The following is a 72,089-nucleotide window of genomic DNA, read 5'->3' as shown; positions in this document are numbered from 1 at the left end:
AGGAGGAAGAGAAGGACCCCAGCCCCCATCACCATCAAGGGGGTGGAAGTCGAGAGGGTGGACTCCTACAGGTACCTGGGAGTACAAATTAATAACAAACTGGACTGGACTGACAACACCGAGGCTCTTCTCAGGAAAGGGCAGAGCAGACTGTTTTTCCTGAGAAGGCTGAGGTCTTTCGGTGTCTGCAACAAGCTGCTGCAAATGTTTTATCAGTCGGTGGTTGCCAGCGTTCTGTTCTTCGCCGTGGCCTGCTGGGGTGGAAACATCTGTGCCAGGGATGCTGCGAAGCTAAACAAACTGGTGAAGAAGGCCAGCTCTGTGGTGGGGACCGGGCTGGACAGCCTAGAGGTGGTGGCAGAACAGAGGATGGGGAAAAAACTGGCGGCCATGCTGGCCAATCCCTCCCACCCGATGTACTGCGAGCTGGCAGGGATGAGGAGCAAGTTCAGCCACAGATTTGTTCTCCCCCGTCAAAGTACAAAAAGATTTGGACAGTCCTTTATTCCAGCTGCACTCCGACTCTACAACCAGGCCCTGCAGGGTGGGGGAGACCTGGAGATGGAACTTTTGGAACTTTTTACTTATTGAGCCTGCACTGTTTTATGTTTTTTATTGAATGTTTTTCTGTTTTCTGTACTGAATGTTTTCTGCCCTAACTGAGCTGTTTGACAACAAAATTTCCCCATTGGGGACAATAAAGGTTTTCAATCAATCAATCTCACAACCAGGTACACACACACACACACACACACACTGCTGTGTCCCCTACCCCTCCTCACAACCAGGTACACACACACACACACACACACACTGCTGTGTCCCCTACCCCTCCTCACAACCAGGTACACACACACACACACACACACACTGCTGTGTCCCCTACCCCTCCTCACAACCAGGTACACACACACACACACACACACACACTGCTGTGTCCCCTACCCCTCCTCACAACCAGGTACACACACACACTCACACACACACACTGCTGTGTCCCCTACCCCTCCTCACAACCAGGTACACACACACACACACACACTGCTGTGTCCCCTACCCCTCCTCACAACCAGGTACACACACACACACACACACACTGCTGTGTCCCCTACCCCTCCTCACAACCAGGTACACACACACACACACACACACACACACACTGCTGTGTCCCCTACCCCTCCTCACAACCAGGTACACACACACACACACACACACACACTGCTGTGTCCCCTACCCCTCCTCACAACCAGGTACACACACACACACACACACTGCTGTGTCCCCTACCCCTCCTCACAACCAGGTACACACACACACACACACACACACACTGCTGTGTCCCCTACCCCTCCTCACAACCAGGTACACACACACACACACACACACACACACTGCTGTGTCCCCTACCCCTCCTCACAACCAGGTACACACACACACACACACACACTGCTGTGTCCCCTACCCCTCCTCACAACCAGGTACACACACACACACACACACACACACTGCTGTGTCCCCTACCCCTCCTCACAACCAGGTACACACACACACACACACTGCTGTGTCCCCTACCCCTCCTCACAACCAGGTACACACACACACACACACACACACACACACACACACTGCTGTGTCCCCTACCCCTCCTCACAACCAGGTACACACACACACACACACACACACTGCTGTGTCCCCTACCCCTCCTCACAACCAGGTACACACACACACACACACACTGCTGTGTCCCCTACCCCTCCTCACAACCAGGTACACACACACACACACACACACTGCTGTGTCCCCTACCCCTCCTCACAACCAGGTACACACACACACACACACACACACACACTGCTGTGTCCCCTACCCCTCCTCACAACCAGGTACACACACACACACACACACACACACTGCTGTGTCCCCTACCCCTCCTCACAACCAGGTACACACACACACACACACACACACTGCTGTGTCCCCTACCCCTCCTCACAACCAGGTACACACACACACACACACACACACACACACACACTGCTGTGTCCCCTACCCCTCCTCACAACCAGGTACACACACACACACACACACACACACACACACACACTGCTGTGTCCCCTACCCCTCCTCACAACCAGGTACACACACACACACACACACACACACACACACACTGCTGTGTCCCCTACCCCTCCTCACAACCAGGTACACACACACACACACACACACACACTGCTGTGTCCCCTACCCCTCCTCACAACCAGGTACACACACACACACACACACACACACACACTCACACTCACACTCACACACACACACTGCTGTGTCCCCTACCCCTCCTCACAACCAGGTACACACACACACACACACACACACACACACACACACACACACACACACACACACTGCTGTGTCCCCTACCCCTCCTCACAACCAGGTACACACACACACACACACACACTGCTGTGTCCCCTACCCCTCCTCACAACCAGGTACACACACACACACACACACACACACTCACACTCACACTCACACACACACTGCTGTGTCCCCTACCCCTCCTCACAACCAGGTACACACACACACACACACACACCCACCAGGTCAAACTGATTGATTCATAGGTTGAATGACCAAACGGGACATTAGAGGCTTCTTACATCAATGTTCATCATTACAAGTGAACTGATCCTCTCTCTCCCCCTCCCTCCCTCTCCTCCCCCCACCTCCCTCTCTCCCTCTCTCCCTCCCTCTCCCTCCTCCCTCTCTCTCCACCCCCCCCCCCCCCCCCCCTTGTAGCAGAGTTCTCCCCCAGCGTCAGGACGTCAGACTGTGAGATAGACGTAGAGAAGTGTGACTGTGTCCCTCCGGCCCCCCACCCCAGACCCCCCCACTCCAGACCGCCCCACCCCCGGGTCCCCCACCCCCGGGCCCCCCACCCCTGCCCCCTCAACGCCACCGTCTGCAGAGCCCAGAGACAGCACTTTGACAGGGCCTACTGCAGGTAAGACTACCGCTGATACACACACCTTTACTTATCTCTCTATTAATACAACTGTTGTGAAGGCCCACAGTTTAGTGCCAGTTTTAGTTTCCCCGAAATCAGCCCTTCTGCCCCAGTTATTTACTTTCTTATTTTCTATACTATTCTGTACGTTTATGAAGGTATATGTATTATTCTTGTAATGTTTTATGCATATGTTTGATGACGTAGTATCCGGGGTGTGTCTGTGACCCGGATGCTACGTTCGGTGGTGGTATATAAGAGACGGAAGGGCGGAGTCAGTCAGTGTGTGTAGAGAAGCCGTACGAGAGAGAACTAGAACGAGAGAAGCAACGAAGCCGATCTAAGATGGCGGATTCAGCAGCGAGCACACCGTGCAGCAACTGAAGACGCCAGGAAAAGCGATTCTTGAGTGAGCCACTGTAGCCTGTTAGTTGTGTTCCCGTTGGACCGTCTTGCCAGCAGCCGGCTGTTCACCGTGGGACCAAGCGGGACGCCAGCTGGACATTAATCGTCGTCTCCACGAGCAAACACAGACTCCAGCGGAGCTTCAACGCGGACCACTTCGTCGACGCACATGCCAGTCAACCAGGCCTCAACGCGCACCACGCCACTGGACTATAAGCCGGTTCAGGCCAGAGACTGTCAGTGAGTGATTGAGAGTGTGTGTGGCCGGCCGGGTGGGAATGTATATATGGGGATGTATACAACCGTCGTGTAATAAATGTGTTGTTCATCTGTAATACCGTGTGTTAGTTGTTTGTAGCTTCAATGCTAATGCTAGTTGTTTGTAGCTTCAATGCTAATGCTAGTTGTTTGTAGCGCTAATGCTAATGCTAGTTGTTTGTAGCGCTAATGCTAATGCTAGTTGTTTGAAGGCTAATGCTAATGCTAGTTCCCTTGCTAATGCTAACGACCTTAACTGCTAGTCTAACGGTTTGCTGTCGCCCCCTGCCTGTATCCTCTTATACTGCCTATTTAGCTCCCTTAGTTAGATAACCAGCCCTTTCCTAAAAGTATACAGTCCTTTTCAGCTACTCCCTGGTTACAATTGGTCCTTCGAGCCGGATTGGTAGTGTAGTGATAGCATGGCTGAGCGCAGCCAACCAGACCAGACAGTTACCCCCCCTTCTCCGCCCCCTGAGCCAGAGCCACGACCACAGAGAGTCCCGCGGTTGCCTCCGAGGTTACAGGAGTATGAGCTTGAGCTCGAAAGCTCACTGAGTGGTAGCGAGGAGCGCACTCCACGGGATACAGTGGTCGGAGAGGCCGAGGTGTCCGCCGGCGAGCAGGTGGCTAGCACTGAGACAGCCCTCAAAGAGCACCAGCCTGAGGATGAGATGGCAGAACCGCAGGGTTTTGCCGTGGAAACGGAAGAACAGGAAGGAGAGGCCCGGTCCGACAGCGCCTGCGGGCGGAAGAGGGAGGGCCTCAGCCTTAACGATCTGCCTCCCAGTACGGCGCGCTCGAGACCTAGCTCCTGCCGCTCAGTGGCTTCCTACCGGTCCAGGGCTTCCGTGGGCAGTTCTGCCTCTGGGGCGGATAGCCTGCACTCCAGAGGGAGTGGTGCCGCGCTGTCCGAATATATGCGCCAACAGGCCGAGATGGCGTTAGAGCGGGAGCGCCAACAGGCCGAGACGGCGTTAGAGCGGGAACGACTCCAGTTCGAGCGTGAACGCCTCCAGCGCCAGGAGGCGCTAGAACGCGAACGCCTCCAGATGAACGGAGCGGAACGCGCGGCGGAGAGACAGCGCCAGGAGGCGCTAGAACGTGAACGCGCGGCGGAGAGACAGCGCCAGGAGGCGCTAGAACGTGAACGCGCGGCGGAGAGACAGCGCCAGGAGGCGCTAGAACGTGAACGCTTCCAGATGGAGCGCGACCGCCTCCAGACGGAGAGACAGCGCCAGGAGGCGCTAGAACGTGAATGCCTCCAGCGCCAGGAGGCGCTAGAACGGGAACGCTTCCAGATGGAGCGCGACCGCCTCCAGACGGAGAGGCAGATGAACGGAGCGGAACGTGCGGCGGAGAGACAGCGCCAGGAGGCGTTAGAGAGGGAACGCATCCAGTACGAGCGCGAGCGCCTCCAGATGGAGGGGGCGGAACGCGCGGCGGAGAGGCAGATGGCGAGAGAGCAACTGCACGCAGAGAAGATGGAGGAAATGATGCAGACCATGCGCGACGTGTGCATCAGCAGAACTCCGTCGGCCTGTAGCTCCAGAGTATCATCCGCACGGCCCTCTCGAGTGCCATCTCCTGAACCCCCCGCCGATGGCTCCATGACCCCCGCCAGGACTGTCCAACCACAGGCCCAGCTGACCACCTGGAAGGAAGAGGACCAGGGACCCGACCGCTACGCGGCCCAGAGGGAGCCAGCGTCGCTGCCCGGGAGGGGAGTCATCCCCCAAGAGCGTAGCACACCCCTAGGTCCTCCAGTGCACCAAAATGCATGCAGGCCGGACACCCAGACCGTCACTCCAGCACCGATGATCCACTACAGGATGTTCCCTCAGGTGGAGGGACCCAAGTTCCCCTTCTTCAAGGACGAGGACAGGAGCCAGTATGTGGAGCTACGCATCTGCCTAGACACGCTCTTGGACAACTCCTGCTCCGAGTCCTACAAATATGCGATTCTCCTTCAGCATGTGAGGAACCCCAGAGCCCACAACATGGTACTGGCCCATGCCTCCGCACCGACACCTTACACCAGAGCGCTCGCTGACTTGGATGCCCGCTACGGTCGTCCCTGGAACCACGCCCTTGCTGAACTGCAAGCCCTCGAACAGCAGGCCCCCATCAAGGATGACCGGGCGCTGGATGACTTCGCGCTCCGAGTGCACACCTTGGTTGGAATGCTGAAGACGCAGGGCCCAGCTGGCGCCAGCGAGATCAACAGCACCTCCAACGTAGAGCGGCTGCTCCGCAAGATCCCACGCTTCCGGCAGGAGAGGTTCCGGCGACAGCAGCGCGTTCGTAACCCCGAGAAGTTGGGTCTGAGCATGGCTGCCTTCGCGGAGTTCCTACTGGAGGAAGTGCATGACACCAACGTAGACGCCATGGGTTACGCTGAGCCGAAGAAGGAGAGGGAGAAGGGAGACCGCTGGGACGGGCCGAGCTCGAACAGAGGACGCCCAGTAGGAGTGCTGCACACGGAGGAGGAGCCTCGGAGAGAGAGGACCACCCGACCTGAGGGAAAGGATTCCTCTCAACCCCCTCCAACGGGACGGAGAGGTCCACCGCCATGTCCGTACTGCACCAGCGAGCACTGGCTCAATGAGTGCAGTGACTTCAACAACCTGAGTACCGAGGCCAAGCAGAGGTGGCTCGAGAAGAACCAGAGGTGCTGGAACTGTGGGCGCGACCATCTGGCGAAGAACTGCACCTTGAGGAGGAAGTGCAACCGCTGTGAGGAGGTCCACCTCCACATCCTACACGAGGTCTCCCTCGCCAGGTCCACGGAGGGCAACAGAAGCCCTAGGTCCGGTCGCGCACCGGAAGAGGAAACCCCTGTCTACTACCTAGACTCGCCACAGAGCAGCGGCTCCAAGGTTCTACTGAAGGTGGTGAAGGTCCGACTTCACCACAACAACGCTGTGTACGACACGTACGCCGTTCTAGACGACGGGTCGGAACGGACCATCCTTCTCCAGGGGGCAGTGCGCCAGTTGGGGCTCCAAGGGACTGCGGAGAAGCTGACTCTGCGCACGATACGTCGCGACCTTAAAGAGGTCACCGGGGCGAGAATCAACTTCTCTATCTCCCCGGCGGGGCGGCCGTCGGATAGACATCGGCTTCAGAATGTCTTCACCGCCGACCAGCTAGCGCTCTCCCGCTACGACTACCCCCTGGAGAGGTTACGCGCAAGATATCCCCACCTACGGGGAGTAGACCTACATCCGATAGAAGGAGCGGAGCCAACCCTTCTCATCGGCTCGGACAACGCTGAACTGATCGTGTCGCTCCGTCCTCCGCTGAGAGGACCACGAGGCTGCCCGATGGCTGTTAAGACTGCGCTTGGGTGGGCCCTCCAAGGCGCTACCGAGTGGAGAGAGAGGGACGGGAGAGCTACGTCATCCCTCCATGTCCGAACCGAAGAAGCAAACCAACCAACCGGACCGCCTGGAGTGGAATCTATTGCTGCCAGTGCACCTGGAACAGTTAGTACCACAAATGGTTCACCACAGGATGACCAACCGAGGAAGAAGTCTCTGTGGACAGAGCATAAGTCTCTGGATGGGAAGCCTTACTACTACAACTCCCAGACTAAGGAGTCCCGGTGGTGGCGCTACCGTGCCATGGCGGCAACAGCTGTTGCCGAGGAACACCTGCAGGTGGCCATGCACCCTCACGTGGCCGAGGTCAGCATTGACGCACCCGTCAACTCCGTCGAGTACACGTCAGCCATGAAAGTCTCAGCCAGTATTGTAGACGCCTCCAAGGAGGAAAGGCCGAAGTTGGCGAAGAAGAGAGTAAAGTGGAACCCAGAAGAGGAGGCCAAGCAGGCCTTCAAAGAGCTTCTGGAGGAGGATGGTGGTTCATCCGACGCGTCATGGGAGCAAACCATGAGAATGATCATCAACGACCCACGCTACAGCGCCCTGCCCAAGCTGAGTGAGAAGAAGCAAGCGTTTAAGGCCTACCAGGCTAAGAAGGAGAAGGAACAAGCCAAGCAGCTCAGGAAGAGGAACTGTGAGGCGCTGACGAGCATTCTGGACAACATGGCCAACGTCACCCACTGCACCACCTGGTCCGAGGCCCAGCAGTACCTGCTGGACGACCCCTTCTTCGCTGCGTACGAGGCGCTGGAGAACATGAACCAGGAAGACGCTCTGCTCTGCTTCGAGGAGCACATCCGCGCCCTGGAGAAGGAGGAGAAGCAGACGATTCTGCTGAGGGAGAGAGACAAGATGTCCGAAGGTGCCGTGGTACTGGTGAGGGACCAGTCCCTTCCGCGCGCCGCCTGGCAGACAGGCAGAGTGGTCGACACTATCACCTCATACCTCGCGCTGCTGGGGCCGCCTAGCTAGTGTGCCTTCTTTAGTTAACTGAAACCGAGGGTTTCATGGGGCGGCTGTTGTGAAGGCCCACAGTTTAGTGCCAGTTTTAGTTTCCCCGAAATCAGCCCTTCTGCCCCAGTTATTTACTTTCTTATTTTCTATACTATTCTGTACGTTTATGAAGGTATATGTATTATTCTTGTAATGTTTTATGCATATGTTTGATGACGTAGTATCCGGGGTGTGTCTGTGACCCGGATGCTACGTTCGGTGGTGGTATATAAGAGACGGAAGGGCGGAGTCAGTCAGTGTGTGTAGAGAAGCCGTACGAGAGAGAACTAGAACGAGAGAAGCAACGAAGCCGATCTAAGATGGCGGATTCAGCAGCGAGCACACCGTGCAGCAACTGAAGACGCCAGGAAAAGCGATTCTTGAGTGAGCCACTGTAGCCTGTTAGTTGTGTTCCCGTTGGACCGTCTTGCCAGCAGCCGGCTGTTCACCGTGGGACCAAGCGGGACGCCAGCTGGACATTAATCGTCGTCTCCACGAGCAAACACAGACTCCAGCGGAGCTTCAACGCGGACCACTTCGTCGACGCACATGCCAGTCAACCAGGCCTCAACGCGCACCACGCCACTGGACTATAAGCCGGTTCAGGCCAGAGACTGTCAGTGAGTGATTGAGAGTGTGTGTGGCCGGCCGGGTGGGAATGTATATATGGGGATGTATACAACCGTCGTGTAATAAATGTGTTGTTCATCTGTAATACCGTGTGTTAGTTGTTTGTAGCTTCAATGCTAATGCTAGTTGTTTGTAGCTTCAATGCTAATGCTAGTTGTTTGTAGCGCTAATGCTAATGCTAGTTGTTTGTAGCGCTAATGCTAATGCTAGTTGTTTGAAGGCTAATGCTAATGCTAGTTCCCTTGCTAATGCTAACGACCTTAACTGCTAGTCTAACGGTTTGCTGTCGCCCCCTGCCTGTATCCTCTTATACTGCCTATTTAGCTCCCTTAGTTAGATAACCAGCCCTTTCCTAAAAGTATACAGTCCTTTTCAGCTACTCCCTGGTTACAACAACCTTTATTTATCTCTCTCTTAATACACCTTTATTTATCTCTCTATTAATACACCTTTATTTATCTCTCTATTAATACACCTTTATTTATCTCTCTATTAATACACCTTTATTTATCTCTCTATTAATACACCCTTTATTTATCTCTCTATTAATACACCCTTTATTTATCTCTCTATTAATACAACCTTTATTTATCTCTCTATTAATACAACCTTTATTTATCTCTCTATTAATACAACCTTTATACAACTGGCAGTGGGAGAATGATTGATTGGTTAGTTGAGTGGTTGGTTGGTTGGTTGGTTGGTTGATAATTGATTGATTGGTTGGTTGAATGATTAACTGGTTGTTTGGTTGGTTGGTTACCTGGTTGGTTGGTTGGTTAAATGATTAACTGGTAGGTTGGTTGGTTGGTTGGTTGGTTGAGTGGTTGGTTTGTGATTGGTTGGTTGATGATTGATTGGTTGGTTGGTTGATTGATTTGGTTGAGTGGTTGATGATTGATTGGTTGGTTGGTTGGTTGGTTGATTGATTTGGTTGAGTGGTTGATGATTGGTTGGTTGGTTGACTGGTTGACTGGTTGGCTGCTTGCTTAACTGGTTGGTTGGTTGATTAATTTGTTGGTTGATTGGTTGTTTGATGATTGATTGGTTGGTTGGTTGGCTGCTTGGTCAACTGGTTGGTTGGTTGGTTAGTTGATTGATTGGTTGATTATTAATTGGTTGGTTGCTTGGTTGGTTGGTTGGTTGGTTAACTGGTTGGTTGGTTGAGTCGTTGTTTGATGATTGATTAATTGGTTGGTTGGTTGATTATTGAGTGGTTGGTTGGTTGGTTGGTTGAGTGGTTGGTTGGTTGGTTGATGATTGATTGGTTGGTTGGTTGGTTGGTTGAGTGGTTGGTTGGTTGGCTGCTTGGCTAACTGGTTGGTTGGTTGATTGATTGGTTGATTGGTTGATTGGTTGATTGTTTGTTGGTTGGTTGATTGGTTAACTGGTTGGTTGGTTGATTGATTGGTTGATTATGAATTGGTTGGTTGGTTAATTGGTTAACTGGTTGGTTGGTTGGTTGAGTGGTTAGTTGGTTAACTGGTTTGTTGAATGGTTGGTTGGTTGGTTGGTTGAATGGTTGATTAACTGGTTGGTTGAGTAGTTAATTGGTTAATTGGTTGGTTGTGTTTAAATTAATGACCCAGGTTCTGTGTGCTCCTCAGATGTAAGTGAAGGAAAGCTAGACCCTGGACCCACCTGACCCCTGACCCTGGACCCACCTGACCCCTGACCCTAGACCCACCTGACCCCTGACCCACCTGACCCCTCCCCCTGGACCCACCTGACCCCTCCCCCTGGACCCACCTGACCCTGGACCCACCTGACCCCTGACCCTAGACCCACCTGACCCCTGACCCACCTGACCCCTCCCCCTGGACCCACCTGACCCCTCCCCCTGGACCCACCTGACCCCTCCCCCTGGACCCACCTGACCCTGGACCCACCTGACCCCTCCCCCCGGACCCACCTGACCCCTCCCCCTGGACTCACCTGACTCCTCCCCCTGGACCCACCTGACCCCTCCCCCTGACCCTAGACCCACCTGACTCCTCCCCCTGGACCCACCTGACCCTGGACCCACCTGACCCCTGACCCTGGACCCACCTGACCCCTCCCCCTGGACTCACCTGACCCCTCCCCCTGGACTCACCTGACCCCTCCCCCTGGACCCACCTGACCCCTCCCCCTGGACCCACCTGACGATCTGCTGGACCCACCTGACGATCTGCTGGACCCTGGAAGCAGAGAAAAAGCTCCTAATTTATTTATCTATTTATACCCTTTAAACCTCAGAATAACATCCTGTATATGACTGTGTTAATAAGTCTTTTAACATGTATGAAAGCTGTGTTTTATATACGTCTGTCTTCTATGCACTGACCAAACATGTATATTGATGTATTATAAAGAATTATATATTTTTTGTAAATATAGATTAAATTGTGTGTCTCTTGGTTTTACCATCATATCAGTTAGTCCAACAGTCTCTCTCACCCTCTCTCTCTACCCTCTCCCCCCTCTCCCTCCCTGTCATTTTGACATGAATACACATGTTTTGATGCCACATGACTCCTTCACAAACACAGAAACACAGAACAGCTGTAGACCAGGGGGCTACCCCCCCCCCCCCCTAGAACAGCCACAGTCTGTCTAACATGAAGACATGGGCTGTGTTTGGAATAGCATACTACTCATACTAGATATGACGTAGATTTTGAGTATGTAGTGCGTTCACACTGTACAGTATGCGAGATTTGAGTATGCGAGAAATTTAGTAGGCGAGCAATTACTTCCGGGAAAATTGAAGTTTGTTACGATCGACACTTTTGGCATATTAGAATCCCCAAAATGCATTTCGCGTCCAGGGTTGCAGGGTTGCGTCCAGGGTTGCCAGATGGGGCGGGTTACCGCCGAATGGGCTACTTGATTTTGAGGTTATAGAAAGTTTAGGCTGTAAATTGTCAATCCCATCTGGCAACCCTGTGCGCTTTCAGCCTCGTCAAACTGCGTCATACAAACTTGTCATACAGCTTTTGTTTACATCGTCCGATAGCCTGGGGACCGAAAGCTTGCAATAAACATCGTTTTTTGCACAGATTTGAGTGTGCAGATGCTGCTTTTTTGCACTCTATTTGATACTCTTCAGCTGCAGCACCCCAGCTAAGTCTGATCACGGATGATGAGTGGTGGTATTTTCACTGTACTGGGAATTAACATGGTGAAATGCATTCTTAGGCATGACTACATCGTCATGATTACAAATATGCCACTTGAAATGCATGAAATCCACTTTATTTGTGTCTTACACACATGTTCACCTAGTATTTGACTGCTTGTAGCCCAATCACGAATGATCCCAGTATTGTAGCTTCAGACGGACAGGTTGGGTTGTTATTGTGCTTGCTGCAGCCCACGATATGTTATTGCTCATATATATTTATTTTAATTAGTGTTGTTCCGATACCATTTTTTGATCCCGATACCGATACCTGACCGTGCAGTACTTGCCGATACCGAGTACCGATCCGATACCACGGCGTTTGAAAAAACAAAACAAAAAAACATGTTTTTTGAGCCGCATACTCACCTCGATGTAAAATTATTGCTAACACTTAGTCTGGCACTGCTCAAAACCTTTGTAAAACAGGAAAAAATACCAACAGAGAGTGAATGCTATAGAACTTTTTTTTATTGTCTACCTGGTATGGTGACAAGAAAATCAACCCCTTATAAAACCTGAAATGTGGCTCTCACAGATGCCAATCAGTGCAATAGCCATTTAAGATATAAAACAGTCGTAGTAGTAGTGCAACAGCAAGTGAACATTTACAAACAAAATAACTTTAAGATATAAAACAGTCGTAGTAGTAGTGGGGCTCCTCCTCGACGGTCTGGAACCTTTTGTCGACAGCCGCTAGTAGGGTTGCTTTCATTGTTTTTATCCCGCTGTCCTCCTCGGTCTCTCGGGTCAACAGTCGCTTCAGTACCACCACCGTGGGGACGACTTCAGACGCGATGGAGGTGCTAAAGCTGATTTGTTTCATAATCTCCTCGAATGGAGCCAGGACGATGTTTACTTTTTCAAGTAAAGCCCACTGGTTGGTACTCAGGCCGTGTTTGTTTTTCAGCATGCGTGTTTGTTTTTCCGCGATAGTGAAAAGCTGCCACGCCATTGGTTGAGAGCAGCTGCTCTGGGCCAATAGCGTTCCAGCAGAGGAGCATGCCTGGGCATGTCTGTGTTAGGAAGGCTGTGTCAGGCTACGAGAGCAGACAAGCTGAGAAAAACGCAACGTGCTGCGTTTGAGCAAGAGTTTGGTATCGGGTGTTATTATTTGTTAGTACTCGCTGATACCGATACCAGCATTTTTGTGCGTATCGGTGGCCATGCCGTATCGGAACAACACTCATTTTAATCATGTTATTTTACCAACTGTTAAGACAACAATATAGTAAGCTAGTTACTTGAGCTAGCTTAAGATATTGGCCCCCCAAATCATTTTACAACGTGTTGTAATTATGTTACGATATTTCTGTCGAAGGTAAGCAACGTAAGGTGCGTTCGTAAAAAATCGCTCTGAGAGCGCCGGAGCGCACACTGGGTGCAACGTCATAAAGGGACCAGGTAATTTGATTGGACAAGAGACATTCCATGAGTGCTGATCAGATTTCCAGGGCGAATTTACGAACGCAGCTAGCGAACAGAAGACGCCAAAAATCATCAGATCAGATATATAAACAGGTTATTTTGGTAAACTGGACACATTTTGGGAATATATGTGGTTACTTTCTCGCCTGAAAACATATTAAAACTTTATAAAATGACATGTTAACACTTATAAAGCCAAAATTACATCTTTTAGCTAATGGAGGTTTAAAATGGAGGTTTAAATTCGCCGCTCCCGGCGAAATGCATTCTGGGAGGCAGTATGCATACTGTGTAAATGGTCGGCTGGTTTTCGCATACTTTTTATGAATTTAGTAGGCAGTATGCAGTATATACTCATTGAGTATGCTAGTATGCAGTATGCTAGTACGCTATTCCGAACACAGTCATGGAGGCTACACTAAGGCCCAGTCCTAACATGAAGACATGGAGGCTACAGTAGTGGGCCCAGTCCTAACATGAAGACATGGAGCCTACAGCAGGGCCCAGTCCTAACATGAACACATGGAGGCTACAGTAGGGCCCAGTCCTAACATTAACACATGGAGGCTACAGCAGGGCCCAGTCCTAACATGAACACATGGAGGCTACAGTAGGGCCTTGTCCTAACATGAAGACATGGAGGCTACAGCAGGGCCCAGTCCTAACATGAAGACATAGAGGCTACAGCAGGTCCCAGTCCTAACATGAAGACATGGAGGTTAATACAGGACAAGGGCCTTGTCCTAACATGAAGAAATGGAGGCTACTGCTGGTTTTACAGCCTTGCCCTGCTTTTAACCTCCACGTCTTCATGTTAGGACAAGGCCCCTGTCCTGCTTTTAACCTCCACGTCTTCATGTTAGGACAAGGCCCTTGTTCTACATTAACCTCCATGTCTTCATGTTAGGACAAGGCCCTTGTCCTGCTTTTAACCTCCATGTCTTCATGTTAGGACAAGGCCCTTGTCCTGCTTTTAACCTCCATGTCTTCATGTTAGGACAAGGCCCTTGTCCTGCTTTTAACCTCCATGTCTTTATGTTAGGACAAGGCCCTTGTCCTGCTTTTAACCTCCATGTCTTCATGTTAGGACAAGGCCCTTGTCCTACTTTTAACCTCCATGTCTTCATGTTAGGACAAGGCCCTTGTCCTGCTTTTAACCTCCATGTCTTCATGTTTGGACAAGGCCCTTGTCCTACTTTTAACCTCCATGTCTTTATGTTAGGACAAGGCCCTTATCCTGCTTTTAACCTCCATGTCTTCATGTTAGGACAAGGCCCTTGTCCTACTTTTAACCTCCATGTCTTCATGTTAGGACAAGGCCCTTGTCCTGCTTTTAACCTCCATGTCTTCATGTTTGGACAAGGCCCTTGTCCTACTTTTAACCTCCATGTCTTCATGTTAGGACAAGGCCCTTGTCCTGCATTAACCACCATGTCTTCATGTTAGGACAAGGCCCTTGTCCTGCTTTTAACCTCCATGTCTTCATCTTAGGACACCACCACCCTCCACCCAGCCATGACACCTCCACCCTCCACCCAGCCACGACACCTCCACCCGCAACATGCTCCACCCAAACACACCAGCCATGACAACACCCTCCAACCAACCACGATACCTCCAACACCACCCTCTACCCAGCCATGACCCCACCACCCTCCACCCTCAACATAATCCACCCAAAGACAACAGCCATGACACTACCCTCCACCCAACCACAACACCACCACCCAGCAATGACACGGACACCACCTCCACCCAGCTATGACACCACCACCACCCTCCACCACCACCCTCCACCCAACCACAACACCACCACAACACCACCACCCTCTACCCAACCATGACACCTCCATCCTCCACCGAACCATGACACCACCACCACCCTCCACCACCACCCTCCACCCAACCACGACACCTCCACCCAGTGTCCTGCTTTTAACCTCCATGTGTTCATGTTAGTACATGGCCCTTGTCCTGCTTTTAACCTCCATGTGTTCATGTTAGGACAAGGCCCTTGTCCTGCTTTTAACCTCCATGTCTTCATGTTAGGACACCACCACCCTCCACCCAACCCCAACCCCACCCAACCATGACACCTCCACCCAACCATGACACCACCACCCTCCACCCAGGCATGACACCTCCAACCTCCACCCAACCATGACACCACCACCCTCCACCCAACCATGACACCTCCACCCTCCACCCAGCCATGACACCACCACCCAGCCATGACACCTCCACCCTCCACCACCACTCTCCACCCAGCCACGACACCATCACCCTCCACCCAGCCACGACACCTCCACCCAGCCACGACACCTCCACCCTCCACCCAGTCACAACACCATCACCCTCCACCCAGCCACAACACCACCACCCTCCACCCAGCCACGGCACCACCACCCTCCACCCAGCCACGGCACCACCACCCTCCACCCAGCCACAACACCATCACCCTCCACCCAGCCACAACACCACCACCCTCCACCCAGCCACGGCACCACCACCCTCCAACGACACCGCCACCCTCCACCCTCCCACAACACCTCCAGCCTCCACCCAACCATGACACCACGACACCCTCCACCCAATAATGACAACACCACCCAGCCACGACACCACCACCCTCCATGACACCACCACCCTTCACCCCAACACGCTCCACCTAACAACCCCAAAACCCTCCACCCAGCCACGACACCACCACATCCATCCTAGTCCTTCACACAGCCTTTCCACCTTCCACACCATGGTGGAACCAAGACAACCCAAAGTCAAATCTCACCAGTTGAGACGGACGCAGAGAGCAAACCAGCGACCTTGTTCATTCAGACCTCTCACCTTCAGGGCCAAAGCTTCTATCCAGCATGAATGAATGATAACCATGTTCCTACCTGGAGATGCTCCCCGTCCACAACATGTCATATGGAGACCAGGAAACAGAACAGATGTAGTTACTCTCTCATTGGTTTGTTGACCAGTTATGCTCAAAGAAATACATTTCCTGAATCAAACATGACCTTTATCAAATCATGACTTGAAGCTGGTGAAGTGTAGACGTATGCTTAATTCAAAATAAATCAGATTCCAAATGTATTCATCATGTGAACAGGATAGGGCTAACCCTGACCCTCATTGATTGTAAGTCGCTTTGGAATAAGGCGTCTGCTAAATGCCAAAAATGTAAATGTCATAACATTTTTTTTTTAAATAATAATAATAATAATAACTTTTATTTGTATAGCACTTTTCCTGCAAATGTTGAAGCTTGAGGTAGCACGAATGAGTCTCCATTCTAATTAGGCTACAATCTTTAGCCTACACGACAAAGGGTGCGTTCGTACATTCGTAAAGTAATTCCAAGCGCTTTTTTTTCATGAACGAAAGCCTTGCTTTGTGTTACAAGTCACTTCTTTTGCTTGGCGTGAAACAACGAGTGGCCTGGTAGCATGAGTCAGTCCTCTAATGAACCTCACCTGAGCCCTAATTAACCTCACCTGAGCCCTCACTTTGGGAATTGAGGTGACGAGTTGTCGTGGCACAATAAGTCCAGTAGGTGGCGCCAAAGGCCTAAACATCTTAAACTTCAAGCTAGTTTTGCAACAGCGCTCCACAAAATGTTAATGATGTTATGATGTTATTTCTAATCTCAGCTATATCTAACCTATAAAACTGTACTGTATGGTTTCACTGGTCAAACATCAGGCTATAAAACTGTACTGTATGGTTTCACTGGTCAAACATCAGGCTATAAAACTGTACTGTATGGTTCCACTGGTCAAACATCAGGCTATAAAACTGTACTGTATGGTTTCACTGGTCAAACATCAGGCTATACAATTAATTAATTAATTCTTCCAATCCACCAAAGCAAAGCAAACATTTTCCCCACTTGTACTTCAACTCATGATTATCTATTTGGCGTTACAGTGATTCCTAACTGGTCTGTGTAGGTCTGTATATGATCTAACTGGTCTGTGTAGGTCTGTGTAGGTCTGTGTGTGATCTAACTGGTCTGTGTAGGTCTGTCCGATCATTTTATTTTGGGATATAAAAAATATAAACAATGGGGAAAAGCCTTTCTAATTCCTGGGACTATAAGACCCCCAGAAATGAAGGTGTGTCACTGCAAAGACCAACCCAGACCAGTCTCACCACGCATGACTAACTGGTTTAACAACACAGACCAACCCAGACCAGTCTCACCACGCATGACTAACTGGTTTAACAACACAGAACAACCCAGACCAGTCTCACCACGCATGACTAACTGGTTTAACAACACAGACCAACCCAGACCAGTCTCACCACACATGACTAACTGGTTTAACAACACAGACCAACCCAGACCAGTCTCACCACACATGACTAACTGGTTTAACAACACAGACCAACCCAGACCAGTCTCACCACGCATGACTAACTGGTTTAACAACACAGAACAACCCAGACCAGTCTCACCACACATGACTAACTGGTTTAACAACACAGACCAACCCAGACCAGTCTCACCACACATGACTAACTGGTTTAACTACTTTTCATTTCAGTTTTGAAAACAGTTGCATATTAATAAAGCAAACAGTCATGAACATATTTTCAATGAGCAGATTTTATTTTTAATTTGTAATCAGGATATGGTTAATATTGGTATTGGTACATATGGAAATGGTCATGATATAGACATGGAAATTGTAGCTAGCACAAAAGTACAACCAGACGAGGTCCAGTACAGTAGCTAGGGTTCATACAGTAAACCAAAGTAGTACACACAGTAGATAAAAATGAAATAAACAAATATCTGAACAAAAACGATAAAACATCATAACTCTGTTACAGTTGCATCGTCAGAGTCAGGATGTTAACAACTCATATTGAAATATAAAAAAAAGTTTTTTATAAAAGCAGTTTTGTCACAAAGTGTTTAACAACAGAAACAATAGAAACAACCTTGAGACAGTTGACCCAAAAAAAAAACTTTTTCAGAGGGGGACCCAGGACCAGGAGTCAGCCCCATCCACACCTCTCAGCAGGAGGGAGTCAGCCCCATCCACACCTCTCAGCAGGAGGGAGTCAGCCCCATCCACACCTCTCAGCAGGAGGGAGTCAGCCCCATCCACACCTCTCAGCAGGAGGGAGTCAGCCCCACCCACACCTCTCAGCAGGAGGGAGTCAGCCCCATCCACACCTCTCAGCAGGAGGGAGTCAGCCCCACCCACACCTCTCAGCAGGAGGGAGTCAGCCCCATCCACAGCTCTCAGCAGGAGGGAGTCAGCCCCACCCACACCTCTCAGCAGGAGGGAGTCAGCCCCACCCACACCTCTCAGCAGGAGGGAGTCAGCCCCATCCACACCTCTCAGCAGGAGGGAATCAGCCCCATCCACACCTCTCAGCAGAGTCGACATTGACTCTTTGAATCCTCTGTGAGGACGTCTCTCCTCCGTCTCTCAGGCTTCAACAGTGACTCAGCCACTGATCCAACCTCAGATACCAGCTGGGAACCATACCCCGTCTCTGCTCTGCTGCCTCCACTCACTGTAACACAACAACAACAACAACAGATGAGATTCTGGGAAAGCTTTGCTGGCACAATGGAACACTACAGTACAGGTAGTATATATGTATATACTGTATGTATGTATGTGATGGAGGGGAGATGTCTTCAGAGAACCATACTCACTGTTTGGAGGATGACCCAAGCTACCAGCTCCTCTTGCTGACTCAGTCACTGATCCACCCTTAGATACCAGCTCAGAACCATAACCAGTGTCTGGTCTGCTGCCTCCACTCACTGTAACACAACAACAACAACAACAACAACAGATCAGAAGCTTTGCTGGCACACTGGAATCACTACAGTATGTCATGTACTGTATATGTGAGTCAGAGAACCATACTCACTGCTTGGAGGATGATGTGGATTGCTTTTAGCTCCTCTTGGTGCCAGTGAAGGTTCACCCCCCACCTGACTCTCAGGATAAAACACATCTCCACTGTTCACTGCCACCATCTCATCTATCTTCTCCAGCAGCTCTGTGACCTGAGTGCCATCACCCCTGTTCTTATTGTTGAGGACATGATACCTGTTCCCACATTTCTCAACAAGCCACTGGAGGACCTTCCCTTCACTCGCAATGTGCTGCTCAATGGTTGTGTCTCCCAGACAGTCCCCACAGGTGAACAGCACTATAGTGTGACTCCACACTCCCTCACTGAGAAGCTCCAGGTGTGCCTCTGCAGCATTAGCCTCTTGCTCTTTGAATGAAACATCCACTGGTATGACCAGGAGGAGAGTGTGAGGTCATGGAGGACACAGAGACACACTGCTTACAATCTCCTGTTTAACCAGCTCAGAGGTATACTCTACAGGGCGATTACTCAACCAGCCTGGAGTGTCGACCACAGTGACCTGCCTCCCTGCTACTTCTCCCTGTCTCTTCACACACTGAGCAGTTTCATCCAGGTCAAACTCCTCTCTGCCCAGGATGGTGTTTCCTGATGAACTCTTCCCTGCTCTTCTGGACCCCAGCAGCACGATCCTCAGCTCTGAGAGATGGAGGGAGTCACCTGGCAGAGAGAGAGAAACAACACAGTATAATGAGCATCTCCCATTGACATGCTGTATACAGGGTGTGTCTCCATTGAACATCCTTAGAACACCATTGATATTGGTGACTTGGGAGGGCATGCTAACATGCTACAAGCCATAATGGTTGATTGATTGATTGATTGACTGCACATCTATTTCACATGCATGGGAAGGTGGCACACATTTGAGGTTTAAAATCAACAGTGAATGTGATGCACACAACGGAATACTTCATTCTTCTTCGGCGGCATATGGGTAGTTGTTTTTCCTCTCCACTCCACCAGGTTCGGGGCCGAGGGGCTACCCTTTTACCACCCCGAGACCTGGTTGAGGGGCTCACCCGGGCTATATTTCTGGACACCCCTCCAGAAGCCACGTCATCGTCTCGTCATCTAATACCGACAGACCATGCATCCCGTTGGGTGGGTGGTACACCGGGCAATCCAGGATTACATGGTCTGCGGTTTGGTCCTCTGCGCCACACTCGCACGACGCATTTGGGGCCAAGCCCCATCTGTGCATTGATGAGCGGAAACGCCCGACGCCAAATACTTCATCATCTCTATATAATCTGTATCTTTATCTCTTTATAATCTGTTAATTTAAACATGTTTTGAATTCTGTTTCTTTAGAGTGGAAGTCCAGGTTGAATTGGCGGATGATGTGATCGAGGGGGAGTGTGTAGCAGAGGAAGAGCAGGGGGCCGAGGACTGAGCCTTGGGGGACCCCCTGTGTGACAGAGGAGGAGGTGGAGGTGTGACCGGAGAGGGAGATGAACTGTTGTCTGTTGGTGAGGTAAGAGGTGAGCCAGTCCAGTGCGGTGCCCTCAACACCAGTTGGCGCAGCCTTTGAAGGAGGATGGAGTGAGACACCTTATCAAAGGCCCATAGGGCAGGAGCCTCGCTCCTGTTTCCGTAGCGTGAGGCAGCTTGATGTACACCCCCTGGACATGACGCTGGTATGTCGCAGGGTCTTACCCCCAATCCAACCCTTAATGTGCCAAGCAGGGAGGCATCGGGTTCCATTTTTATAGTCTTTGGTACGACCTCACAACCTCCCAATCTCAGGGCGGACACTCTAACTGCAAGGCCACTGAGCTGCTACATGTATGCCCTGGCCTCGTGGCTGCTCGTGTTTCAGCAGCGCCGACTCGTCTGCGAAGGCAAGGCTGATCCAGCGGACCACCTCCCAGGCCGTGCTGCGTGAACAGCGCCCGGAACCGCCCCGTCAGGTCCTGGCTCACACGCTCACGCTCACGCTCTCACACACACACACACACAGACACAGACACAGAGACAGACAGACGGCATCTTGAAGAAGACACTGGATCTACCTGGACCTCTACCTAACCCAGTCTGATGTGTTAAAGGCGGCAGTGGACCACCTGATCACCAGATAATGTATGTTGTTATCTTGTTGTTATTATGTTGTCATTATATTATTATTAACAAGATACAGCAACAATAATTCATAACGGAAAACAAAAAAACAAAACTAATAGTTTCATTATTTATTTATTTTCACATATTCGAAAAGGAGTGAGAAGAAGTACAAACTTATTCACTCCTCCTTCTCCATAAAAGATGCTTCCTGTTCAAATGCTTACAATCTCATATACAAATACTGCGTACCCAAAAGTCAAATATCATATTTACATACTTAATTACATTAAAAAATATATATATATATATATATATATATTTAGGAACCCAAACCCACAACCCAAGACTGTCGTTGACAGTTGTTCAGCATATGACAATTGTATGACAACTATACAGTACATGTAATAATAGTATATCAGGCATGATAATCGCTCACCTTTCGGCGAAATTCGCCTTTTTGAATCCAAAATAGGTGACCTACATTCATCCTTTTTTTTTTTTTTTTGCAATCTTGTAATTCTGCATGTGACCACCACTAGAGTAAATCTAAAAGAAATCAGATATGAGCACATGGAAGCAAATTTTTCCACAAAAAAAACTTTCCGCCGGGACCTCCTAGCAGGTTCCGGGTCTCGTATCCTTCTCACCTTTTTCACCCCGACCCATTTTCATGCCTGGTATATACATAGTAGTTTATTCACTATACATGTCATACAACAGTGTTTAGATACTATACGTCATACACATGTCATCTGCTCAGAAACACAGAAAGTCCTGAACACTTTAAAATAGGAAGCACACTGTTTTTCTTTTAAACCACAACATTTTAGCATCATAATACTGTTATACTTACTATTATTTTTAAATGACTAGACTTTTTAAATAGGCACTACATTTTATAAACACTGTTATATCTGTCTGTTTTTATTGTATGTGACCTATGTGTGTTTTTTATGTGGATAACGTATTCATGAACTGCACAAAGCCTGTCAAAGGAGAATTTCTGTCACTGTGACAGACAATAAAGCAATCTTGAAGTCATTATATTCTACCATTGTTTTAGCTCAAGCCAAGCGTCTTGCAAAAGAACGGGTCCAGTTCAGCAAGAACTGCTTTCATTATCAAACACGACCGAGGTCCTTTCCTCAGAACCGTATCGATGACGGCACGAGCTCTCTCTGCCCTCTCTGGCCACACCTTCACTGCCTCCATTTCCTGCATGTTAATCACTTCCTGTTGCAGCAGTTCGTCCAGCAGACTGTTGATAACAGGCATGGACACTCCGTCCACAAACTCCTTCCGTGCAGAGCTCAGCTCTACTGACCCACTTTGTCTGCGCTCAGACACCGACGTGTCACCTGGTAGTCAGGGAAAACCAACACATGACTTAGATATGTACAACTGAGTTATGTCTGTTAAGTGCAGCTGAGGGATTCTACTGTCACAACAGGTGAGACAACAGTAAGGTGCGGATTGTGTTGGATGGGCGATATATAATAAAAAAGGCTGTGAATGCTTTGAGGCCGGATTTCTCGGCTCGCTGATTTGGGGGGTATTATCATTCAAATATGCATGACTTCTTCAACTTGTTTCAGATTTCAATGTATGACACATCATTTGAAAGCTTACAATCCCCTTTCATAATCTGGAAAAAACTGAAAAATGAGGTTGCCAGACTTGCAGACTTTTTCTACTTCTCTCTTTTTCACATGTTTCAGAGAGTTGGGAAAGAGAGAAGGAGATGAGAGGGGTGACAGGGCAGACTGCTGGACCTGGGTGGTAAACCCAGGACCTTCATGATGCACATAACAGTCAGGCGCCGTACCGCTAAGACCAAACTGTCTGATGTTTTATGACGTCTCCAGACATGTTTGTGTTGGGTACGTTCCGGCCTTATCTCTAAGGTTTTACCTGTTAGTGGGACATGCCCCACCCACATCTCACGTCCATCACCCTGTCTCTCCACCAGCCTCAGGTCCACATCCTTTGTGTCTTTGTTCAGGAACACCTGAAAGGTGGGGTGGTAGTTTGGACCGTTGTCCAAGTAAATCATCCATTCCTGAAACACAAAAGTGTAATAGCTCGCTGATTCTGACCAAATCACTTGAGAATTGAAATAGAAACAAGACAAATGCATTCACAGACTTAAGAACATTATGTGATAATGATACTATAGATGATGATATTGTATAGAAATACAGAACTTTAAACTAAATTAATTAACTGAAGGTAGGTGTGTTTAAGTATGATGTAAAAACTCAACAGAATCTGCCTGCTTCACCTGACAGGGCAAGCTGTGGAGTTTTAACCCTAACCCTGTAGAAGTACTACAGTGACATAAACCATTTGCAAGTAATAAAAAAAAAAATACTAAAACATATTTTTTACATAGTCTGAAACTACAGATTGTAAGCTTTCAGATGATGTGCACCTCAGTCTTGGTGTTCAATCAGAGTTTACACTGGCAGTGGATCACCCTCACTGGGTCGCACTGACCAAGCGTGTGTGGAGGTGGAGGTGGATTGAGAATCCATATAAAACCGCTAGTTGAAGCTATGCTAACACTCAGGATAGGCACATCACAGATGGTGTCACCACTGTTAAACATACAACATCCAAGGTATGCGAAAGAGTAAGAAATTATTATTTTTGGGTGAACCATCTCTTCAGGTGTATTATTATCACATCTGTTATTTTTAATGGTATCTTTTGTCTCTCGATTCAGAGGACACAAACCATTTCAAACCACCAGCTGTGAGTAAGTAGCCTTGAGCATCGATGGTTCTGGAGCCTAACGGCCCTTAGGGGGCAGGAGCCTATCTCCTGTTTCCGTAGCGTGAGGCGGCTTGATGGACAAGTACACCCCCTGGACATGACACTGGTATGTCGCAGGGTCTTACCCCCCCAATCCAACCCTTAATGCTGAGTGCCAAGCAGGGAGGCATCGGGTACCATTTTTATAGTCTTTGGTACGACTCGGCCGGGGATCGAACTCACCACCTCCCAATCTCCGGACGGACACTAACCGCAAGGCCACTGAGCTGCTACACGTATGCCCTGGCCTCTGCCTTGCCCCATCTTTATTTAAAAACAAGTCAACTGTCGTTCTAATAGACACCTAGAGCCGCCTACGGGTAGCTCTACCCAACACTACCTTTGGTTGTATCCTTGGTCTCTTTTCCGGATCACAGCAGAAGAGACTGCATGTTTCCCCTAGAGAGAGGGTGCAGTCGGGGCACACCTGTATGTAGGTACCCTCTCTCTGTTTCTTCTTCACCTGCAACACAATAGCAACATGAAAGGGGAGGCTGGTGGAGGTAGAGATTGGAGGACGGACTCATTGTAATGCAGTAAAATGCATGTGTATTTGAAACCATTCCTCATTGGGAGCCCGTCCTCTGATTTCTCCCGCCACCAGCCTCCCATGAGAGATTACAGTACCATGTGGGTACTCACACACTGACTGAGAACAATAATGTTTGCGCTCCCAAATCTCCAGTTTCAGCCTAGCTGCCTAGGCAGGTATTACAGCCAGATAATAATCCAACCAGCTGCTCTACTTACTTCACCTGTCCATCAACATCTTATCCCCTGTTTGCATTATCAAACACCTTTATCCATTACAAGCCACAACTCAACCTTCATCTTAAAACACTAAGAAAGAACAATAGTAGCAGATCCAGTATTTCTAACTTGGTGGATTTGGACTTTACCTCATCAAGTGGAACATTGGATGGCAGTATAATCAGGCTTAGAACTGAGTGCTGAGGGCCCAGTGATTGGAGGAATGGCAGCACCTGCCCCCTAGTGGTGAAGAGGGATGTTAACCGTCTCAGAAGGCCCCATGGGGAGAGGTCTGTGATGTTCACCACCACATGCGTGTCTGTCACCCTCAGTGGTGGCACCACCTCCACACTGTCACCAGTAACGTGGGCCACAGACAGAGACCCACGACCACCTCCTGCAAAACAGAACGTTTTCATTCATCCCACAGTGTGTTGTCTGTCTATTCTATCCATCTATGTCTGTCTACATCGTTGGCAATAATAGAACCAATTGAGGAAATCACAAATGCTGTAGATCACAAACATGCAGTCGGGGTCATTGATCTAAAAAAAGCTTTTGACACAATCAACCATGACATAATAATCAATAAACTGGAAAGATATGGTATCAGGGGACTAGTATTACATTGAGTTAAACGTTATTTAAGTAAGAGACAGCAGTTTGTGAAGCTGAGTAACTAGCTTGAGCGCTGTGTCTCCCGTAGCTTAGCCTAGCAACATCATGAACATCTGTGTCTCCTGTAGCTTAGCCTAGCAACATCATGAACATCTGTGTCTCCCGTAGCTTAGCCTAGCAACATCATGAACATCTGTGTCTCCCGTAGCCTAGCAACGTCATGAACATCTTGATGCCAGTGGAGTGGTGTGTAGCTCACCAGAGAGAAGCTCACAGTGTGGGAGGTGTTAATGCCAGTTGAGTGGTGTGTAGCTCACCAGAGAGAAGCTCACAGTGTGGGAGGTGTTAATGCCAGTGGAGTGGTGTGTAGCTCACCAGAGAGAAGCTCACAGTGTGGGAGGTGTTAATGCCAGTGGAGTGGTGTGTAGCTCACCAGAGAGAAGCTCACAGTGTGGGAGGTGTTAATGCCAGTTGAGTGGTGTGTAGCTCACCAGAGAGAAGCTCACAGTGTGGGAGGTGTTAATGCCAGTTGAGTGGTGTGTAGCTCACCAGAGAGAAGCTCACAGTGTGGGAGGTGTTAATGCCAGTTGAGTGGTGTGTAGCTCACCAGAGAGAAGCTCACAGTGTGGGAGGTGTAGCTGACGGACTCGCCCCTGAGGGCAGTCGATGCTGAACAGCGGTCCTGCAGGAGACCGGCCTGTAGGGGGCAGCAGACCCTCGTCCCACTGGACCATCCTGTACAGCACCTCCCCCTCGCCCTCCATCACAAACACCAGACCTGTCAGACTGCACTGGAACAGACCTGCATGGGAGCACTGGAGCCTGGGGGCCACAGGACACATCACACTTACCATGGTAACGTAGCGCAGGGTGGAGAAACCGTGGCATAATAATAATGTTATCAGCAACAGATGGTCACCTGTATGAAGTCTCTGTACATTCAGGTATCACAGTAGTTGGAGTCTGGGACGCAGAAAGAACATTTAATTAGGTTGGTGCTTTTTTATTATGGATCCTTTATTTAACCAGGCTTAACTTTTACAATAAAAATAAAATGTATTTTAAAATAAAGCTGAATCCAGACAGATTGCTATGTTACCCCACTTAAGAAGAAGTCTTCAAGAGAGTCAAGAGAGAAAAGTTTGATTGTGTTGTGAACTTTCAAAACACTTGATCTGCAATGCTAAAACTGTCAATATTGAGATTCTTCTTCAAAAGAGGGGACTAATTAAACATGGTGTCACAAAATGATCACACACCATGATCAGCCGATGACCTACTCACATGTTCCTCTGGTGTAGATGGAGATGTAGATGTAGATGGAGATGGAGATGTAGATAGAGATGTAGAACTGTGTGCCTCTGGAACAATACCTTCAACAACAACAACAACACCTTCTATAAGTACCCCATGCTCCCCACAACAACTACTCCACTTTAGACATACCACACTCTGCAGCAGTTCATTCAGTTCATCTGACAATCAGTTAATTTAGTTGAATAAACAATAAACAGATTTATGGAATATTTGATGCATTAATTTATCCTGACTAGAGTTTCTCTCCTGATCAGCCACTGATCCACCCTTAGATACCAGCTCAGATCCATAACCAGTATCTGCTCTGCTGCCTCCACTCACTGTAACACAACAACAACAACAACAACAACAACAACAGATCAGATTCTGGGAAAGCTTGGCTGGCACACTGGAAGCACTACAGTATATCAGGTGTGTGAGTGTGTGTGTGTGTGTGTGTGTGTGTGTGTGTGTGTGTGTGTGTGTGTGTGTGTGTGTGTGTGTGTGTGTGTGTGTGTGTGTGTGTGATGGTAGGGAGATGTCAACTTAGACAAAATTCAGATCAAATGTTTGTACGATGTGCGGTTTACGATAGACAACTGTTGCTGTTACTATTGTTGCTGTCTGCTATTGATAACCATTATTCTTTGTGGCAACCCCTAGTACAGGACGGGGAAACCCAGGCTAGAGAACGACACAGACGCAAGGACCAGTTCAGTGTAAAAAATATGTCATGTTAAGACAAGTCAGAGAACCATACTCACTGTTTAGAGGATACTCCATGCTCCTAGCTCCTCTTGCTGACTCAGTCACTGATCCACCCTTAGATACCAGCTCAGATCCATAACTAGTGTCTGGTCTGCTGCCTCCACTCACTGTAACACAACAACAACAATAACAACAACAACAACAACAACAGATCAGAGGCTTTGCTGGCACACTGGAATCACTACAGTATATAATTTACTGTATATGTGAGTCAGAGAACCATACTCACTGCTTGGAGGATGATGTGGATTGCTGTTAGCTCTTCTTGGTGCCAGTGAAGGTTGACCCCCCACCTGCCTCTCAGGATAAAACACATCTCCACTGTTCACTGCCACCATCTCCTCTATCTTCTCCAGCAGCTCTGTGACCTGAGTGCCATCACCCCTGTTCTTATTGTTGAGGACATGATACCTGTTCCCACATTTCTCAACAAGCCACTGGAGGGCCTTCCCTTCACTCGCAATGTGCTGCTCAATGGTTGTGTCTCCCAGACTGTCCCCACAGGTGAACAGCACTATAGTGTGACTCCACACTCCCTCACTGAGAAGCTCCAGGTGTGCCTCTGCAGCATTTGCCTCTTCCTCTTTGAATGAAACATCCACCCGTATGACCAGGAGGAGAGTGTGAGGTCCTGGAGGACACAGAGACACGCTGCTTACAATCTCCTGTTTAACCAGCTCAGAGGTCTCCCCAGCAGGGTTATCCCTCCACCAGCCTGGAGTGTCGACCACAGTGACCTGCCTCCCTGCTACTTCTCCCTGTCTCTTCACACACTGAGCTGCCTTCCCCAGGTCAAACTCCTCTCTGCCCAGGATGGTGTTTCCTGATGAACTCTTCCCTGCTCTTCTGTACCCCAGCAGCACGATCCTCAGCTCTGAGAGATGGAGGGAGTCACCTGGCAGAGAGAGAAACAACACAGTATAATGAGCATCTCCCATTGACATGCTGTAAACAGGGTGTGTCTCCATTGATCCTTAGAACACCATTGATATTGGTGACTTGGGAGGGCATGCTAACATGCTACAAGCCATAATGGTTGATTGATTGTATTAAGAATAGAATTTGATGTAGCGTATTCAAGGACGTGTCTGTAAATTGGTGCTAGAGATCTTGCTTTATTCAGAGAGTACATCTTTGACACCAGAAAATGAACTGATTGGCCATCTCATCAATCATACACCATCTTAGCACAAGCCCATTGGTCAGCAGCCAAACTGACCAATGGGAGTGGTTCTATGTCACAGAGAACTCAGTATTCCAGCCACCATCACAGTGATCTGATATGGAAGTTTCCTTCATAACAGTTCAGTAATAATAATCTCACCTATGAATGATCTGTGGACCTCTCTCTGTTTCTTCACCTTTTCCTGCCTCTGTTTTGCTTTCTCTTCTTTGGGTTTTCTCCACACTTCTGTCTTCCTCACTATCGCTCTGTCTATCTCATAATGGCCTCCTCTGTTTCCTGCCACCATCTCCTCTATCTTCTCCAGCAGCTCTGTGACCTGAGTGCCGTCACCCCTGTTCTTATTGTTGAGGACATGATACCTGTTCCCACATTTCTCAACAAGCCACTGGAGGGCCTTCCCTTCACTCTCAATGTGCTGCTCAATGGTTGTGTCTCCCAGACAGTCCCCATATGTGAACAGCACTATAGTGTGACTCCACACTCCCTCACTGAGAAGCTCCAGGTGTGCCTCTATTGAACTTCTCATTTCCTCAGTGAATGAAAATTCCACCCGTATGACCAGGAGGAGAGTGTGAGGTCCTGGGGGACACAGAGACACACTGCTTACAATCTCCTGTTTAACCAGCTCAGAGGTATACTCTACAGGGACATCCATCAACCAGCCTGGAGTGTCGACCACAGTGACCTGCCTCCCTGCTACTTCTCCCTGTCTCTTCACACACTGAGCAGTTGTCCCCAGGTCAAACTCCTCTCTGCCCAGGATGGTGTTTCCTGATGAACTCTTCCCTGCTTCTCTGGACCCCAGCAGCACGATCCTCAGCTCTGAGAGATGGAGGGAGTCACCTGGCAGAGAGAGAGAGAGAGAAATAATGAATGTCAAGAAATAAGTAATTGTATTCTCCCCAGCTCACAACAAAGGTGTGTGTGTGTGTGTGTGTCTGTGTGTGTGTGTGTGTGTGTGTATGTTCCTATCTAAAATTGTGTTTGTGTACCTGACTGAACACCCATAACCACATACTGATGGTTAAATCTCTTGAAATGTTGAAATGGACTATCTATCTATCTATATACATGGACATGCTTATCTATCTATACACATGGACATGCTTATCTATCTATATACATGGACATGCTTATCTATCTATATACATGGACATGCTTATCTATCTATATACATGGACATGCTTATCTATCTATATACATGGACATGCTTATATATCTATATACATGGACATGCTTATCTATCTATATACATGGACATGCTTATCTATCTATATACATGGACATGCTTATCTATCTATATACATGGACATGCTTATCTATCTATCTACATGGACATGCTTATCCATCTATATACATGGACATGCTTATCTATCTATATACATGGACATGCTTATCTATCTATATACATGGACATGCTTATCTATCTATATACATTTAATTGGCATTTCACACATAACAGGGTTTTCTATCTTTGTCATGAACAGAAAAACACTTATAAAGCCAAAGTGTGTTAACTAGTATCACTGTAGTCGTATACTACATAGGGTTGTCATGGTAACCGTGCTACCACACCACCGCCATTGTTGCATTTTCCCCTGTTTTATAGTTTGTGACTTGCTCCATCATCAGTCACTTGAAGCCAAAACCAGATGTTGAATCTCAGCTTTCTTTTCTTGCCACATTCGTGTCTCAACTCCCAATCATGAGAGAGAAAAGGCCGGTTACAGTTGGAGCACTGAACACTGATGTGGAGGAATCTACTCTGAGGTTGAATCTGTTTCATATCGCATTCCACTCAAATGAAGAAGGTCTTATCTGTCTGACGTTAAGCAAATCACATAGCTGGCTGGCTGGCTGTATTCACAGTTCAGCTAATCAGTTTGTCAGCTTGATTTTAGCTAAACTGTGAGGCAAGACAGCCAGTTAGCTAGTCAGTGAGTTTACTGTTGCTACTGTAGGAGCTAGCAACTCATCTCAAACTGAAAGCTCTATCCACCTCATCATCTAAGGCATGGAAAGTATATTTACATCATGATTTTGCTGTTAAAACTAAGTGAAATGGAGAGAAAACATGTTGTTCTAGTGAAATCTTTAACAAATCTGTTTTTAAAAAGAGACAGAAATAAACTCACCCTTTAGTGATCTGAGGGTCTCTCTCTGTTCCTGCACCTTCTTCAGTCTCTGTTTCGCTCTCTCTCCCACTGCCCTCCTTTCCTGTTCTATCTTCTCCAGTGTCTCTCTGTCTATCTCATAATGGCCTCCTCTGTTTCCTGCCACCATCCCCTCTATCTTCTCCAGCAGCTCTGTGACCTGAGTGCCATCGCCCCTGTTCTCATTGTTGAAGACATGATACCTGTTCCCACATTTCTCAACAAGCCACTGGAGGGCCTTCCCTTCACTCTCAATGTGCTGCTCAATGGTTGTGTCTCCCAGACTGTCCCCACAGGTGAACAGCACTATAGTGTGACTCCACACTCCCTCACTGAGAAGTCTCAGGTGTCCCTCTATTGAACTTCGATCTTCCTCAGTGAATGAAACATCCCCTGGTATGACCAGGAGGAGAGTGTGAGGTCCTGGAGGACACAGAGACACACTGCTTACAATCTCCTGTTTAACCAGCTCAGAGGTAAACTCTACAGGGAGAACACTCAACCAGCCTGGAGTGTCGACCACAGTGACCTGCCTCCCTGCTACTTCTCCCTGTCTCTTCACACACTGAGCAGTTCTCCCCAGGTCAAACTCCTCTCTGCCCAGGATGGTGTTTCCTGATGAACTCTTCCCTGCAACCCTGTACCCCAGCAGCACGATCCTCAGCTCTGAGAGATGGAGGGAGTCACCTGGCAGAGAGAGAGAGAGAGAGAGAGAGAGAGAGAGAAAGAATGAATGTCAAGAAATAAGTAATTTTATTCTCCCCAGCTCACAACAAAGGTGTGTGTGTGTGTGTGTGTGTGTGTGTGTGTGTGTGTGTGTGTGTGTTCATATCTAAAATTGTGTTTGTGTACCGGACTGAACACCCATAACCACATAATGATGGTTAAATGTTGAAATGGACTATCTATCTATCTATATACCGTATTTTCCGGACTATAAGTCACATTTATTTAGAAATGTATTTCACAAAATTCAAGACCAAGAACAGACATTTCATCTGGAAAAGCAAGTTATTCAACTACACAATAGCACACAGAACAACAGGCTGAATAGAAGTCCGGTATGTTAACATAACACATTAACAGTTATTCAGCTACACAATAGCATAAAGAACATACCTGGGAGGCTGAATAGGCTAAATGAACATAACAAGCCAGCGAGTCCAACAAGCAAGTTACCAGTAAGCAAGTTCACCAAGCTCCCGTTTGCTTAGCTTCAACAAGCTAATGTTTCATTTCCTCAGTGGTATAGGAGGAGCATATAGTTGTCACAAGCCCAGAGCGGCCCAGAGCGCCCTCTGTCGGCTGTAGACGGTAATGTTTACTCCTTGGTTCATGTCAGTCAGTATGAAATTATATATATATTGATATATAAGTCGCAGGACCAGCCAAACTATGAAGAAAAGTGCGACTTATAGTCCGGAAAATACGGTACATGGACATGCTTATCTATCTATATACATGCTTATCTATGGACATGCTTATCTATCTATATACATGGACATGCTTATCTATCTATATACATGGACATGCTTATCTATCTATGTACATGGACATGCTTATCTATCTATATACATGGACATGCTTATCTATCTATATACATGGACATGCTTATCCATCTATATACATGGACATGCTTATCCATCTATATACATGGACATGCTTATCTATCTATATACATGGACATGCTTATCTATCTATATACATGGACATGCTTATCTATCTATATACATGGACATGCTTATCTATCTATATACATGGACATGCTTATCTATCTATATACATGAACATGCTTATCTATCTATATACATGGACATGCTTATCTATCTATATACATGGACATGCTTATCTATCTATATACATGGACATGCTTATCTATCTATATACATGAACATGCTTATCTATCTATATACATGGACATGCTTATCTATCTATATACATGGACATGCTTATCTATCTATATACATGGACATGCTTATCTATCTATATACATGGAGATGCTTATCTATCTATATACATGGACAGGCTTATCTATCTATATACATGGATATGCTTATCTATCTATATACATGGACATGCTTATCCATCTATATAAATGCACATGCTTATCTATCTATATACATGGACATGCTTATCTATCTATACACATGGACATGCTTATCTATCTATATACATGGACATGCTTATCTATCTATATACATGGACATGCTTATCTATCTATAGACATTTAATTGACATTTCACACATAACAGGGTTTTCTATCTTTGTCACGAACAGAAAAACACTTATAAAGCCAAAGTGTATTAACTAGCATCACTGTAGTCGTATACTACATAGGGTTGTCATGGTAACCGTGCTACCACACCACCGCCATTGTTGCGTTTTTCCCTGTTTTATAGTTGGTGACTTGCTCCATCATTTTCAGTCACTTGAAGCCAAAACCAGATGTTGAATCTCAGCTTTCTTTTCATGCCACATTCGTGTCTCAACTCCCAATCATGAGAGAGAAAAGGCCGGTTACAGTCGGAGCACTGAACACTGATGTGGAGGAATCTACTCTGAGGTTGAATCTGTTTCATATCGCATTCCACTCAAATGAAGAAGGCATTTTCTGTCTGACGTTAAGCAAATCACATAGCTGGCTGGCTGGCTGTATTCACAGTTCAGCTAATCAGTTTGTCAGCTTGATTTTAGCTAAACTGTGAGGCAAGACAGCCCTTTAGCTAGTCAGTGAGTTTACTGTTGCTACTGTAGGAGCTAGCAACTCCATCTCAAACTGAAAGCTCTATCCACCTCATCATCTAAGGCATGGAAATTATATTTACATCATGATTTTTCTTTTAAAACAAAGTGTAATGGAGAGAAAAAATTGTGTTCTAGTGAAATCTTTAACAAATCTGTTTTTAAAAAGATTGCAGTTTCTCAGAGACAGAAATAAACTCACCTGTTAGTGATCTGAGGGTCTCTCTCTGTTCCTGCACCTTCTTCAGTCTCTGTTTCGCTCTCTCTTCCACTGCCCTCCTTTCCTGTTCTATCTTCTCCAGTGTCTCTCTGTCTATCTCATAATGGCCTCCTCTGTTCACTGCCACCATCTCCTCTATCTTCTCCAGCAGCTCTGTGACCTGAGTGCCATCACCCCTGTTCTCATTGTTGAGGACATGATACCTGTTCCCACATTTCTCAACAAGCCACTGAAGGGCCTTCCCTTCTCTCTCAATGTGCTGCTCAATGGTTGTGTCTCCCAGACAGTCCCCACTGGTGAACAGCACTATAGTGTGACTCCACACTCCCTCACTGAGAAGTCTCAGGTGTTCCTCTATTGAACTTCTCCTTCTCTCAGTGAATGAAACATCCACCCGTATGACCAGGAGGAGAGTGTGAGGCCCTGGAGGACACAGAGACACACTGCTTACAATCTCCTGTTTAACCAGCTCAGGAGTCAGCTCTACAGGGTCCGTCCACAACCATCCTGGAGTGTCGACCACAGTGACCTGCCTCCCTGCTACTTCTCCCTGTCTCTTCACACACTGAGCAGTTCTCCCCAGGTCAAACTCCTCTCTGCCCAGGATGGTGTTTCCTGATGAACTCTTCCCTGCAGCCCTGTACCCCAGCAGCACGATCCTCAGCTCTGAGAGATGGAGGGAGTCACCTGGCAGAGAGAGAAAGAGAGAAATAATGAATGTCAAGAAATAAGTAATTTTATTCTCTCCAGCTCACAACAAAAGTGTGTGTGTGTGTGTGTGTGTGTGTGTGTGTGTGTGTATTCCTATCTAAAATTGTGTTTGTGTACCTGACTGAACACCCATAACCACATACTGATGGTTAAATCTCTTGACATTTGGAAATGGAATCTATCTATATACATGGACATGCTTATCTATCTATATACATGGACATGCTTATCTATCTATATACATGGACATGCTTATCTATCTATATACATGGACATGCTTATCTATCTATATACATGGACATGCTTATCTATCTATATACATGGACATGCTTATCTATCTATATACATGGACATGCTTATCTATCTATATACATGGACATGCTTATCTATCTATATACATGGATATGCTTATCTATCTATACACATGGACATGCTTATCTATCTATATACATGGACATGCTTATCTATCTATATACATGGACATGCTTATCTATCTATACACATGGACATGCTTATCTATCTATACACATGGACATGCTTATCTATCTATATACATGGACATGCTTATCTATCTATATACATGGACATGCTTATCTATCTATATACAATGGACATGCTTATCTATCTATATACATGGACATGCTTATCCATCTATATACATGGACATGCTTATCTATCTATATACATGGACATGCTTATCTATCTATATACATGGACATGCTTATCTATCTATATACATGGACATGCTTATCTATCTATATACATGGACATGCTTATCTATCTATACACATTTAATTGACATTTCACACATAACAGGGTTTTCTATCTTTGTCACGAACAGAAAAACACTTATAAAGCCAAAGTGTATTAACTAGCATCACTGTAGTCGTATACTACATAGGGTTGTCATGGTAACCGTGCTACCACACCACCGCCATTGTTGCGTTTTTCCCTGTTTTATAGTTTGTGACTTGCTCCATCATTTTCAGTCACTTGAAGCCAAAACCAGATGTTGAATCTCAGCTTTCTTTTCATGCCACATTCGTGTCTCAACTCCCAATCATGAGAGAGAAAAGGCCGGTTACAGTTGGAACACTGAACACTGATGTGGAGGAATCTACTCTGAGGTTGAATCTGTTTCATATCGCATTCCACTCAAATGAAGAAGGCATTTTCTGTCTGACGTTAAGCAAATCACATAGCTGGCTGGCTGGCTGTATTCACAGTTCAGCTAATCAGTTTGTCAGCTTGATTTTAGCTAAACTGTGAGGCAAGACAGCCCTTTAGCTAGTCAGTGAGTTTACTGTTGCTACTGTAGGAGCTAGCAACTCCATCTCAAACTGAAAGCTCTATCCACCTCATCATCTAAGGCATGGAAATTATATTTACATCATGATTTTTCTTTTAAAACAAAGTGTAATGGAGAGAAAAAATTGTGTTCTAGTGAAATCTTTAACAAATCTGTTTTTAAAAAGATTGCAGTTTCTCAGAGACAGAAATAAACTCACCTGTTAGTGATCTGAGGGTCTCTCTCTGTTCCTGCACCTTCTTCAGTCTCTGTTTCGCTCTCTCTTCCACTGCCCTCCTTTCCTGTTCTATCTTCTCCAGTGTCTCTCTGTCTATCTCATAATGGCCTCCTCTGTTTCCTGCCACCATCTCCTCTATCTTCTCCAGCAGCTCTGTGACCTGAGTGCCATCACCCCTGTTCTCATTGTTGAGGACATGATACCTGTTCCCACATTTCTCAACAAGCCACTGAAGGGCCTTCCCTTCTCTCTCAATGTGCTGCTCAATGGTTGTGTCTCCCAGACAGTCCCCACTGGTGAACAGCACTATAGTGTGACTCCACACTCCCTCACTGAGAAGTCTCAGGTGTTCCTCTATTGAACTTCTCCTTCTCTCAGTGAATGAAACATCCACCCGTATGACCAGGAGGAGAGTGTGAGGCCCTGGAGGACACAGAGACACACTGCTTACAATCTCCTGTTTAACCAGCTCAGGAGTCAGCTCTACAGGGTCCGTCCACAACCATCCTGGAGTGTCGACCACAGTGACCTGCCTCCCTGCTACTTCTCCCTGTCTCTTCACACACTGAGCAGTTCTGCCCAGGTCAAACTCCTCTCTGCCCAGGATGGTGTTTCCTGATGAACTCTTCCCTGCACACCTGGACCCCAGCAGCACGATCCTCAGCTCTGAGAGATGGAGGGAGTCACCTGGCAGAGAGAGAGAGAGAGAGAGAGAGAGAGAGAGAGAGAGAGAGAGAGAGAGAGAGAGAGAGAGAGAGAGAGAGAGAGAGAGAGAGAGAGAGAAAGAAATAATTAATGACTCAGGGTTCGACATTAACGCTGGTTTACTTGTCCGGAGCAAGTCAAACTTTCGCCGGGTTTGTTTGCGCGTGCTGCTGGATCCTGGATGTGTTTACCTGTGTGCAGGAAGAACAACAGACGGAGCAGGCGCCAGACCAGACTAGATGATCGTGAGTGAAGATATTATCAAAGTGTACGCGCCTGTCGATCACCCGTACACTTTGATAATATATAATTATTACAGTTGGTTCCCTCAATTAGCAAGTGTAAAGGTTTATCTGGGGTATGACTTGTCCAGGAGTGGGTCAGGACTGAGGAGGTTACCTGGATGATCACCTGAGGCCATTGTTGGATCGAGGCTCATTCAGGACGTCAGAGATCACTCCGCCCTCTGGCTGGGTGGTGACGTCAGAGATCACTCCGCCCTCTGGCTGGGTGGAGACGAGGCCTCCGCGCTGGACTGCCTCCAAAACACACACACGAACTGACACGGCCAAAAGATCATTATACTATAGATGAGAGATAGAATACAGGCCTACATGTGGTACATACTATTGTATTCAGGCACATAGGCTGTTGTGCATGTTTTTTGTTTGTTTGTTTGGTTTAAAAAAATAAAATTAATAAATAAATTAATAAATACAGATGTCGTGTGATGTTGTGCGTCCTACGCTGCTGGTTAAATTGTGTGACTGATCTACATCTCTTGTATTATAAACCACAGATCAGGAGGTAGGCTGAATACAAACAACTCAAACCCTTTCAGATGAGATATTATTGGCTTTGGTGACGTCGTGAAAACTCAATCTCGTCTTCTAACTCAGAAAATAAAGTGAAAGCTGCACCTTTTAACCCCTAAACAATAAACAAAACATAACTACATCCACCTTTCTGATAAGATAACTATTGAGCAAAACCAGCAGAAATACCTTTTTATACGTTCAGCAGATCGACGACAGCGAATACAGACGTTCAATGTAAAAGTGAAAGTGATACTAAATGTTGTTTTACACGAGGGGAGTAACTGAATGCCTGACTGAAGCAGAACCTGGATATTCCAGCAGGGGGCAGCAGAGATCAGAACCTGGATATTCCCGCAGGGGGCAGCAGAGATCGGTGAGACTCAACTGTAGCTTAGAGCCTCAGACAGACTGGTCTGTAGACTGTGGTGTCCAGTCTCTCTCTCTGTAGACTGTGATGTCCAGTCTCTCTCTCTGTAGACTGTGATGTCCAGTCTCTCTCTCTGTAGACTGTGATGTCCAGTCTCTCTGTAGACTGTGATGTCCAGTCTCTCTGTAGACTGTGATGTCCAGTCTCTCTCTCTGTAGACTGTGATGTCCAGTCTCTCTCTCTGTAGACTGTGGTGTCCAGTCTCTCTCTCTGTAGACTGTGATGTCCAGTCTCTCTCTCTGTAGACTGTGATGTCCAGTCTCTCTGTAGACTGTGGTGTCCAGTCTCTCTGTAGACTGTGATGTCCAGTCTCTCTCTCTGTAGACTGTGATGTCCAGTCTCTCTGTAGACTGTGATGTCCAGTCTCTCTCTCTGTAGACTGTGATGTCCAGTCTCTCTCTCTGTAGACTGTGATGTCCAGTCTCTCTCTCTCTGTAGACTGTGGTGTCCAGTCTCTCTGTAGACTGTCATGTCCAGTCTCTCTGTAGACTGTGGTGTCCAGTCTCTCTGTAGACTGTGATGTCCAGTCTCTCTGTAGACTGTGGTGTCCAGTCTCTCTGTAGACTGTGATGTCCAGTCTCTCTCTCTGTAGACTGTGATGTCCAGTCTCTCTGTAGACTGTGATGTCCAGTCTCTCTGTAGACTGTGATGTCCAGTCTCTCTCTCTGTAGACTGTGGTTTCCAGTCTCTCTCTCTGTAGACTGTGATGTCCAGTCTCTCTGTACACTGTGGTGTCCAGTCTCTCTCTCTCTAGACTGTGATGTTCAGTCTAATTAAGCAATATCACACTCGAGGTCGTGCTGTTATACTGAATATCAGCACGGCTGTGATTCGGTCGTAGGTACGAGGCCACAGGCCGAGTTTTTATACAACAGTTTTACAGCGCCATTTATTAGTTATATGCGACAACAGATTATGATTTGTATTTTTTTGTATTTTGTTTATTGTATGGCTCCACCAACATAAAATAGTTCCACAACTGAACTACAGCTGGACTGGTTGCCTAGTAACTTGAACACAAACATCCGCAGGCTAGCTACTTTGTATCGTGTACATTTATCTGTACGTTTCCATTTATTGTGCAACCAGTGAAATATGACTCGGTTGACAGTCGCTTTTGTGGCATTTGTGAATGTGTGAATGTGATTCAGACGAGTTGACATCAGATAGTACATTGCTCCATCCTGTTCTCGGTGGTCTGATGGTCTCCAGTAACTCTTCAGCTTTCAGACCTGCAAAACACATTCGTCCTCTTCTGATGACCATTTATGATTTAACTCAAATGTTATTTGGAAATATATCCATCTTTGTTTGAAACCAACACACTGATAGATAATCTGATAGATAACGACAGTTAATGTAGTCTAATTAACGGTCATTTAATAGAACACCTGTGTGGCGGAGTGATACATATAGTTAAAAGTCCCAGTGCTGTTATACTGTATATCGGCACTTATGGAATGCATCTTCTCCAATCGAATTACTTGAACTAACTGTTGTATAATGTAACGTAATACAATTCAACGACTGCCAGTGGCCCCTGGTCCGAGCATAGATGACTGTTTCTTATGATGAACAGATGATTCACTTACTTAGACAAATGTATTTGTTGTAAGTCGCTTTGGATAAAGGCACATTAAATACCAAACATGTAAATGTAAAGGCAAAAGATAAAAACGGAATAATCCTTTCAAATACATTGAACTATTTCTCTACACTATCTTTAAAAAAGTTTTCTGAAGGTGGAACTTTCCAATTTACCATTGTTACATGGTTGAACACAGGGGGCATTACCATGGTTACATGGTTGAAGACAGGGGGCGTTACCATGGTTACATGGTTGACCCTGATGTCGGAAGTTTTCCACATAAAAACAACAACAAATAAATAAAGTTGAAAATAAATAATTTCAGCAGCTTTACTCAAATAGGATGCAGCATTTAAGCCATGACTGACAGGTTTGACAAGGTCTGACTAATGATTGACAACAAGCCCAAAGTGTGCCAAGAAAACATTCCCCACACCTTCACACCTGGATGGATGAGAAGGTGTACAGGGGGGTATTCCATCAACGTCACTACAGGAAAATCCAGGCGTCCAAGTGTCATGAGACTTATATAAATAAGCCTAGATTGTCCTTTAGTGACGTTGATGGAACACCCCCCAGGTGTTCCTAATAAAGTGTTCAGTGAGTGTATTTATGCATTTGGCCTCCCTAATGTAGGGATGTTGGTGTTGACTAGTCAGACAGACCTTCCACAACGTGGACCGTGGTATTGTGTAACATAGATCTAGAGCCAAGAAGGTTGAGTGTGGCATATATAAATAATTAAATGATGATTATATAATGATTAAAGCTCTGAGCTGCAACATTTTCAGGAAAAGTGCTATACAAATAAAAGTTATTATTATTATAAAGTGTCAAATAAACAGGTTAGCTTGTATTTCTTGCAGACTGGGCCACACACTTACCCTAGCTGCTATCAAGGCCAAAGAACCACAGGCTAACTTTATCACACATCAATATAAACTGGGTAACATACTTCATTTGTCTGTCTGTAGAATCATCCTTCAACCACAACTGTTCATGTGTAACTCAGAGCTGCTGGGCCTCCAGGGTGGTTCTACTGTAGCCTCAGATCAGGACTAACCTATCACATCACTCCTTCTTCATTTCATTCCTCTGTTCGTCCTGCAGCTGCTGAGAGAAGGTATGAACAGTTTGAACATGGGGGGTATTACATCAACATCGCTAAAGGAAAAGCCAGGCTTATTTTGATAAAAAAGAGTCTGGTGAGAGTTATCAAAAATAAGCCTGGATCTTCCTTTAGAAGGAATGGAATACACCCCTGTTCTAGTTGTTGTTGTTGTTGTTTTGATTATTCTGCTTTTTCTCCTCAAACACAGTGTCCATCTTGTAGTGCAAGTTAGGGTAATTTCACCTGAGAGGAAAATAGTTGCACAGACTCATTTTGGCTGCCTTTTTTTTAATCAACGTAACCATGTAACATTTAAACATTGAACAATCATCATTTAAAATATAACATGATATTAGACAGACGTTACGATTTGGTTTCCTTTTGCATTTTAACCTTTCTGTTTGAAACAGCGAAGACCAACCCAACAGAATAGACAGTCACATGACACATGACAGGTGTGTCCACCATGTATGACCTGAGGTGACCTGTTCATGTGCTGTAGGTGTGTCCACCATGTATGATCTGAGGTGACCTGTTCATGTGCTGTACTGTAGGTGTGTCCACCATGTATGACCTGAGGTGACCTGTTCTTGTGCTCTAGGTGTGTCCACCATGTATGATGAATGAATGATCTTTATTGTCATTGCTATAGTACAGGTACCAAATAACACAATTTGGGAGGGGTGGCTCCCCTGGTGCTAGGAAACAAAAAAAACTAAACAAAAAAAAAGACGGGAAAGGAGCTGGTTTACATAAATAAAGGCTATGTACACTATCCACTATACTATACTGTACAGATAGACGACTAGGGTTGTCATATTGCACATAGTGTTATTGCACATTCATTTAAAGTGTCGCAGTTTGCAGGCTTGAAATGTACATATTTGTGCCTCAGCACTACACCTGATTTTTTCAATCCAGCAGCTGCCATCAATCCGTCCAGACTGTCCAGGGCCCAGAACCTAGGTCTTTGCTGTGTTCAGGGCCTGGATGGCCCTGGGGTAGAAGCTGTGCTTCAGTCTGTTTGTCCTTGCGGCCATGGTCCTGTACCGCCTTTTCGAGTGCAGCCGGGCAAAGTGTTCGTACCCAGGGTGGGTTGGGTCTCTGGAGATCTTGGAGGCCTTCCTGAGACAGCGTGTGTTGTACAGCTCTTCCAGAGAGGGGAGGGGGGCGCCGGTGATCTTCTGGGCTGTTCTCACGACTCTCTGTAGCGCATTTCTCTCCGCGGTTGTGCAGCTGGAGAACCAGTTGCAGATGCCGTAGGTGAGGATGCTCTCCACTCCGCCGCGGTAGAAGGCCACCAGTATCTCCTGCTTGTTGTGTTCCTTCCTGAGGACTCTCAGGAAGTAGAGCCGCTGTTGTGCCTTCTTGATGGTGGCTGCTGTGTTGTTCTTCCAGGACAGGTCATCTTGTATGTGCACCCCCAGGAATCGGAGGGCTGAGACTCTCTCCACGCTCTCTCCGTCGATGAGCAGGGGCTGGACCTCAGATTTTTTCCTCCACGATGATTTCCTGGGTCTTTGACTTGTTCAGCAGCAGGTTGTTAGCCTTGCACAGCTTGCTCAGCTGCTCTACCTCATCCCTGTACGCCGCCTCGTCCCCCCCGAGATGCAGCCCACCACGGTGGTGTCGTCTGCAAACTTTACGATGGAGTTGCTGGGGTGGACGGGGGTGAAGTCGTAGGTGTAGAGGTTGTAGAGGATGGGGCTTAGCACGCACCCCTGGGGGGACCCAGTGCTGAGTCTGAGGGCTGTGCCTAAGATGTGTTAAAGTCACAATCTGCCATTTGTACCATCAGGAAAATAGGGGTGAGCGTTAATGTTGGAAACATTGCAGACTGTGGCTTTAACCTGGACATTGGACTGCACTGCACAGCAGTGATAAGCTCTTAACCATGGAGCTCTAACTCTAGAGTATTACACTTCTGTCTGCTGACAGGTGAGTCAGTTAACCATGGAGCTCTAACTCTAGAGTAATGCACTTCTGTCTTCTGACAGGTGAGTCAGTTAACCATGGAGCTCTAACTCTAGAGTATTACACTTCTGTCTGCTGACAGGTGAGTCAGTTAACCATGGAGCTCTAACTCTAGAGTAATGCACTTCTGTCTTCTGACAGGTGAGTCAGTTAACCATGGAGCTCTAACTCTAGAGTATTACACTTCTGTCTGCTGACAGGTGAGTCAGTTAACCATGGAGCTCTAACTCTAGAGTATTACACTTCTGTCTGCTGACAGGTGAGTCAGTTAACCATGGAGCTCTAACTCTAGAGTATCACACTTCTGTCTGTTTACAGGTGAGTCAGTTAACCATGGAGCTCTAACTCTAGAGTATTACACTTCTGTCTGCTGACAGGTGAGTCAGTTAACCATGGAGCTCTAACTCTAACTCTAAGTGTAAGAATTACACTTCTGTCTGTAGCTGGACGCTCTAACGCTTCCCTCTGTGTCCACTCTGTCAGACTGACACTGACTGCTCTACCAGGGACCTTTGTGGAGAGGATAACTGCGCTGGACGCACACGCATGCATCTTTACAACCAGGAGCCTGAATCACTGACTCTTAAGGTAAACCTGGGTGATAAGATGTGCACATACAGTGACTGATTATTGCAGATTCAATTTAATTGTCATTGGCATAGTACAGTACAGTGACAACGAAATGCATTTGGCATCCAGACAGATAGTGCATAGTGCAGCCATAGGTGTGTGTATATATATATATATATATATATATATATATATATATATATATATATATATATATATATGTACATGCAGAGGTGAGGTATGTACAGAATACAGATATATGTACAGAGGTGAGGTATGTACAGATATATGTACATGCAGAGGCGAGGTATGTACAGATATATGTACATGCAGAGGTGAGGTATGTACAGTAGGATGTGTAATAGTGCATAGTGCAGCCATAGGTATGTAGAGATATGTGTACAGGCAGGGTGAGGTAAGTACAGTCAGATATACAGTAGTCGTTATCAGTAACAGTATGTAGACTACTATCTGCAAAAACAGCAAAGTTCATCCTGTTGGGGGGAGAGAAGGGGGCTGGGAGGGGCGGGGTGGGGGGGCTGGGTGGGGTGTGCAAAGTTCATCCTGTTTGGGGGTGGATGGGGGGCGGGGGGGGGGGGGGGTAGAGAGGCAAGGTTACCACCGGGGTCTAGAGTTCAGCAGCCTGACCGCTGTGGGGAAGAAGCTGTTCTCCAGCCTGCTGGTGTGGGAGCCTAGACTCCTGTACTGCCTCCCGTGTGTTTCACCTCATCCAGATCAGGATAGTCTGTTCATTTGTGTTATTTAGCTGTTTGAACACAAACCGGTACTAGTAGGACTGTATGTTTATGCTGCTACAGAGTCAGTCTACAAATTCTGTATTTGAACATCCCCCTCTAATGCTTTGCTTGATTGGAACAGTTTATGATATGTACAGTGTATTAGGTATGTTTATAGTGCATTAGCTATGCTTACGATATGTACAGTGTATTAGGTATGTTTATAGTGCATTAGCTATGCTTACAATATGTACAGTGTATTAGCCATGTTTATGATATGTATTTGATATGATATGTATGTATTGAAACTTATATCAATCGATCAAACGATCAAGTCATCAAATAAAAAAGAACAATGCTTCATTACCAGGCCAGTTCATGACAGAATAGCGGTGCTCTGTAAGCTAGCAACCCTGCTCCTACCCTGCCAGTCTGCACTGATATTAGAGGAGAGATAACAGTAACTTTGCTGCTGAACTTAAGTTACATTTTGAGTGTCATATGCCATCAATGGGGGGAAATGTGACATGTAAATGTCAAAATGTGGGACTGAACTGCACAAATCAACCTTAAAACAATGTTGTAATGTTAGCTAGCTTTGTTATGCTTGTTATAAAGAAACTATAACTGTCTATAATACATTGAAATTACATAAAACTAAGATAATGCACACACTTGATTTTGAGTGTGCCTCTGAAAAACTCTGTTTGGAGGGCCAAGTAGCCCTACCACTTCACCCTACCCCTCTACACCAACAAGAATCGGGACACCCTACGCATGAACGTACAAAACTGAGGGGTAGGGCTAAATTGTTGGGGCAAGGAGTGTATTGGGATTGGGCCTTACTGTATAGAAAAATGTCCTCTCTGTATTTGGAGACATTTCAGATTTAATTTTTCATTACCAAACATGACAACAACTATATTTAGTCAGTTGCCGTCTAGCTTCTTTGTTATGACATAATTAACATGTGGTACGATAATGTAATTATGATCCTCTCTCAGGTGCTCTGAGCGGACACAAGATGCCTCAGCTTCAGCTAGTCTTGACCGCCCTCCTGGTCCTCTCTGCGGCTGCTGTCCACGGAGGGAAGGTCCTTGTGTTCCCGGTGGACGGTAGCCACTGGATCAACATGAAAGTCATCGTCGAGGCGCTGCACTCAAGGGGACACAGCGTTTCAGTCGTGCGCCCGTCAGACAGCTGGTACATCAAGGAAACCTCCCCTCACTACAGTACGATCACCATCGACACCACAGGCGCGTTTGGCGAGGACTTTGTCCAAGAGTTTGTGTCGAGCCTCTTGCAGATCCAGCGGGAGGGACGGTCTGCCTGGGATCGCTTCAGGCTGGAGATGGAGGTGCTGGATAAGACTGTGGTCATGGTTAAGCAAGTGTGCAACTTGGTCAGACACATGTTCGACAACAAGGACCTGATGCGATCTCTAGAGGACGCCAAGTATGATCTGGTTCTGACCGACCCGGCCATGCCGGGAGGGGAAATGCTGGCCCACTACCTCAGTCTACCGCTTGTTTATAACGTGAGATGGACCTTGGGCGGTGAAGCTCATCTTGCCATCGCTCCCTCTCCTCTCTCCTACATCCCTATGATGGGGTTAGAGCTCACTGACGTCATGAGCTTCAAGGAGAGGGTTCTTAATGTACTGATTTATACCATGATGTTAGCCCAATATGTGTTTTATATAAGTCCACATTACAACGCTTTGAGTCATCATTACTTTGGTCCTGAGGTTGACTACTTCCCCCTGGTTCAAGCAGCAGACCTTTGGCTGATGAGAGTTGACTTTGTGTTTGAGTTCCCTCGCCCCACCATGCCCAACGTCATCTACATGGGAGGGTTCCAATGCAAACCTGCCAAGCCTCTTCCCCAAGACCTGGAGCAGTTCGTCCAGAGCTCAGGAGAACATGGGGTCATCATCATGTCGTTGGGGACTTTAGTCGGGGAGCTTCCACATGATCTAGCTGACGACATCGCCGCCGCTTTTGCCCAATTGCCCCAGAAGGTCATCTGGAGGTACAAGGGAGACAGGCCTGTTACCCTGGGCAACAACACCTTACTAGTGGACTGGATGCCTCAGAACGACCTGTTAGGACATCCCAAGACCAGGCTCTTTGTAGCTCACGGAGGAACTAACGGACTTCAAGAGGCCTTGTACCACGGTGTACCAATCCTAGGCCTCCCCCTGATCTTTGATCAACCTGACAACCTTTCCAAGATGAGGGTGCGAGGAGCGGCGAAGACCGTGGATATCTTCACCTTGAACAGAGACGTCTTCCTCCAGGCCGCACAGGAAGTGCTACAGGAGCCGTCCTACAGAGAGAACATGCAGAGGCTCTCCAGGCTACACAGGGACACACCGATGAAACCACTAGACAGCGCCCTCTTCTGGATCGAGTTCGTCATGAGACACAGGGGTGCTGCTCACCTGCGCACAGAGTCCTACAAGATGCCGTGGTACTCCTACCACTCTGTAGACGTGGGGGTGTTCTTATTAACTGTGGCGCTGCTTCTCCTGATGACTACTGTCTCTGTTATCAGACTCTTATGCTGCAGGGTGTGTTCTAGAAAGAAGATTAAACACCAGTAGAACCCGAACACACACCTAGACCTTCATATTCCCCAACACTCCCTCAGATTCCATTTAATAAAACTTGAGGTGTTTTATTATATATGGTGAAATCGTTTAATATGAAAGTCACATAATCTTGTATGGAAGGTTCTCCTCCTCTCCTTGATGTGAAACATTATCTGATCACTAAAGTACATTTATAAAACTGTGTGGTGTTCATGCAGCTTATTTTACAGCAGACATGTTTCAAACACACACACACACACACACACACACACACACACCATAAGTCACAAATACACACCACCCTCACATCCCCAATTCAAAGGAGGGAGATGAACTGACCATTTGATCTTTAACTGAAAAAAATAAACTATTTTACAGCGTTGCTTTAATAAAAGAGCGATCTAAACAGAGAGAGACTTGGTGATTTCATTACAGGTGTTGTTAATAGCCCAGGCCCTATGTTGTTGCCTCAACATGAGGACAGATTCACGTGTCTGTAACCATGGCTGTTGAGCTCACCACAGCCAGCTATGACAGGCACAGGTATCTGCTGCCCCCTACTGGAAGACTCACGCTTTTATTTTGAAGCCTCGAAAACGGTGAAAAGAGTCACCAGAAGTTTTAACGGCGCTAGATGGAGCTCTGAGAGCGAGGCCGCGTTCGTAAATAAGCTCTGAGAGCGCAGGGGCGTCCACGTGACTGCCTCTTGTCCAATCAAATGACTTGATCTCTTTATGACGTCGAACCCAGTGTGGCTCCGGCTGATTTACGAATGCTGCCTTGCTGTGTCACGTGACCAGTCTGCCCGCAGTCACGTGACCAGCCTGCTCACAAGGCGGGAACACAGGGGGCGTTACCATGGTTACATGATTGACCCTGATGTCTGAAGGGTGCTTTTCCACATAAAAACAACAACAACAACAACAACAACAACAACAAATAAATAAAGTAGAAAATAAATAATTTCGGACATTCTGTTCTCACAATTAATGTTTAAACCAACATATGGCAACAAATATAATCCCTCATAATGTTGTTGGTGTTGACTAGTCAGACAGACCTTCCACAACGTGGACAGCGACATTTTGGCTGCGTTCGTAATTTCGCTCTGGAAATCTGATCAGCACTCATGGAATGCCTCTTGTCCAATCAAATTACTTTGAACCCAATGTGCGCTCTGGCGCTCTGAGAGCGAATTTATGAACGCATCTGTAGTAGTAACATAGATTTAAAGCCAAGAAGGTTATACAGGTTAGCTTGTATTCCTAGCAGACTGGGCCACATTTAGCCTAGCTGCTATCAAGGCCATAGAACCACAGGCTAACTTTATCACACATCAATATAAACTGGGTAACATACTTCATTAGTTTGCGTGGGCCTGTCTGTCTGTAGAATCATTCTTCACAATCACAACTCTGTTAATGTGTAACTCAGAGCTGCCTAAGGTCATGGGGTTGGTTGGGCCTCACTCCAGAGGTTTACTGCGCCTGGGTGGTTTTACTGGTTTTAAGTATCACATCACTCCTTCTTTATTTGATCTGTTCCCTCCGTTCGTCCTGCAGCTGATGAGAGAAGGTATGAGCAGTTTGAACATATCTTTCTGTTGCTTGTCTTGCTCAATTGTTGTCGCATCAGAACTAGGGCTGCACGATTTGGGGAAAAAATCGAATTGCGATTATTTGGACAGATATCGCGATTGCGATTAATTTGCGATTATTATTTTTTTCAATAGCAAAAAAAAAAAAAAAAAAAAAAAAACTTTTTGTAAAGTGTGGCCATATCTCCGGCTAGGAAGGTCGTATCAACGTGCAGTTTGTTTGTACGTCTTCAGGGGACTTAGAGGCTCCCTCCTCTAGCACCCCCACAGCCCGAGCTACGAGTGAAAGAACTAAACTTACATTGGGTTGCTTTAAAGTTGGGTTGCTTTAAAATCAAGCTTCAGATTAAAACATGTGATGGAGCATTACTAACCTGACTCAGGTGGTTTGTTTCACACAACCATCTAGGAAAGCTTAATTGGAAGCTGTTTGGAAAAGGGCAGGTACTTTCAAAAAATACTTGGCAGGTGATTGGATGAATCTATCTATTTTCAGAGAGCATTACCACATGATACCATCAAACTACTTCTGCTGAAGCCATTATCCACCATGAATGTTGCTATTGCTAGCTACCGAAACGTGGGCGTTTCACGTGCGATGTTGTTGGTGTGCGTTCATTGACGTTGACGTTCATTGACGTTCACGTTCATTGTTGACGTTCATTGACGTTGACGTTCATTGACGTTGAATCCGACGCGCTGTATGACGTATCCCATACGGGTAGTGGTGGTCTAGTGAGTTGGACTTGTGATCGGAAGGTTGTGTGAGTTCAAATCCCGCCTGAAACCACACCACTACTAGTGTGCCCTTGAGTAAGGCACTTAGCCCTCAGTTACTCCAGGGGGAATGTCCCTGTAATTCGTAATTGTAAATCGCTTTGGATTAAAAGCGTCAGCTAAATAGCAAAAAAATAATAAAAAAATAATAAATCGCAGGCTTTGCGATTAGCTAATCGCATAATTTCAAATCGCGATTTCGATTTAAAATCGATTAATCGTGCAGCCCTAATCAGAACCTTTTTTTGCTGTTGTTGTTGTTGTTGATTGTGATAGGGTTAGATCTATGGTGACAGTTACGGTTGTTGTTGTTGTTGATGGTGATAGGGTTAGGTCTATGGCGACAGTTACAGTTGTTGTTGGTGTTGGTGCTAGGGTTAGGGTTGTTGTTGGTGGTGATAGGGTTAGGTCTATGGTGACGGTTAGGGTGGGCCTGTGCCTCACCTGAGAGAGATGCATTCTGACTAGAGGATATGTCTTCATTCATACTTCCTTTAAACAATCAGTCTTGACCGCGATCTACAGCCGGTCTAAATGTCTCATATCTTGTCTCTTTGTTTTCCCCCAGACCGTGCTTGGAGTCTTGTGTTCGCTCGCCCTAACTCGCCCTAACCTGGTGACGTGAAGGCCAAAGTCCCGCGGAGCAGCGTTATCAGTCATCACCTGGCCTTGGCCTCCAGCTCAACCCTACCTGTCCAGCCCTACCTGTCGACTGCAACAATGGCCAAAGCGGGCCGTCCAGGTAAACTGTTAATGTAAAAACTGAAAGGGGGGGTAGCAGTAGCCTAGAGGTTAGAGAGGCCAGCTAGCAATCAGAAGATCACTGGTTCGCTCCCTGCTTCAGGAGGAAGCTGCATGTGAGCTGGTGACTGGAGGGTTGCTGGCATCATATCTAAGGTGCTACCACTGCTGTTGTGCACTTGAGCAAGGCACTTAAACACTTAATTGCTCCAGGGGCGCTGACTATGGCTGACCCTGTGCCTAGAGCAAAAAATACATTCCGTTGTCCTCTGTGCAATGACAATAATAATAATAATAAATTAGAATTATAGCGCTTTTCTAGACACTCAAAGACGCTTTACAAACTGAAAAGATCGAGTAGTAATAACAAAAAGAAACAAAACAAAAATTCCAGAAGGTTGAAGAAGGTTGAATCTAATCTAGGAGAGGACACCAGACCAATGATTGCAGTTGAAACAGTTCGGGAGAAGCAACTTTTACCTGCAGTAATCCAGAGTAGACAGGAACAGACTTAGGAAAAATAAATGTAGTTAAAAGTACTTAAGTTAAATCACAAGCGCATAGGAGACTATATTCTATGAAATGCACACACACACACACACACACACTGTAGCAGTCTCGAGCACAGAGGGAGGTCGACACAGAGGAACGGTGTAATGGTAGCTGGATGTTATTGTCTTGTGGGCTCAGCACCCCGACTTGGGTGTGCTGGCGTAATCTCAGCAAACCTAAAAGCAATTAAACATTCAAACAATAATAGCAGTTCTCAGCCAGCAGAGACAGCGCCTCGGTTGCTCACCTCTCTCTCTCTTTCGGGAGTTGATCGGCTCGCTGGTCATGGGATCTCTCAGCTACAGGTTCTCACCACCGTGTTTACTGCCAGGGGGAACAAACACACACAGGTTAAAAATACCGTCTGGATGCTGAGGCTGATTACTGACACCTGTCCGTAATCAGCCCCGACACCCACCTTCCACCGACAGTCTGGCTCCCTCTGCAGGCCAGAGCACGCCATGCTCCCCCCACACACACTTTTGTTGTGAGCTGGAGAGAATAAAATGACTTCTTTCTTTTCATTCATTCTTTCTCTTTCTCTTTCTCTCTCTCTCTCTCTCTCTCTCTCTCTCTCTCTCTCTCTCTCTCTCTCTCTAACAGATGCCTCTCTTCATCTCTCAGAGCTGAGGATTGTGCTCCTGGGGAACAGGTAAGAGTTCATCAGGAAACACCATCCTGGGCAGAGAGGAGTTTGACCTGAGAACTGCTCAGTGTGTGAAGAGACAGGCAGAAGTAGCAGGGAGGCAGGTCACTGTGGTCGACACTCCAGGCTGGTGGTGGACGGACCCTGTAGAGAGGACTCCTGAGCTGGTTAAACAGGAGATTGTAAGCAGTGTGTCTCTGTGTCCTCCAGGACCTCACACTCTCCTCCTGGTCATACGGGTGGATGTTTCATTCACTGAGAGAAGGAGAAGTTCAATAGAGGGACACCTGAGACTTCTCAGTGAGGGAGTGTGGAGTCACACTATAGTGCTGTTCACCTTTAGGGACAGTTTGAGATTCACAACCAATGAGCAGCTCATTGAGAGTAAAGGGAAGGACCTCCAGTGGCTTGTTGAGAAATGTGGCAACAGGTATCATGTCCTCAACGATAAGAACAGGGGTGATGGCACTCAGGTCACAGAGCTGCTGGAGAAGATAGAGGAGATGGTGGCAGTGAACAGTGGAGTGGGGGGATCAACCTTCACTGACACCTAGAGGAGCTGGTAGCATAAGGTTGCCTCCAAGCAGTGAGTATGGTTCTCTGACTCACATATACAGTACATGATATACTGTAGTGATTCCAGTGTGCCAGCAAAGCTTCTGATCTGTTGTTGTTGTTGTTGTTGTTGTTGTTGTTTTTTTGTTGAGAGCAGAGACGGGGTATGACCTGACGGTATCTGAGATTGGATCAGTGACTGAGTCAGCAAGAGGAGCTAGGAGCATGGAGCTTCTGCAAATCTTCTAATAAAGTTTTCAATCAATCAATCAAAGCCTCCTCCTCTAAGCAGTGAGTATGGTTCTCTGATGACATCTCCCTTCCATCACATACATACATACATACATACATACATACATACATACATACCTGATGTACTGTAGTGTTTCCAGCAAAGCTTTCCCAGAATCTGATCTGTTGTTGTTGTTGTTGTGGTTGTTGTTGTTGATGTTGTTGTACAGTGAGTGGAGGCAGCACACCAGAGACGGGGTCTGACCTGAAGATATCTAAGGGTGGATCAGTGGCTGAGTCACCAAGAAGAGCTGGTAGCATGACGTTGTCTCCGAACAGTGAGTATGGTTGTCTGATAACATCTCTCTTCCATCACATACATACATACACACATATATACCTGGGGGGTGTTCCACTAAAGGTGGATCAGTATAGCGGCGCTATAAATAAATGCGGCGCTCAGGGAACTCGAGATTGGATTTCAAGCCTCAGGTGATTCCTCGAATGAGGATCAGCCTTGTGTCATCAGTGTTCACAGAAGACAGGCTTACAAATCTTCGATATGGGCGCGTGCACGCAGACATACGCAGCCCAGAAGAGTCGATCTGTCGAAATGAAGATACTCCACTCTGCAGGGGTACTACATTTGCGCAGCATTCCGAATTATTGATTTTTTATGAAGACGGAAAAATAAGATGTAAAATAGTGCAATACTGCCGCAATTAACAAGGCGAGGGAAATGGTTTGGCAAGAAATTGCTGACCGATTAAATACGTAGGTCATACTAGCCCCAGTTATTGTTATATGTTCATATTTTAATAAATGAATATTTACTACTGTGGTGATATCAGCAGCAGGCTACAAACCGTCATATTGCCACAATGGCCTAGTGGTATCGACCGCTGCCATAGGATTTATTCGTCATTTTATATCGGTGGTTCAAATCCCTCTTCAGGCGCACTTTTTACTGCATTTCGTTGTCTGAATCTAATCTAAAATCTCATCTAAAAAAGTATTGTAGGCTATAAAATTATGGTGCAGGCTAATTTACAAGAACTGACACGATTACAATGGTGTTTGAAACCTTTGCATGAAATCTTCGGTTAAATGTAAAAAAATAAATAAATAATGACTTAGTCAAGTCTCGAACTCGCAACCTTTGGAACTCGAGTCCGCAGCCTTAACCACTACGCCAGGGCCAGACCGCTGTCATGACGGCAATGCAAGTTGAGACAATTACTTCTTTTTTTTTTTACACTCTTTTCTTTATCTATCTATCACACTTTCAAAATATCAAGTTATCTATCACACAATCAAACTATCTATCGATCGATCACACTTTCAAAATATCAAATTATCTATCTATCACACAGTCAAACTATCTAATCTATCTATCTCATGTGAAGTGGGAACTAATATTTCCTAAAAGACACATGAGGAACTTTCGTTCAGGGTTTAGTTTCCGCCTGTGAGCCTTTTTTGACGCACGGATGACTATAGCCTGTGTTTTAGCCTGGTCGGGACCAGGCTAATTATATCTGACTCAGGGCCCTGGGCCCTATTCCACAAAGCTCGATAAAGTTCTAAGCCTCGATAAAGTTCTAAGCCTCGAAAATGTTAGCTTGCGTTCGGTGCCATCAATGTGGCTCAAATAATTCGCTGCTTGGTTGAGCTCCTTCTGAGTCAGATATAATTAGCCTGGTCCCGACCAGGCTAAAACACAGGCTATAGTCATCCGTGCGTCAAAAAAGGCTCACAGGCGGAAACTAAACCCTGAACGAAAGTTCCTCATGTGTCTTTTAGGAAATATTAGTTCCCACTTCACATGAGATAGATAGATTAGATAGTTTGACTGTGTGATAGATAGATAATTTGATATTTTGAAAGTGTGATCGATCGATAGATAGTTTGATTGTGTGATAGATAACTTGATATTTTGAAAGTGTGATAGATAGATCGAAAAGAGTGTAAAAAAAAAAAAAAGTAATTATCTCAACTTGCATTGCCATCATTACAGCGGTCTGGTTGGCGTAGTGGTTAAGGCTGCGGACTCGAGTTCCAAAGGTTGCGAGTTCGAGACTTGACTTAGTCATTCATTTTTTTTTTTTTTACATTTAACCGAAGATTTCATGCAAAGGTTTCAAACACCATTGTAATCGTGTCAGTTCTTGTAAATTAGCCTGCACCATAATTTTATAGCCTACAATACTTTTTTAGATGAGATTTTAGATTAGATTCAGACAACGAAATGCAGTAAAAAGTGCGCCTGAAGAGGGATTTGAACCACCGATATAAAATGACGAATAAATCCTATGGCAGCGGTCGATACCACTAGGCCATTGTGGCAATATGACGGTTTGTAGCCTGCTGCTCATATCACCACAGTAGTAAATATTCATTTATTAAAATATGAACATATAACAATAACTGGGGCTAGTATGACCTACGCATTTAATCGGTCAGCAATTTCTTGCCAAACCATTTCCCTCGCCTTGTTAATTGCGGCAGTATTGCACTATTTTACATCTTATTTTTCCGTCTTCATAAAAAATCAATAATTCGGAATGCTGCGCAAATGTAGTACCCCTGCAGAGTGGAGTATCTTCATTTCGACAGATCGACTCTTCTGGGCTGCGTATGTCTGCGTGCACGCGCCCATATCGAAGATTTGTAAGCCTGTCTTCTGTGAACACTGATGACACAAGGCTGATCCTCATTCGAGGAATCACCTGAGGCTTGAATACCAATCTCGAGGTCCCTGAGCGCCGCATTTAATTATAGCGCCGCTATATTAAGCCACCGTTAGTGGAATATGGCCCTGTGCGCCAGCAAAGCTTTCCCAGAATCTGATCTGTTGTTGTTGTTGCTGTTGTTTTGAACAGACAGTGAAAGCAGCAGAGCAGATACTGGTATTGGATCTGAGGATGGGTCACCGCTGACACCCAAGAGAAGGAGGACAGATGTCCCCACAGAGGATTCAAAGCGTAAACGTAAACTCTCCTTCTCAGAGGATCCAGAGGTTCTCCAACAGTAGACCCTGCTGAGAGGTGTGGATGGGGCTGACTCCCTCCTGCTGAGAGGTGTGGATGGCTGACTCCTGGGGGGTATTCCACGAACGTTGATTAGTATCGGCGATAAAAAAAGAAATGCCGCGATCAGGCAACTCGTGATTGGAATTCAAGCCTCAGGTGATTCCTCGAACGAGGATCAGGCTTGTGTCATGAATGTTCACAGAACACCGGCTTAGAAATCCTCGATATGGGCGCGTGCACGCAGACATAAAGAGCCCCGAAGAGTCAAACTGTCGAAATGAAGATACTACACTACAAGATACTACGCAGCACTCCTACTTATTGATCTTAATGAAGACGAAAAATAAGATGTAAAATAGTGCAATACTGCCGCAATTAACAAGGCGAGGGAAATGGTTTGGCAAGAAATTGCTGACCGATTAAATGCGTAGGTCATACTAGCCCCAGTTATTGTTATATGTTCATATTTTAATAAATGAATATTTACTACTGTCGGGATATCAGCAGCAGGCTACATATAGTCATATCGTCACGATGGCATAGTGGTATCGACCACTGCCATAGTATTTATTCGTCATTTTAAGACGGTGGTTCAAATCCCTCTTCTGACACACTTTTTACTGCATTTCGTTGTCTGAATCTAATCTAAAATATAATCTAAAAAAGTATGTAGGCTATACAATGATGGTGCAGGCTAATTTACAAGAACTGACACGATTACAATGGTGTTTGAAGCCTTTCTGAGTAGTAAATAATGTTCTTCTAACTGGACCCTTGATTTGGCATAGATTCTTTTTTCTTATGATTACTGATGGATAGATGATTCACTTAGACAGATATATATATATATATATATATATATATATATATATATATATATTGTAAAACGATTTGCATGAAGGCTTTGGTTAAATGTAAAAAAAAAAAGAAATTAAATTAAATTAAATTAAATCAAGTTGTGTTCCGTGATCGTGAACCTTCAGACCTCTAGCTGGCTGCCTTAACCCCTGCGCCAAACACACTGCTGTGATGATGCCAATGCAAGTTGATAGAGATACCTTTTTTTTTTTACACTTTTTTATTTATCTATCTATTTATCTTTCACACTTTCAAAATATCAAGTTATCTATCACACAATCAAACTATCTATCTATCGATCGATCACACTTTCAAAATATCAAATTATCTATCTATCACACAGTCAAACTATCTATCTATCTCATAAAAAGTGGGAACTAATATTTCCTAAAAGACACTTGAGGAACTGTCGTTCGGGATGTAGTTTCCGCCTGTTAGACATTTCTGACGCACGCATTACCTAAACCAGCCTGTAAGTCTGCTCGCGACCAGAATTACTCAGAAGGATTGGTTGCATAGCAACCAAGCAGCGAATTATTTGAGCCACATTGATGGAACCGACCGCAAGCTTAAATTAGCGCCCGGATCTGATTTAAACCTGGATCAGAGTTAATCGCGTGGAATACCCTCCTGGTCCTGAATCCCCCTCTGAGCCTGGTTCCTCTCAAGGTTTCTTCCCACCGGGGAGTTTTCCCTCTATGTTTTTTTTGGGTCAACTGTCTCAAAGTTGTTTCTATTGTTAAACAATTGATGGATTGTTGTGAAATTGTTTATTGATTGATTGATTGATTGATCTGATGTTGATACGACAAGTAGAAACGGATATATGATCATTTTAATTTGAGATTGATATCATCATATAAAAGTTTTTTTTTAAAGGTTTGGCAGATAATGTACTCTGTTGTCTGGAAGAGAGATTTACTAGCGAACACTGCCACCAGGCGGAGAAAAAAAGGAACTGAAAGGAAAAAAGTAGATTTTTATCTCAATGTAATCTTCTACATGTTATATTTAATCTTGTACATGTTGTATTTAATCTTCTACATGTTATATTTAATCTTGTACATGTTATATTTGATCGTGTACATGTTATATTTGATCGTGTACATGTTTAGTGGCAGGTTTAGTGGCAGGTGGTCTAGGTGTAACTCTGTCTAACTGTGAACATAACCTGTTTAGAAGAGTGGCAGGTGGTCTAGGTGTAACTCTGTCTAATTGTGACATAACCTGTTTAGAAGAGTGGCAGGTGGTCTAGGTGTAGCTCTGTCTAACTGTGACATAACCTGTTTAGAAGAGTGGTAGGTGGTCTAGGTGTAGCTCTGTCTAACTGTGAACATAACCTGTTTAGAAGAGTGGTAGGTGGTCTAGGTGTAACTCTGTCTAACTGTGAACATAACCTGTTTAGAAGAGTGGCAGGTGGTCTAGGTGTAACTCTGTCTAATTGTGACATAACCTGTTTAGAAGAGTGGTAGGTGGTCTATGTGTAGCTCTGTCTAACTGTGACATAACCTGTTTAGAAGAGTGGTAGGTGGCCTAGGTGTAGCTCTGTCTAACTGTGACATAACCTGTTTAGAAGAGTGGTAGGTGGCCTAGGTGTAGCTCTGTCTAACTGTGACATAACCTGTTTAGAAGAGTGGCAGGTGGTCTAGGTGTAGCTCTGTCTAACTGTGACATAACCTGTTTAGAAGAGTGGCAGGTGGTCTAGGTGTAGCTCTGTCTAACTGTGACATAACCTGTTTAGAAGAGTGGTAGGTGGCCTAGGTGTAACTCTGTCTAACTGTGACATAACCTGTTTAGAAGAGTGGTAGGTGGTCTAGGTGTAGCTCTGTCTAACTGTGACATAACCTGTTTAGAAGAGTGGTAGGTGGTCTAGGTGTAGCTCTGTCTAACTGTGACATAACCTGTTTAGAAGAGTGGCAGGTGGCCTAGGTGTAACTCTGCTTTCTTTGGTAAATAAGTTTATATTGCTTGATTGGTTGTATATAATTGCTTATATGACCATTATATACAACCTGTGCTGACATTTGAAACCTTTGAAATGCTTTATGGAGCATATTTGCTTTTAGTTTTCTTGTGTGTTTTGGGGTCATTTATGATGACACAGTACATAATTGTCAGGTCATAGCTGAGGTTGTTCTGAACAAAAGGATACCAAGCATTGGCATGGTAGACATGTTTAAATTTGGTATATAAAAGCAAAGTCAAAAGTATACAGAAACAGCTAAACGGTTAACATCCTGGCTTTGACTGCAACTGTAACCGTTTTCTTCTGATGCACATTTTTCATACATCTTATGGTATGAAATTATTTTATTTTTTTGTTTATGTTTTAATAATTTGTATCTACTTTTGTTCTACTTTGGTTTACTGTATGAACCCTAGCTACTGTACTGGACCAGGTCTGAAGACACTTTTGTGCTAGCTATAATTCCCATGTCTATATCATTTCCATATGTACCAATTAAACCGAGGCACAAACATGTACATTTCAAGCCTGCAAACTGTGACACTTTAAATAACGTGAAACAATACTATTGTGCAATATGACAACCCTAGTCGTCTATCTGTACAGTATAGTACAGTGGATTGTGTACATAGCCTTTATTTATGTAAACCAGCTCCTTCCCTTCTTGTGATTTGTTTTTTAAAGTTTTTTTTTTTCTTCCCTTTCCTAACACCAGGGGAGCCACCCCTCCTAAATTTCGTTGTTTGGTACCTGTACTGTAGCAATGACAATAAAGACCATTCATTCATTCATTCATTCATTCATTCATTCATTCATTACACATGTCCTGATTACAAATTAAAAATAAAATCTGCTCATTGAAAACATGTTCATGACTGTTTGTTTTATTAATTTGTGTTTTCAAAACTGACACACGCACTGAACTAAACTACTTAGACAGACAGATCTTCCACAACGTGGACAGCGACATTTTGGCTGTGTTCGTAAATTCGCTCTGGAAATCTGATCAGCACTCATGGAATGCCTCTTGTCCAATCAAATTACTTGGTCCCTTTATGACATTGAACCCAATGTGCGCTCTGGCGCTCTGAGAGCAAATTTACGAACGCACCTGTAGTAGTAACATAGATCTCGAGCCAAGAAGGTTATACAGGTTAGCTTGTATTCCTAGCAGCCTGGGCCACATAGACTAGCTGCTATCAAAGCCAAAGAACCACAGGCTAACTTTATCACACATCAATATAAACTGGGTAACATACATTAGTTTGCGAGGGCCTGTCTGTCTGTAGAATCATCCTTCACAATCACAACTGTTAATGTGTAACTCAGAGCTGCCTAAGGCTATGGGGTCGACTGGGCCTCACTCCAGGGGTTTACTGCGCCACACCTAGGTGGTTTTAGTAGCTACAAAGTCCAGATCACTACTAAAGTATCACATCACTCCATTATTTGATCTGTTCCCTCCGTTCGTCCTGCAGCTGAGAGAGAAGGTATGAACATTTTGAACATATCTTTCTGTTGCTTGTCTTGCTCAATTGTTGTCACATCAGAACTTTTTCTTTTTGTTGTTGTTGTTGGTGATAGGGTTAGGTCTATGGTGATAGGGTTAGGATTGTTGTTGTTGTTGTTGAGGCCTGTGCCTCACCTGAGAGAGATGCATTCTGGCTAGAGGATATGTCTTCATTCATACTTCCTTGCTTTTGATTTAAACGATATGTCTTGACCTATGATCTACAGCCGGTCTAAATGTCTCATATCTTGTCTCTTTGCTTTCCCTCAGACCGTGGTTGGAGTCTTGTGTTCGCTCGCCCTAACTCGCCCTAACTCTGCGACGTGAAGGCCAAAGTCACGCGGAGCAACGTGATCAGTCATTACCTGGCCTCGTCCCCCCACCCAACCCTACCTGCCCAGTGCTCCATCCCAGCCCTACCTGTCCAGCCCAACCTGCCATCTGCCTTATCAGCGTTCCACTGCACACCAGTGGATCTCCAGGTTACAACAATGTCCAAAGCAGACCGTCCAGGTAAACTGTTAATGTCAAAACTGAACCACTTTGGTACCAATCATAAACCTGGACCCAAGCTTATATAGGTTTTTGAGAGTTCATTAATATGAATTGAATTGTGTAATCATCATTTAATAATGCAAAATACATTAAGATTTTAATGACCGTTTTCAGAAATGCCAACAGTCAGTTTTTAGCCTAATGAAACCCAAACACATGTGAGACAACTTCATTGAAATAGATAATATTATTACTCAATTGAAATGCCTCTTATGACAGCAGTCACACTCAGAAGATATACAGTGGTGAACTAGACTGAATGCATGAGGATGACCTGGCCTAGGACGAGTGTGTGTCCCCTAGAGGGTGTGGGGACATCAACATGCTGTCGGAGGTTGAGGCAATCCAAAAGTTGAAGGAACTCATTTGCAGGGTGACAGGAGGGGGTGTCAACATGAATGTTCATATCTCCAATAATTTTAACAAGTTTGTAGAGGTTGAGCAGAGTGTAGAGAGAAGGTTGTGCATCTCTGAGATGAAAGCTGAGTTCGGTTTGGGGGGCCGGTAGATGAGGAGTATGGACATGGGGGAAAGGGGGCTTACATTTAAATGCAAGGCACTCAAATGAGAACTGTGTGGGCAGAGGGATGGGGGACAGTTCCAGTTCCTGTCGATGTATAACAGCTAGGCCACCACCGCGACCAGTACTGCGAGCTTTCTCCAAATAGCTGTAACCAGGAGGACAGGCTTCATTTAGAGCGGAGTAAACCTCAGGCTGGTGCCAAGTTTCAGTAAGGCACATGATGTCTAATCCTTTTTCCATGTCTTGTATGAAGGAGGATTTATTGTTGATTGTGCATTAAAGAGTTCTATTTTAACATTGGATAGATAGATAGATAGATATATCTTTATTTATGTGTCACTCCTCAACAAACAGGTATGGTATAAAGAACAGCAACAAAAGGTGCATTAAAAAGTTGAGGACCACTCACATGGAATTGTGAGACACAATACAAATCATAGCAATACAAATTAAAAACGTACATTCAAGTACTATTTCACTTGAACTATTTCACAACAAATTGGCATTGGCATTACAATAAAATACAGTATACAGTAAAGGCAATGAAATATGTAAAGAAAAGGGGGGGGGCAGCTTATTTTGCGATGCTCATGAAGGCTACTCTTCTTTGTAGGATGAGGTGGCAGGCCTTGGCACATTCATTAGTGCAGTGTTCACCAGCAAACATTTTACAATTTATTATGGTCATTAAAATCATTAAAATTCTCGTAGTGTTTTGATAAAAAGATAAAAAGATCAGCGCGGATGTCGTTATAAAGTTCACAGTGTAATAAGGCGTGGGCTTCGGATTCAATCGAACCACTGTTGCACAGTGTGCAGAAACGACTCTCCACTGGGGTGTTAGTGTATCTGCCGGTTTCCAGGGCTAAGGGAGCGACTCCACACCTAAACTTGGCAAGGGCACTTCTATGCTGCCTGGGCATAATGCATTGAACATAGGGTTCTGATTCAAAAACATTTTTAAAAGAACAGTAAGTACGCAGTTTGTTTCCCTCTGGCCTGTTAATCTGCAGGAGCCATTTCTCCTTGTCTGCCTCTGCAACTACTACATCAAGACTCCGTAGATCATTTCTTGATAGGATTAGATCAGTGCTGGCGAGGTGGGATAGATGTAGAGAGCTAAAAAATGTTCGCACCGTATGAGCATAGTTTTTCACATTTCTCATCTGGTTAGCCCACAGGAACACACGCTTACATAGCCTGTTATCAGGCATACCACACAGTCTCTTCCAGTTCTTGAAAATGCATGACCACTGGTGTTGCCACATGGTTTTCCACCCCAAATCACCTTGTATGGCAGCATTCGGTGTGTATTTACCCACACCCAAATAAAAACGACATGCCCTATTAAAAACAGCATTAATACAAGAGTGACTTTTGTAACCCCAGACAGCAGCTGCATAGGTCAGGATGGGCAGAACCAAAGATTCAAACAATTTGGTGAAACATTTGAAGGGGAAAACACCCAATATTTTGCTTTTGGCTATAATTGCACCTAGTGCTCTATTTGCATGCAAGGCTAGATGTTTAGCAGTTACACTATAGTCTAGGAACTCTGTTAAGTATAGACCCAGATATTTGTATTTTCTGACTACCTCTAGTGGGGAAAGCCCACATGAGAAGCTAAAACTGGACAGGGGCTTTGCTGGATTTCTGAAATGCACTACTTTGGTTTTATCAACATTTATATTTAGTTTCCACTCCTGGCACCAATTATGGACCAGTGTCAGCATCTCCTGTAGTTCCTCTTCTGTCTCAGAGATCAGGGTAATATCATCTGCGTATAAAAGTATAGAGATCTTTTCATTTCCTATAGGGACACCTTTTCCCAAGGCCTTAATTGCTATACTTAAGTCATTTATATATATATATATGGAGAACAGAACAGGTGACAAAATGCAGCCCTGTTTTACGCCGATGTCGACTGGGAACCAATCTGTAAGGCTACCATTTACACGGACACAACATTTCACATTTTCGTACAGAGCAGTAAGACAGTTAAGGATGTTGCCATGTAGGCCTACAGCTGACAACTTCTACCATAGCATGCTACGGTTAATATGATCAAAGGCTTTGGAAAAATCGATAAAAGAGCAGAATGTAGGTTTTCTAAGCTTTTTCCTTGAGTCTATAATAGCAGTTAAAGTGGCAATATGGTCTATACAACTCCTTTTCTTTCTAAACCCATTTTGTTCATCTGTTATGATGCCGTTGGACTCCACCCACTCAGAGACCCTGTTATGTAACACACAGCAGAACAGTTTATATACAGCAGAGGTCAAAGTAATCCCTCAATAGTTTGCAGGTATTCTTTTATCTTTTCCCCCGCCTTTATAGATAGGGTTGATGATGCCATATTTCCATAGTTCTGGGATTGTGCCATTAAGAAAACAATGATTAAAAAGCCTATGCAATAAGTTAAGTGCATTACCATTTTTCAGAACATCAGTAGGTAGCCCATCAAAACCATATGCTTTGCGTTTCTTGGCTGCTTGCAGGACTTTGACAATCTCATGCTCATTGATTGGCTGGTTCAGGGATGTATCCAGGTTAAAGTGGGGGTGCTCTGTGACTCTGGCGAGGGTGGGGCCACTATGCTGGTTCGCCTGGAACAAGCTGGCAAACTCGCTCCTCCACGACTCTAGGACAGATTCTTTATCAGTCTGTGGAGAGCCATCCGGCCCCAAGACCTCCCAGGGGATGTTGGGGTGCCGCTCGCTGCCTACACCAAGCTGGTTAACTTGGCTCCAGAAGGTCTTCGGGTCGTTGCTTTCTAGCTCCTGGATATTCTCCTGTTGCAGTCTCCAGTGGCGTCTCTTTGCAGCTTGGACTGAGCGGTCAAACTGTCTCTGTCTGTCCTTCATCACAGCTCTAGCCCTGGCTCTTGTTGGTCCGGGGGGGCAGGATGTCCACTCCTTCTCTGCCACGCTCAAGGAGTTCCATAATGAGGATTGCTCATCTGTCCACCAGGCTTTTTTTGTTCTCCTCTTTTTGTTTGTGCGACCCGGTTGGATAATAATGTCCTTGTGGGGTATCTGTTCTCGCATCTCATGTTTTAGGAAGAACAACTTTTTATTCATTCAACAACTTCTCCACAGTGCTGGGCTTCAGGCGGTTTCTTTTTTTTTAGACGATTTCACCTGCTTTTGAAAAGATCCTTTCACAGGGCACAGATGAAGCTGGGGTACATAGAAAAACAACGGCAAGTTTATACAAATTTCCCGAATCGGTCACGTGGTACGGCCGGCAGGCGAAGCTTCGCTCTTACCATACGTCATCAACACATGCCTCGATACGCGCACCACCAAAATCTGCCTCGGTTACTCGACACACGCTATTTCAACTCAAAACACGCAGAACTGCATAAGATAATAAAAGCCACGTAAAAGGCACAAGTAATAACGTTAAATTAAATCGTTATATTCATCAGAGAGGAGCAGCAGGTCCGTGGTTAAGTCAGCTAGAGGAGTAGCAGTGGTGGTGGGGGGGACCCGTGGTCCGTGATTGAGTCAGCTAGAGGAGCTGGTAGTATGGAGGGTCATCCTCCACACAGTATGGTTCTCTGAAGACATCTCCCTTCCATCACATACATATATACATATATACTACCTGTACTGTAGTGTTCCATCACATACATACATATATACATATAAACTACCTGTACTGTAGTGTTCCATCACATACATACATATATACATATAAACTACCTGTACTGTAGTGTTCCATCACATACATACATATATACATATAAACTACCTGTACTGTAGTGCTTCCATCACATACATACATCAGTGGAGGCTGGTGACTTCCAGAATTGAGGAGGCCACATTTTTTTCCGCTTGCTCGCTTCACTCGCGATGGAATGTACCCTGTTCCATCTGTCTTTGTTAAAAATTATTAATTTGTGTTTGGCGGTACTGAAGGGATTGGGACACTCTCAGGATGGTGGATGAAGCAGCTTTTATTGCCTGCACAATGGGTCATCAAATAAACAAAACAATTGGCATGAATCTCTGGTCCGCCTGCAGCAGCTATTGTCCCTTCTGCTCAGGCTCACAACATTCACCACAACATACTACATACAATCAATGACATGTCAAAAGCACTCAAACACTATGTCAATCAGACACACAACATACAATTCAGAACAATACTTCATCCATTTCTAATATTTATCCTGCAGAACAGCACTCATACGCGTGTGGCGGAAAAAGGTACTACACGGAGGCCAGGCCTCCTGTTCCCACCCATTTTCAGTGATTTGGCCAATCACATATTGCCATGAAAAAAATGCATTACATTGACTTCTATGAGAAACCACTTTCCGACAGGAAAATTATTGCTTTTTTAAATCTCTCTCTCTTCTCTCAAATTATTGGGGAGGCCAGGCCTCCTCCACCTCTATGGAGGAGCCTCCACTGACATACATATATACTACCTGTACTGTAGTGTTCCATCACATACATACACATATACATATATACTACCTGTCCTGTAGTGCTTCCATCACATACATACATATATACATATATACTACCTGTCCTGTAGTGCTTCCATCACATACATACATATATACTACCTGTACTGTAGTGCTTCCATCACATACATACATATATGGTACAGGACCCCGGCCGCTAAGACAAACAGACTGAAGGACTGCTTCTACCACAGGGCCGTCAAGGCCCTGAACACAGAAAAGGCCTAAGTTCTGGGCCCAGGACAGTCCGGACGGATTGTATGGCTGCTAGTGCTGAGGCACAAACATGTACATTTTCAAGCCTGCAAACTGTGACACTTTAAAATAATGTGAAAAAATACTTTTGTGCAATATGACAACCCTAGTTGACTATCTGTGCAGTATAGTACAGTGGATTGTGTACATAGCCTTTATTGATGTAAACCAGCTCCTTACCTTCTTGTGATTTTATGCTTTTCTGCTTTTCTGCTTTCCATTCCATTCCATTCCATATACATATATACTACCTGTACTGTAGTGCCTCCATCATATACATACATATATACATATATACTACCTGTACTGTAGTGCTTCCATCACATACATACATATATGCTACCTGTACTGTAGTGCTTCCATCACATACATACATATATACTACCTGTACTGTAGTGCTTCCATCACATACATACATACATACATACATATATACTACCTGTACTGTAGTGTTCCATCACATACATATATACATATATACTACCTGTACTGTAGTGCTTCCATCACATACATACATATATACATATATACTACCTGTAGGGCTTCCATCACATACATACATATATACATATATACTACCTGTACTGTAGTGCTTCCATCACATACAAACATACATATATACATATATACTACCTGTACTGTAGTGTTCCATCACATACATACATATATACATACTACCTGTAGGGCTTCCATCACATACATACATACTACCTGTACTGTAGTGCTTCCATCACATACATACCAGTGTTTCCTCTATAATATAGAGTCTATATGCATTTATTGGTGGCGGGCCGCCACGAATGAATTTGCTCCGCCACCAAATGATTCAGACAGTCCACTTTGATTCAGGCTGCGCAGAAAGGCAGCGAGTTATTATGACCGGAGAACTGAAAAAAAGCATGTGTCCCTGAACGCTCCGCCAATCACTGTGAGTAAACTGACTCTGAGAATGTCCTCACGTCACATTTTACCGTAATACCCTATATGTTTAGAAATTACGGTAATTACAATGTCGGGTGCGGATTTGTGCCTGTAGCGGTACATTCGGCGCAGAAGTGGTATCTATACCAGATAAATAATAACCATTTGCTTACGTACTTTTTCGTTTGTTTACATAGTCTGAAACTACAGATGGTAAGCTTTCAAATGATGCGTCATACATTGAAATCGAAAAAAAAATCAAGACGACACGAGTATTTGAATGTTTGTTTGTATCATGTTTTGCTCAAGAATGGTGACTGCTAAACGCTGCTAGCCTAACGTTTCGTTCTAAAACGAAAGTAGTGTAACGTCCCCACTTGGACAGTGGTTGAAATAATGACAGATAGCTTCTCTCATGTAATCTGTGCGTTTAATTGTAAACTATCTCATACACAACTTTCTTAGTTCACCCGAGCTCTCTCTCCCAACGGTCTCAATAACACACACAGCATCACAGGGGTGCATTGGCACACAACACAGTAACAGTGCGAATATGAACATGAACTCAAGCATTAATGAACATTAATGAACAGGGTTGTTCTATCTAATTTATTATGTTGCTAATAAATGTAGATCCACACAGGTATACAAACTGAGATCCGTTTACTGTCACACAGTCGTAAAGTGCAACAAAGTGCTGCAATGACATACTGTCGTACATAACAATATTGGTATTTGATCACCTTCTATATAAAATCACCTGCTCGGCTTTAATGACTTAACCGCTATTTAAGAAATTATTAAAAATCGGTGCGCGCGCGAAAGACGACCACCCCGCCACTAATGTGAAAAATCCTGGAGGAAACACTGCATACATACATACTACCTGTACTGTAGTGCTTCCATCACATACATACATATATACATATATACGACCTGTACTGTAGTGTTCCATCACATACATACATATATACATATATACTACCTGTACTGTAGGGCTTCCATTGTGCCAACAAAGCTTTCCCAGAATCTGATTTGTTGTTGTTGTTGTTGTTGTTGTTGTTGCTGTTTCAGCTCTTGTTGCAGCAGCAGGGATCGCAGCAGGGATCTCAGTGAGCAGCACAGCAGACTCTGGTTATGGATCAACGCAGGTATCAGCTGCTGGCAGCATCGGCCTTCCTCTGAACAGTGAGTATGGTTCTCTGACTCACATATACAGTACCGTATTTTCCGGACTATAAGTCACACTTTTTTTCATAGTTTGGCTGGTCCTGACTTATAGTCAGGTGTGACTTATATATCAATATATATAATTTCATACCGACTGACATGAACCAAGGAGTAAACATTACCGTCTACAGCCACGAGAGGGCGCTCTGGGCTTGTGACAACTATATGCTGCTCCTGTACCACTGAAGAAATTAGCTGAAACAACAGGAGCTTGGTGAACTTGCTTACTGGTAACTTGCTTGTTGGACTCGCTGGCTTGTTATGTTCATTTAGCCTATTCAGCCTCCCAGGTATGTTCTTTATGCTATTGTGTAGCTGAATAACTGTTAATGTGTTATGTTAACATACCGGACACCTATTCAGCCTGTTGTTCTGTGTGCTATTGTGTAGTTGAATAACTTGCCTTTCCAGATGAAATGTCTGTTCTTGGTCTTGGATTTTGTGAAATACATTTCTAAATAAATGCGACTTATAGTCCAGTGCGACTTATACTGTAAATGTTTTTTTCTCTTCATGGCGCATTTTTTGACTGATGCGACTTATGCTCCGGAGCGACTTATAGTCCGGAAAATACGGTACATGACATACTGTAGTGATTCCAGTGTGCCAGCAAAGCCTCTGATCTGTTGTTGTTGTTGTTGTTGTTGTTGTTGTTGTGTTACAGTGGCACTCTTTCAGGACCAGAAGGTATCTGAGGTTGGATCAGTGGATGAGTCACCGCAGAAGCCTGAGAGAAGGAGCAGAGAGATCCTCAAGAAGGATTCCGCCCAGAGTCAATGTAGACTCTTCTGAGAGGTGTGGATGAGGCTGACTCCTGGTCCTGGGTCCCCCTCTGAGCCTGGTTCCTCTCTTAAGTTTTTTTTTGGGTCAACTGTCTCAAGGTTGTTTCTATTGTTTATGTTCTTAAACACTTTGTGACAAAACTGCTTTTGTAAAAATCGATTTGATTGATTGATTGATTGATTGACTCAAAGGCTGAATGATTTTGATTCATTTCTTTGACTTATTCTGTGCTGATCTTCTCCGTTCACTTAACTTGCCCGTGTTCTCTTAAGAGTCAACCATCACAGCGCCGTGATCAAATCACATGACTTGTTCAGAGCCGTCTAATCAATACGAAGCCACATCCAGGACTGTGATAAGCTTCCCAGTTCTGGCTTGAAGCTCCATGCTAGTTTATATCTGATGTTGATACGACAAGTAGAAACATACATGATCATTTTAATTTGAGATCTATATCATGTCATCATATATTAATCATCTTTACCATTTTAGAAGTTTGCCAGATGGCAGATGATTGATGTCCTCTGTCGTCTGGTCGATAGTTTCTGGAAGAGATATTTACTAGCGAATACTGCCACCAGGTGGAGAAAAAAGGAACTGAAAGGAAAAAATAAATAAAAAAATAATAAAAATAAACCCTCCACAAAAATCCACACCTGCTTTTTGTTATTTAGGTGTCTAGGTGTAGCTCTGTCTAACTGTGAACATAACCTGTTTAGAAGAGTGGTAGGTGGTCTAGGTGTAGCTCTGTCTAACTGTGTACATAACCTGTTTAGAAGAGTGGTAGGTGGTCTAGGTGTAACTCTGTCTAACTGTGACATAACCTGTTTAGAAGAGTGGCAGGTGGCCTAGGTGTAACTCTGCTTTCTGTGGTAAATAATTTTATATTGCTTGATTGGTTGTATATAATTGCTTATATGACCATTATATACAACCTGTGCTGACATTTGAAACCTTTGAAATGCTTTATGGAGCATATTTGCTTTTAGTTTTCTTGTGTGTTTTGGGGTCATTTATGTTGATACAGTACATAATTGTCAGGTCATATAGCTGAGGTTGTTCTGAACAAAAGGATACCAATCATTGGCATATTAGACATGTTTAAATGTGGTATATAAAAGCAAAGTCAAAAGTCTACAGAAACAGCTAAACGGTTAACATCCTGGCTTTGACTGCGACTGTAGCCGTTTTCATACATCTTCTGATGCACATTTTTCATACATCTTATGGTATGATTTTTTTTTTTTGTATGTGTTTAAGTTTTAATAATTTGTATCTACTGTGTGTACTACTTTGGTTTACTGTATGAACCCTAGCTACTGTACTGGACCAAGTCTGAAGGCACTTTTGTGCTAGCTATAATTCCCATGTCTATATAATTTCCATATGTATCAATGACAGTATTACACATATCCTGATTACAAATTAAAAATAAAATCTGCTCATTGAAAACATGTTCATGACTGTTTGTTTTATTAATTTGTAAGTGTTTTCAAAACTGAAATGAAAAGTTGTTAACCCAGTCATGCCTGGTACACACATAAAGATAATCTGGCTGATTTTGGCCCGATTTGCCCCCTTCCGACCAAGGACAGCAAACGCCGATTATCGGAAGATCTAAAGATTATCCTACAAGATTATCCTGTCGTGTGAGGTGTGTTAAGAGTCAATTTCTCCTGACAATCTGCTCAGAAAATGGTCGGGGCTGACGATCGTAGATATTAAACATATTTATGATCAAAAGTCCTCTTGTGAGTGGGCAAAACTGACAACTCCTGAGTCGGATTGTGACGTGGAATGGAATGTAGCCAATCAAGAAGCGAGCTGACTTCTTCCTTTCGTTCTTCTGCACTTTATTTGCCCTATCGCACATGGCTGCCTCGTACAGGTCAGTCAGGGTACTACGTTAGATCACGTTAGATCACGTGAGATTTCTGGCTCAGGGGACGAGGCTTGACTGTCGTAGGACTGATCTTTGTGCTGTATTGGGAATATCTGAGCACACCACATTTTTTTATCTTCATGTGTGGGGTGTCTCTCAGATAAAACATCTGTTAAGATTTTGTATTGGCCTTGTGCTCTTTCTTATTTCTCTTTCTTATTTTCTCTTATTGTGTTTTCTCCTCTTTTAGTTTTTCATGTTATAGTTTGGTTGTTCTGTAGCCTGACATTCCTGTAGTTAAAGAGTGACTTAATTTCTGATTCAACAAACTTGCCTCCCGTCTCCTCTGTTCTGCACCTGGGTCCACACCTTATGGCGCTTTTCCACTACCGGGCTGACGCGGGCCGCATTTGTATCCGAGCCGTGCCGAGCCGTGCCGTACTTTCAGAAACGCTTCACCATTACACGGAGCGATCCGGGACTGTAGGAGGAGTTACGTGTCATAAGAGTGCTTCACTGTAATAAGTGCCGCTATACAGCTCAACGGGGGGAAATGCGATAAGAATGATGTCAAAATGCAGCATTATCACAGATCAGCCTTAAAACATGTAACGTTAAGTGCATGTTACTTGCCGCTTTCAGTTCTAGTAGACTAGTTTAGATCTCGCAACCAGGGAAATGCCGACATGAAATGCCGACACGATTCTATTTTTATTTCTCCTGACACGTTGAGCACTGTGCTTTTTTTTGTTGGTGAACTACCGTAATAAGCCTAAAAACTGTTCAAAAAGTGCAACTTCTCTGCTTTCAGAAACTGTTGGAATTTTTTAGATTGGCCATATAGTTCATGAATTACGATAGTTTGAAGGAATGCTGTAAAATCCTGTCTGCGCCTCCAGCTCCGGTTTCGGAGCAAGACGCGAATCTATCGGCATTAGTCAAATACATGCTCACATCCAGTCATCCGCTCACTGCTCTCCATCAAAAATGGCACATCCATTAATAATATTACATAATAACAACTGCTCTGATTAGATTGCTTAGATTGTTTAACGGGGGAAAAGCGAGATGAACTCGCGAGTATGATGCTTCCTCCATTGAACGGAAAGTCCTATCTATTCCATTCAAAGTGTTTTAGCCTTCCCCCTTTCCACTGGTAATAAGGAATTGGCAAGAATAGATCGATATAAATAGATCAACATAATGCAGCACTATCATGCACAGATCAGCCTTAAAACATGTTACGTTAGATATATGATGTATTTCTACGGAAAGGCTGACTGACGCGGGGCTCATACAATCAAGCGGACGTTTGTTATAGATACGAGTGCTCCGGTGTCTTGCTGGTAGTCAAATATATTTATTTATATATACAGCATATGGATGTTACGTGCCTGTTACCTGCCGCTTTCAGTTCTAATAGTTTAGATCTCGCAACCAGGGAAACGGCAACATGTGTTAAAGGGAGCAAGACGCGAATCTACCGGCATTTGACAGGACATCGCCATAATAGCGATTTTTTTGTTATGCTTGTTGTAAATAAAAGTTCTATGATGCATTGAAATTACATTAAACTAAGATAATACGATGGTTATCATAATTTTCCTAATCTTTATTAATACGTTATTACAGAAACAATAAGTGACATTTTCCGAGAGCGAAATCTGTTGTGGTATTTAAAGATGGCGGTTAGCGAAGAAATCTATGAACATGGGATGACGATTTCCATTGACCAATCAACGGTGTGCAGCGTCACACGTCACACGCAGCCTGACAAAAGGTACCTTTCGGCCCTGTAGTTCCTGCTCGTGAAGGGTAGCTAAAGAACTGAGCCGAGCCGAGCCGACCCGGGCCGACAAATGGAAAAGCGCCAAAGAAGCAGGCCCTGTAGTGGAAAAGCGCCATTAGTAGCTCATACCACGTGGGCTGGTGAGGGGGGCGGAGGTGTCGTCCTGGGGGTTTGAACCTCCTCAAGACCACCGTCTTCACCGGGGGGCCACACATCTGCAGGAGGGGGGGGGGGGCAGTGTTAGAATAGAGTGGTGTTTTCAGTTCTGTCTGAATGGAAATGTGTTCCTACCTGTCTGTCTGTGTTCCTGTCTGTCTGTTCCTTCCTGTCTGTCTGTTCCTACCTGTCTGTCTGTTCCTGTCTGTCTGTGTTCCTGTCTGTCTGTTCCTACCTGTCTGTCTGTGTTCCTGTCTGTCTGTTCCTACCTGGCTGTCTGTGTTCCTGTCTGTCTGTTCCTACCTGCCTGTCTGTGTTCCTGTCTGTCTGTTCCTACCTGTCTGTCTGTTCCTGTCTGTCTGTGTTCCTGTCTGTCTGTGTTCCTGTCTGTCTGTTCCTACCTGTCTGTCTGTCTGTGTTCCTGTCAGTCTGTCTGTTCCTACCTGTCTGTCTCTGTCCCTACCTGTCTGTCTGTGTTCCTGTCTGTCTGTGTCCCTGT

At 45.3% G+C, this 72,089-nt stretch overlaps 3 protein-coding genes across 3 annotated transcripts; 2 read left to right on the top strand and 1 right to left on the bottom strand.

Annotated features, from left to right (window-relative positions):
• Positions 1-27,816: 27,816 nt before the first annotated feature.
• On the bottom strand, positions 27,817-37,765 carry LOC308165664 (GTPase IMAP family member 8-like; the record flags this gene model as incomplete). Its single annotated transcript, XM_080539814.1, has 7 exons — positions 37,741-37,765; positions 37,136-37,295; positions 36,014-36,718; positions 33,777-34,481; positions 30,815-31,519; positions 28,818-29,522; positions 27,817-28,388 (listed from the first exon to the last, which is right to left on the bottom strand). Coding segments are annotated over exons 2-7 (3,432 nt in total), but the record flags the coding sequence as incomplete, so codon positions are not given.
• A 5,376-nt stretch (positions 37,766-43,141) lies between these two features.
• On the top strand, positions 43,142-46,566 carry LOC308165663 (UDP-glucuronosyltransferase 2C1-like; the record flags this gene model as incomplete). The annotated part of the gene is made up of 2 exons (XM_080539813.1): positions 43,142-43,242; positions 44,966-46,566. Exon 2 carries the CDS (start codon positions 44,986-44,988, stop codon positions 46,564-46,566), a length of 1,581 nt encoding a protein of 526 aa, XP_080395939.1. The 5' UTR covers positions 43,142-43,242; positions 44,966-44,985.
• A 3,082-nt stretch (positions 46,567-49,648) lies between these two features.
• LOC308165662 (GTPase IMAP family member 9-like) lies at positions 49,649-51,421 on the top strand (the record flags this gene model as incomplete). The annotated part of the gene is made up of 2 exons (XM_080539812.1): positions 49,649-49,670; positions 50,874-51,421. The coding sequence occupies 2 exons, from the start codon at positions 49,649-49,651 to the stop codon at positions 51,419-51,421; spliced, it is 570 nt and encodes a 189-aa protein (XP_080395938.1).
• Between the last annotated feature and the right edge of the window lie 20,668 nt (positions 51,422-72,089).

Source organism: Nansenia antarctica (genome assembly GCF_963989245.1).
Source record: "Nansenia antarctica genome assembly, chromosome: 9".
Classification (NCBI taxonomy): Eukaryota; Metazoa; Chordata; class Actinopteri; order Argentiniformes; family Microstomatidae; genus Nansenia; species Nansenia antarctica.
Note: the sequence above shows the minus strand (reverse complement) of the source record. Positions and strands in the feature narration are given on the sequence as shown.